This window comes from Pelodiscus sinensis, chromosome 4 (genome assembly GCF_052426305.1).
Source record: "Pelodiscus sinensis isolate ZL-2025 chromosome 4, ASM5242630v1, whole genome shotgun sequence".
Classification (NCBI taxonomy): Eukaryota; Metazoa; Chordata; order Testudines; family Trionychidae; genus Pelodiscus; species Pelodiscus sinensis.
In genome coordinates, this window is record NC_143055.1 from 89671125 (window position 1) to 89743213 (window position 72089).

A 72089-nucleotide genomic window follows, 5' to 3' on the forward strand; every position below is an offset into this window, starting at 1 on the left:
TCCTGGCAGGAATTTTAGTGTGGGAGACACACCGAGCTCGTCGGGGCTACCGCCCAAGCATGCTAAGGGCAAGGCACCTAAAAGCCACGGCACATCCATGCCTAGTCCCCTGATTCCATCTATCCTGGTGTTGACGTCACGCACGGCACCGCAACGTGAATCAGCACCAGTGACACCACTGAGCGAGCCTCGGGCTGCTCCGAGACCGACACCCTTCACACTGATGGCCTTGGTGCTGAACTAGGCACCGCTAACACCGGCACCAACACCGGCACTGCTAACGCCACCTCGATGCCAGAAGATGTCAGAACTGAGGTCTCTTGCCTCGTCACCGACTAGTCCTGCAGACACTGCTCAACCTCCTTCGCGTGCTTCTGCAATACCTTCTAAGGAACAGCGGAAGTCTAAGCACGTGCACACACCAACGCCAAGTTCCGAGATGGCTTTCTTTTCTCCCGAACCTTCTCCTCCACCTCCCCATCACTCAGGAAGTCACAGGTACGGGCACTACATCTCGCCTCCAGAATGTTATCTGAAATCCCTACGTCAATCCCGTACGCCTCTATGTTATTACAGTAAACTTCCGATAATCCGGAACCTATGGGACCTAGGTGATGCTGGATTATCAGATATGCCGGAGTATCAGGAGGTACGATAAGCTGGTTATGTATATACTGTATATAGTATATACTGTATATAAAGTGTTCTTAACCCTTTTTATTGTACATACTGTATACAGTATACTGTAATGTTTTAGTTTTTTTAATCCTTTTTTACCCTTTTCGCTCAGTTCAGCTGCTGCTGCTGTTACCTTGTGACTCATTTTTTGCCGAAGCTCACTCACTAGGCTCTTACCATTTTGATCCCGGACTATCAGGAGTGCCGGACTATTGGTGCCGGACTATTGGAGTTTTACTGTACCAGTCTTACTGCTCTCATTCTCCCTTGCACTACACAGTTCAGTCAAGATCACTGATGTCTCCAACTCCCTCACGATATTCTTGCCACTACAGGAGTGCAAATTCTTATTCTCCGAAACACTCCCCTCACAAGTATCACCATCACAGCCAGTGTTACACTTATTTCTACCGTGAACATCCATGCTCGCACAATGCAGCTCACTCAGCATCCAGATCACCTAGACCCAATCAATCCCGGTCTCCACACCACACGACCCAGGACATTCCTCCTCCAGGGAATGCTCCTCCGACACCCACAGGTGATGCACCTCTACTTCTAGCCAGAAAGAGAGGGATGATAATCTGTGCCCCCAGCAACGAGCAACAGCACATGGTCTCCCCCACTGATCAGTCGTCCGCCTCACCAGATGATGCAGTATTTCAGGGTGACTCTTCCCCCACAGATGATTATAAATAGTTCCAGGACCTGTTCAAAAGAGTAGCCCAGTCCCAGGAACTACATACTATAGACACAGCGCAGAAGCAACACTGATCCTCCGTGTACGTTATTTACCGAGCAGGGAGTAACACTTCGCAGTCACCCAGTCTTTCTGCCAAAGGTTAATCCGCCTTTTCATATAAATGACCTATAAGATTACCTACCTTTTACCCGAAACCACACTCCACCATGGAAGAGATGCGCTTACATATGTGTGACATCAGGACAGTGCTTGCTTTTTATCTGGAAAGGACACGCCCCTTTCGAAAATTGCAGCGTCTCTTATTATCTGTGGCGGACAGTTCTAAGGACCAGAAACTTTCCTCACAATGTATTTCCACCCTCATCGTATCTTGCATCACTCGCTGCTACTCCTTATGTAATAAATTGTTACCTTGCAGACCGAAAGCAAATTCTGCTAGAGGCATTGCAACTTCCACAGCCTTCCTCAAGGGTGTAGTATTGTGGGACATATGCTGTGCTGCTACTTGGTCCTCTACTTTGACCTTCGCCAGGCATTACGTCCTCGCAAGCATGCTAGTGACTGATGCTACAGTGGCTCAGGCAGTCCTGTCCACAGTGCAGAGACCTTGATTCTAAAGCACAGCATTAACATCGAACCACTGCTTCATTTTCACCTTTAGTGGAGCACCCACGTGGACACTACTTGAAGAAGAAAGAATAGTGATAGAAATGTAGCCGTGTTAGTCTGGTGTAGCTGAAACAAAATACAGGACAATGTAGCACTTTAAAGACTAACAAGATGGTTTATTAGATGATGAGCTTTCATGGGCCAGACCCACTTCCTCAGACCAAATAGTGGAAGAAAATAGTCACAACCATATATACCAAAGGATACAGTTAAAAAAAATGAACACATATGAAAAGGACAAATCACATTTCAGAACAGAAGGGGGATGCAGAGGGGGAGGGGGAAAGGAAGGTAAATGCCTGTGAGTTAATGATATTAGAGGTGGGGAAAGGGAGATGTCTGTGAGTTAATGGTATTAGAAGTGATAATTGGGGAAGCTATCTTTGTAATGGGTAAGGTAGTTGGGGTCTTTGTTCAGCCCCCTGCGCAGTGTAATAATAGTGTAATAATCCTACAACAAGAAAAGGACCTTCAATAGCATGATCCGGTCTTTTCAGTATAAAAGAGGTCGTATTATAAGCTCCAGGTTAGCATTTTGGCAAATGAGTTAACTATAGCAACACTAGAGCAGTATGATTCAATGCTGCTTAGATTCTGCATGGATGAACAGCATTGCTAAGGTACATAATAGCTGTTCATACAGTTGCAGCAAATTTTAGCTACAAGCTAAAAGATATTAATTCAGGTCAGTGCTTCAATACAAAATGAGTATGATCAGCAAGATACCCTTTCTTGTCTCTCTGTCTCTGCAGACAACTATTCTCAATTTGCAAAAAGGAATTTGCTTTTAGGAAATGGTAAGATTTAGAAATCAAACCAATAATTATATATAATCAACTAACAAATGTTTATAGTAATTTACCAAAAGTCTGAAACAACTTAGGCTATGTCTACGCTACAGTTTTTTCGGAAAAAAAGGCCAATTTTCCGAAAAAACTTCACTTATGTCTACACTGCAATCATACTATTTCAAAAGAAAATTGTAAGAATAGAGCAGTTTTTCCGACATCGGTAAACCTCTTTCTTTGAGGAAGAAGCCTTTTTCCGAAAGAGCTCTTTCGGAGAAAGGTGTGTGTGGATGGGGAAGAGGGAGTTCTTTTGAAAGGAGAGGAAAGAGGAAAAAGCACAGGTGCCCTGGTGGCCACTCCATCCATAGTAATCACAGCTGAAATGTGAGATAGCGTCCATTCAGTGTGGACATTATCTTTTGAAAAAGCAGATCACTTTTTTGATGCGCTTTTGCTGTGTAGACGCTCTCTTTTGGAGAAAGGTTTTTGGAAGATCTCTTCCAGAAAAGTTTCTTCTGAAAGAAGCCTGCAGTCTAGACATAGCCTTACTGATGAGAAGATAAACTCAATCTCCCCCCCCCCCGCCATCTCTCCTCGCAAAGAAATAATCATTTTTGCCTATAGAGATTCTAATCTTTCTTGACTTTACTTTGAAAACTACTATTGATAGATGGAGAAATTAAGCATTGATTGTGTCCTTCATTAAGATCAGTTCTCTTCCTCACAACAAAAGCAGAATGGAGCATATGGAAGGATGAAATTTCATGGGAAGATTCAGAGGCTATCCCCTCCATCAGAGAGAGAGGTCAATGGTTTTTTTGTCTGTGTGTAAGAAATCTAGGGGATGAGGTGAATGTCTGTTCTATGCAGGATATTACCATGGAAGACTAGTAGGAATTGGTACTTAAAGCATTATAAAATTACCTCTCCTAGAAGCAGTACCACCTAACCACTCTGGTTTTTCAATACATCTGCATGGGATCTGCACCTGTGTATGTTTGGGTTGGCTGTAACATGTAACAAAACCAAGATGATGCATTGGGGTTTTGGGACATGCATGGCAGGAAGTATTTTCTCTACACAATCTAAAAGTTCTTCCTTTAGGTTCTTAGCCATCAGATCTTTTTGGCCACTTTTCCTCCAGAATCCATGCCATTGCTGTGTCTATTTCCAACATGGAAAATGTTCACATTGTGATATAGCATTTTAACCCCATGTTGATAAGCTATATAAAAATGCCCATAAATATAATAAAGAAATATTTCCTTCCATTAAGCACCTTGTGGGGTGTGAATGGGAGAACTGGGATCTAAAATTCCATCAGAAAATATTGCATTTTATTATGATATATTAGATAATTATACACACCGCTTTTCATTTTTAACACTACATCAGAAACAGAGCCAGGGACTTTCTGGATCATTTATTTATCTTATGGTACATCAGAGACGGATGTTTTGTTGTATTATTGAAACTGCTGTTATGAAAAATGCTATGATTTTATCCATCATGTCAAAAAATAATTAATAGTAACAGCAAAACCAAGTGTAGTTAACATATGATGACAATTCATAAATATGTTTAGGTGGCCCATATTTGAGAAATAATGGGGCATTCAATGGAAGTAAGCCACAAACTGTACATTCCTTGAAGGTACACTTTAAAAATGTTCTACAAAGGTACAACACACAATTCTTGTTAGGAAAAATGGGATTTTGCACATTGTGAACCAACCATCAATGAAAATGTAATTATGTGCACATGACAATCTTTGAAATGATAAAGTTTCAGCAGTCTAATTTTCTACTCCTGCAGCCTAGTACATTGGAAAGATATCCATACTGAAAACAAAACAGTAACTTATAATTGTAAAAGCTAAAAACTCAACTTTAGCAGGTCCACAAATATTTTTACAGAAACTCGAGGTTTCAGTGTTCCAATCATTATGTGATAGTCCTACACGAAGCATAAAGAACAAATGTACTGCTTTTTATTGTTACTTTCAAATTATAGTTAATAGGAATTCATTCTGGTTGTCCAAGCACTTTGGAGAGTTATGAAATAAAACTATTTCAATATTAGCAGTTCTAAAAGTTCCTCATCTAAATTTGATACCTGAATAATACATTAAATGCCATATGGAAATATGGTTGCTTTTTTAATGTGACTAAGTTACAAGAGTGAGTGAAAAGAGGCCAGATAGTCTATTGCCTTTTAATTTGAATTCAAAGACTAGAAATACCTGTGATGCACATTCAGAGGGGCAAGACCCATGGTTTTCATTTTCATCGTGGTCAATTCCTTTGTGAAATTGAGCAGTAGGTTTGGCAGCCACTTGGTTATCCTCCTTAAGGCTGTACCCGGCATTCTTGGTGTTTTTGTTCTACTTTCTATTTCTTTCTCTCTCTCTGTTTCTCTCAGCTTGATCTATTATTAAATACCCAAGAGGAAAATGCTTAAAACTAACCATCTGTTATCTAGCCACACTACCCAAAACAAAAACAAACAAAAAACCCTCATAAATAAAGAAACAAACAAACATGAAAAAAATTCCCTTGGTCCTTCCTGCCCTCAAACAATGGAAGGTAAAAGTTTGTCAAATACTGTTAAAATTGGAAAAATGAAAGTGAAAATCCCCAGGGCATCAATTTAGCAAAGTAATTAACTTTAAGCACACACACTTATGTCCAATAGACTTAAAAGTTCAAATGAAGTTCTCAGTCTTTAGTAATTTGAATACCCCCATTTTGGTTTACAGTTTTTTGAGAACCCTATGCTCTACCCCTTCTCTGAGGCCTGGCCCCCTGCTTAATCCATCCCTCCTTCCTCTGTTGCTTAACTCACTTTTATCAGGCTACAGCGGGGGATTGGCATGCAGGAGTGGGTGAGGGCACCACGATTATTGGCTACTTATAATGGGCAATGGTAAGTGGATACCTCTTCGAAGAACTGGGGTCAAAGTATGTGATAGTCAATATAGATATAATTCATGCACAAATCTTTGCAGCTTCAGGGCCTTTATTGTTTTTTTTCCCAAAAGGTGGGTTAATACGCTGTATAAAGATGTGATTTTCAGAAGCTAACATGTTGCACTTTGATCAAATTAGACCTTCCTGGTTTACTCTAAATGTGCGCTACTGTGATTTAATATAGCACTTGTTCAAATAACACTATATTAATACACAGATTAAATAATGTGTGACACGTTTGCAAGATTTGGAAATCACATCTCTGTAGCATGCATCACTGTGTAGACAAGCCCAGATGATCTAAGGGTATGTCTTGACAGCGCCCTTCTGTTGGAACAAGAATATAATCTGCATAGTGCAAATTCCGTACTTTATTCCAAGTCTAGGTCAAAAGCGTTTATTTTGAAATTTGGTGCTGTGTAGACATGAAATTTCACAAAAAAGGCACTATTTCGACAAATCCCTTAACCCCTATGGAATGAGAGTTACAGGGATGCCAGAATAGCACACCCGCTATTTTGGGAAATTGTGGGAGCATTTAAAGATGCAGTATTGTTATTATGGGATAATTCTGGTATCCCAAAATAGTGCCACAGTCTAGACATACTCTAAAATACAGCTGTGTAAGTAATTCACAATGAACAACTTAATTGATTAGTTCAGCATGTTTTCATGCTCATGGGATTAGTTTCATTTTTTCATCAATTTCAATTATACAGAAATGTTAAATACTGTACAAAATTTTAAAGTGATTGTATAAATATTGCACGATCCATATTTGATCATTTATTGATTTGATACTGCTATTATGATATACTGCTTGTCTGTAAGTTTTCTGATTGAAAAAGCAATTCACAGAATTATTTTAAAAGAACTTCCAATGCACTCATTTGGAATGAATGGCTTAAATAAAGTATCCAAAGAAACCTGATGAATAATACTAATGATCTAGAACCAGAACCTCAATTACTTGCTACTATCACTGTATAATATAATGGGCATCAAATCATACTAATCTGCTCTTTACATTTGAAGTCTGAAAATAATTATGTTGTTCATATTAGCTTTTTTTTCAGCATGTTTATAAAATAACGTCTATGTGTGATGATTTAGTGATCTGCACAATCTAACACAAGTTTTCCAAAATTGATAGGAACCTGGCTAGAATGCCAAGCTCACTAGGTAGAGTTCAATGGCTTGATCTCTATTTGGTAGCTGTGTCTCAGAGGTCAGTCTGAAGCTGGTTTTGTTCATCCTCAGGAAGTTTGAGGATGACTCTAAGCTGGGGGGGAAGGTGGATATGCTGGAGAATAGGGAACAGGACCAGAGTGACCTGTACAAATTGGAGGCTAGGGCCAAAAATAATCTGATGTTCAACAAGGACAAGTGCAGAGTCCTGCACTTAGGATGGAAAAATCCCAAGCACTGTTACAGACTGAGGAGCAATTGGCTAAGCAGCAGTTGGGCAAAAAAGGACCTGGGAATTACAGTGGATGAGAAGCTGGATATGAATTAAGAGTTTGCCCCTGTTGCCAAGAAGGGTGATAGCATATTCAGCTGCTTTAGTAGGAATACTGCCAGCAGACTGAGAGAAATGATCATTCCCCTCCATTCTGTACTAGTGAGCCCACATCTGGAGTATTGCATCAAGTTTTGGGCTTCCCACAGCAGAAACATGTTGACAAATTGAAGAGAGTCCAGCAGAGGAGAACGAAAATGATTAAGGGCTAGGGGCACATGCCTTAAGAGGAAAAGATGAAGGAAATGAGCTTATTTAGTCTCCACAAGAGAAGAGTGAGGAGGGAATTGAGCACAGCCTTCAACCACCTGACAGGAATTCCAAAGAAGATGGAGCTAGACTATTTTCAGGGATGGCTAATGACAGAACAGGAAGGAATGATCTCAAGTTGCAGTGGGGGAGATCTTGGCTGGATATCAGGAAAAACTTTTTCCACCAGGAGAATGGTGAAATGCTGGAGTAGATTACCTAGGGAGGAGTTGTGACCAGGGTACCGAATAGTGCTGACTAAAGAGAAAACAGTTATAGAAGCAATATCAAAATGAGGGATGCTAGGAAAATGTTCAGCAGGGGACATGTAACCTGTCCAATTTTTGGACAAGTTATACAGTATTTTGTACTGCCACATAGCCACTGAACCCACGAAGATTGTGAAGCCTGATGCCTTTGCTCTCAAGAATAACCAGCAAGATTCAAAGGAAAGACGCACCAGGAAGACCATGAAGAGACTTCCCAGAAACCTAGGAACTCCTCAGGACTCGAGACACTTAAGGAAGCGAGATCCATGGTGAGTCCAATTTTTGCCCAGGCTGTAACTCAGTCCAGGACTGAGGAAGCAGATCCTATAGGAGAAACCTCAGCTTCCTATATTGTGTATTTGTGAAACAGCAGAGAGACATCTGAGGAGAACAGCAGAGGTTAAAGAAAAGCTGTAGGTTCATCTAGCCCCGCCCCATTATACCTGCAGTCAAATCCGGGCTTGGAGGAGAAACAAAAGAAGGGAGCTTGGCTCAGTCAGGGGCTTACTGGAAAAGAGGCAGGAGCTCTCTATGTACCTGTCTGAAGGGATGGACTGGAAACCTACCAGCACAGCCTCTGGATGCAAGTAAATCTTCCCCTGCTTAAGGGTATGTCTACATTACAAAGTTAATTCGAACTAACAGACGTTAGTTCGAATTAACTTTGGTAGGCGCTACACATGCAAACCACTAGTTCGAACTTAATTCGAACTAGCAAAGCGCTTAATTCGAACTAGGTAAACCTCATTCTATGAGGACTAATGCCTAGTTCAAATTAACTAGTTCGAATTAAGGTCTCTGTAGCCACTTAATTCGAACTAGTGGGAGGCTAGCCCTTCCCAGCTTGCCCTGGTGGCCACTCTGGGCACCACCAGGGAAACTCTTCTGCCCCCCTCCCAGCCCCAGAGCCCTTAAAGGGGCACGGGCTGGCTACGGTGGCCGTGCCAGGTGCAAGCCTGCCAGCACCCAGCCAGCAGACCCTGCACCTGGCACGGCTCAAGCCGGCCACCCGTTGCCACCCAGCCCTCCGCCTCTTCCCGGGACCAGAGCAAGAGGCGGGCGCCCGCCTGGTCTAGTGCAGACATCATGGACCTCATACGACCTCCGCACTAGGCACAGGAATGTGGCTGTCTAGGGCAGGATAGCTGCCAGCCTGGCCACCCAGGAGCAGGTTGGCATGAAAATCAAGGTGGTCCACGGAGACCCCTGACCCTGAGCTTAGAATGGCCGTACTGGGTCAGACCAAAGGTCCATCTAGCCCAGTAGCCTTTCTGCCGACAGCAGCCAACACTAGGGACCCTGGAGGGGATGGACCGAAGACAATGACCAAGCCATTTGTCTCGTGCCATCCATCTCCAGCAAACAGAGGCCAGGGACACCATTCCTAACCCCTGGCTAATAGCACTTCATGGTCCCAACCTCCATGACTTTATCTCACTTCTCTTTAAACTCTGTTATTGTTCTAGCCTTCACAGCCTCCTGCAGCAAGGAGTTCCACAGGTAGACTATTTGCTTTGTGAAGAAGAACTTTCTGTTGTTAGTTTGAAGCCTGCTACCCATTCATTTCATTTGGTGTCCTTTAATCCTTCTTTTATGGAAACTAATGAAGAACTTTTCTTTATGCACCCTCTCCACACCGCTCATGCTTTTATAGACCTCTATCATATCCCCCCTCAGTCTCCTCTTTTCTAAGCTGAGAAGTCCCAGTCTCTTTAGGCTCTCTTCATATGGGACCTGTTCCAAACCCCTGATCATTTTAGTTGCCCTCCCCTCTCCCACCCTCTCTCTTCCCCCTCCCACCTTCTTTTCCCAGTGTCCCCGAGTTTTGTTCAATAAAGAGAGTTTCTATTTTTGAACACACGTGTCCTTAATTTTGCACATCAGGAAGGGGGGTTAGGGAGGGGTAAGTGGAAGGAGGTGAGGGAGGAATGGGGTATGAGCCCCCGATGGGGAGGACTGGGCTGGCTCTGCGGGTTCCTCGGGGTGGAAACTCTCCTGAAGCCCCTTGATTGACCCCCACTCCAGATGGCAGCCTGTGGCAAGTGCAGCCGGGGTGATGGCCGAGTGCTGTGATGTGCCGAGTGTGGGCACTCAGGGCACTCCAAGCCAGGACTGCTTTGCAAGTGGGGAACCCCTGAGAACTGTCTGTCCGGGGTGGAGGTTGGGTTCCTTTAAGCACAGCCCTCGGCTAGCCTGAGACAGCAGCTCCACGCTCTAAGTCCTAATCTGATGCCCTGCCGGCACTGCTTCCGGCCATCCTTAACCTCAGTTCAGGGTCCACTCAGTGTGGACATGCTAGTTCGAATTAGCAAAACGCTAATTTGAACTAGTTTTTTAAGTCTAGATGCGCTAATTCGAATGAGCTTAGTTCGAATTAACTAAAGAGCCTGCAGATAAGCCCCAACTGTGGAGCCACTGGACTATAATAACCACATCCCAAACTAAAAGGAATTGAACAGGGAACAACTCCGACAACAAGCCCTGAACACTCTCCCCCCCCCCCCCCCCCGCTGGGAGAAAGATCTATCACCTCTGTTTAGGGGTTTGAGTGACCCAGGATTCTAAGCAAGGATCTGAGGGAGAAAGAAGGATTAGGTCCCAATACAGCCCCCACCTGAAATCTAACTAGTAGGCTGCCCAGCCACTGAAGGCCTTATCACAATATTACTGTGCTATACTGCTGTGGTAGCTTCTGTTCTGGATGCTCAATTACTGAATCCACTGTAGGTGGATGTAAGCTAGCAACTTTTCCAGTCTAAGGTCCCCTGCCGCTCTCTTTCCCTGTACCCATGCAGTCTGTTTCCATTCTGTCCTCAGACATTCTTTCAGAATTATGGCTGCTTACCTACTGGCAATCACCCTCTGTTTCCTTGTAATGGTCCTCACTCATGGTCTGCACTCACGAGCCCTGACATACCCCTGCCTCAGCTCCTTCACCTTGTCTCTGACCTGGTGTACCGCCTCATAATTCATGTCCACCAAGGCTTCTTCCAGGAGGCCTTTATTGTCAACATAAATTCTTCCCTGCATCCACATTTACCTTTTGTTGACAGAACTCAGTCAACAAAGGTGTTCTCCCTCGTAAAACGAGGTGTGCCGCCGTTGACAAAACTGCTGCATTCTTTCGACTTATTAGCGACAGAATGCGGCAGTAGTGTAGACGCAGGTATAGTTTTGTCGACAAAAGTCCACTTTTGTCGACAAAATCCTGTAGTTTAGGCACACCCTTTGTGCATGTGTGTGTGGGGGGGGGGTCTTTGTGCGGGGGAAGGGATGTGTGAATATGTATATAAAAGAATAATGTTACATTGTCAATAAATGTGGCATTTTGCCTTATCCCCCTAAAAAAAAGATCATGTGAAATTCTTTCAAGTATGACAAGGAGTCCTGTGGCACCTTATAGACTAACGGATGTATTGGAGCATAAGCTTTAGTGGACAAAGACCCGCTTCATCAGATACATGTACTTTCTTTCAAGTATAACACTATACGTCTAGACTACATGCCTTTTTTGAAAGAAGCTTTTTCGAAAGATAATTTTGAAAAAGCCTCTTTTGAAAAAGAGCAACTAGATTGCACTAAGCGGATCGAAAAATCGATCCATTTTTTTGAAAAAGAGCATCCAGACTAAATGGACACTCTGTCGAAAAACAGGCACCTGGAAGCACTTGTGCCAGGGCATGGGGGCAGACTTTACTTCCTGGTTCAGCAGCATGCTCTTTGCAGAGACGCGTGCTTGAAGGGACCCCCCTGAACAGCCATTCCTCTGCTTCTGCAGCTGGTTTGCCTACCTCCTAGAGGGACAGCAAAGCTTCTGCAGTGCTTGCTTGGCATGCCCTGCTTTCTGGGACACCACAGCATTTTTTTCCTGGTTGGTTTTTGTGCTTTGAATAGTTTTTTTTTGCCATGGAGCCGGAGCTGCCCCTGGGCAGGCAATGGCCCCACACTGTAGTGCTTCAAGTTCTGCAGCAATTCCATGAGACCTTCATGATGTTCATGCCAGGTCTGGATGCTGAACCCAGCCTTCAGCCCCTCACGCGGGCTGCAGCAACACTGTTCTTGCCACAGAACTTCTTCCATGAGAGGCGATTTTGGAGGCTGGAGACAAGTTCAGACTAGTGGGACCATCTCTCGTCATGGAGCAGTGGGATGACCAGGCTTGGCTCCGAAACTTCTGTATGCAGAAGTCCACTTTCCAGGAGATGTGTACCTGGCTCGCCCCTACCCTGCAATGACAGGACACCTGTGCCCTGCCTTCCCCCTGGAGAAGAGGGTGGCTATTGCCCTCTGGAAGCTGGCCACTCCTGACAGCTACCATTCTGTAGGACACCAGTTTGGCATGGGGAGATCTATCATTGGCACCATGTTGATGGAGGTAAATCCCTCTGGGGGGGACGGTCCATGCGGGGTAGGAGGACTGTAACAGGAAAGGGCGGGGGGGGGGGCAATGGAGTAGGAGTGGTGGAGGGCTCCCGGCCTCACCCTGCCCTACTGCTGGGAGCGGCCGCTGGAGAGGGGGATGCTCCTGGGGTCTTTGGGGAGAGAGAGGGGGGACACCTCTAAAGGACTCGGGCAACCCCTCTAACTTCCTATTCTGTGTGTTTGTATGTGTCTATTTCTGTAGGTGATGAGGGCCATCAGCTCAGAGCTGCTGAACAGGATTGTCTGCCTTGGAGACCTAGACACCATCAGGGCTGGCTTTGCTGGGCTGGGATTCCCGAACTATGGAGGAGTGCTTGATGGAACTCACATCCTGATCCATGCACTGCCCCATCGAGGAGCCCGGTTTATCAATAGAAAAGGCTATTTCTCCATGGTGCTGCAGGCCCTGGTTGACCACCGTGGACTATTCACTGACATTTGGGGGCGGGGGGGTCGGGCCGGGTACATGATGCTCAGATCTTCTGAAATTCCTACCTTTACTGCAGGCTGGAACATTCTTCCCGCACTGAAACTTTGCTGTTGGGGGACGTGGCGATGCCAATCTGCATTGTGGCCAATGCAGCGTACCCCATCATGCCCTGGCTCATGAAGCTGTACACTGGGCATTTGAATCCAAGCAGGGAACAATTTAACACGCACCTGACATGGGCGTGCTTGCAGGTTGAATGCGCCTTTGGCCAGCTGAAGGGCAGGTTTAGGTTCCTTAACATGGGGAAACACAATATCCCTGAGATGGTGGCTGTGTGTTACGTGCTCCACAACCTGGTGGAGAGCAAAGGGGAGGCCCTCCTCCCAGAGTGGGGGATATGGGCTGATGTGGAGGGGAGACAGTTCGAGCCATCTGCCAAGCCCATCAGGTGGGGGTCTGCATCTGCAAGGCTCTGTGTGAAAGATTCTCAGCAGGAGCCCAATGACTCCCCCCAGAGTCTTGCCAATGGGGCCTATTGGCCTGGGCCCCCTGCCCCAAAACCTTTCCTCCCACAACCCATCCCTGCACCAGTTTCCAGACAGTGAACACACACACACACACACACACACACCAGGTTTAATATAAAAAACCTTATGTTTATTAACAAACTATGTGTAAATAAATAACTTTTTGTAACAAAATAAAACTGTGAGAAAAATGTTTTCAAAAATAAACTTTCTTGTGCAACTAGCAAAGTCTTTTTAAAACTGGGGAGGAGGGGGGATGTAGACCTGGAGGAGTGAGGGAGAGAGGGAGGGAGGGTGGGCAGTTTAGGTCTCAGGGTGTTGCCTGACCCGCAAAACTCTGCCGCCTCAGGTCCCTGACCCTAAACGTCCTCGGGGTCGAGTGGGGCTTGGGACAGTGTGTGTGTTTGTGGGGAGGGAGGGGGCTGCAGCTGACTCTGTGCTAGCAGGGTGAGGGATGGTAGAAGCTGAGGGGGAGGAAGGGGAGCAGAGGGGGCTGGAGCAGGTTGAGCAGCAATGGGGACAGGTCCTGTGACAGCCAGGGCCTCTCAGATACTCACACTCATTGCCATCCACTGCGGGAGGAAATCCTTCAGCAATCGGTTATACCACCGAGCCTCTTCCCATGCCCTTTCTGCCATGGTCTCCTCCATCCTTTCGAGGGCCGCTGCATGAAGTCATTGTAGACCTGCCAATGCCTGCGGCTTCGATAGGACTGGGTAGGTGGTGGCATGGGTGTCACACGGTGCTCTGATCTGGCAGGTCCAGATGTGGAGAAGAAGAAATGATCAGTTTTATGAATGCACACACTGTCCCTGCTTGTGATCAGTGAATAAGTCCTTAGAACAAAGAATGGGAATGTTCTCACTGCAAGGCCATGTCTGGCCTGGCCAGCAGCCCCAGTCTCACAGAGGTCCCAAGGTGGCTAGGGCAACATCCTGCCTTCCCCTCCCCCCCCCCGCCTTCTGCCAACACACCCCCTCCACCGCCACCATGGCCATGCAGCCCAGGGAAGTATGCAGCCACAGTGGGTCACAAGACGTAGGACAGGAGCCTGGAGCAGTTTGGTTCTCCCAGGGCCCCCACCAACACACCCACTGCCTGCACGTGGCAGCACAGTCTGCGGGACTGATTGTTGTGTCGCTTGTGCATACATTCCCAAGTGGTAGGTATGACACTTGCAGTGGTCTGTGTGGTGTCATGCATGCTCCCTTGTGATCAGCCTGCTTCCCATAGTTTCTGGCGGGAGGAGGACAGCCCTCCATGGGGTCAGAAATGTATAGGGCCCTCTCTGAGCTGTGAGCAGCTGCCCATGTGTACCCTGGGAATGAACATGCTTGCATATGCACAGCATGGTGCAAGCTGTTCAGGAAGAGCATGACATGTGTAGATTGCCCCGTATCTCCTGTGCTCCCACCTCCCCCCTTCTATGTGTGTGACCCTGACCGCACTCACCTGATGTTCCTTCACCAGCATCAGAGGATGCCTGTGAGGCCTCCTGGGTCTCAGTGATCAGCTCCAAGGTTAGGGTAAACACATTGCGGTTGCGGTCCTCCTCCTCCTCTTCATCCTGCAGCTGCTCCTCAGGGTTGTCCTCAGCCCCCTCCTGGCAATACTGCACCAATGTCTGCAACCCAGTCTGGACCAGAACCATGGCAGAGAGGGGTTCCCCACCACCCAGTATTCTGTCTAGCTCCTGGAAGTATGCACAGTAGTGTGGCACTTCCCCCCAGCCGGAGCTGTGCTCGTGGGCTCTGGCATAGCGCTGCCTTAGGTTCTTTAACCTTGGCCCGCACCTGGTCCAAGGTTCTGTGGTGGTGTCCTTTTTTGGCCAGCCCCTTGGCCATGTGTCCGTAAATGTCTGCATTCTAGTGACGGGAATGCAGAGCCTGGAGAGATTCCTCCTCTCCCCATAGTTCTAACAGGGTCAGGATCGCTGGCCCTGACCGGGCTAGGGCTCACCTCTTGCCCCTGGAAGGCAGTTGGGATGGCTTCCTTGGGCTTCTGCCATGATGAATTCTCAGAGGGGCAGGGAGAGCCGTATGGCCAGAGGTATCCTCTGGCTGCCTTCCTGCCACAATGGCTGCCCAGGGTGCCCGTGCCTTTAAAACATGGCTACAGACAGGAACAATAGAGTTTTTTTCTGCACATGGATTGTCCACCAGGACTTTTCCCTGGAGGTCTGTTTTTTCGAACCCCCCCCCCAATATCCCCATGTCCACGCATGACTTTTTTTGACAGATCACTGTCGAAAAAGGTGTTATGACCCATAACATGAGATTTACCGCTGACGATAAAACTGATGCATTCTTTTGATTTACTTTTGAAAGAACACGGCAGTAGTGTAGAAGTGGGTGAAGATTTTCGAAAAAAGGCAACTTTTTTAGAAAAAACTGTGTAGTCTAGACACTCCCTAGGACTTTAATTTGAAATACCCCCTTCCCCCCCCACACGCACACACACACAGTCAAATTTATAAGCAGAGCATCCACACTATCAGGCCCATTATTTCAAAATAATAGGCCACGGAATTTGAAATCTATACTCCTGACATTCTTCCGGAATAACGCTAATTCTGAAATAGTTATTTCAAACCCCAAACCTCGCATCCACAAACACCTTTTTTCAACAGATCACTGTCAAAAAAGGTGTTAGCTCTCGAAAAATGAGATTACTGCTGTTGACAAAACTGCCGCGTTCTTTCGATTTACTTTCGAAAGAGCGCAGCGGTAGTGTAGATGCGGGTGAAGTTTTTTTTGAAAAAAGACAACTTTTTTCGAAAAAACTGTGTAGTCTAGACACACCCTTTGGGTGCTGGAGATGCAGTAGCAACCCCTGGCTTGAACTGGTTTCCATCATATACTGGGTTTACAATCTTGTTCAATGGCTTTTGGCACTCCCACTACAAAATTGTTTTCCAATACCACTGGTTTCTGTTCTTACTACTAGTTGATATTAATTACTGAATGCTCTGAATTTGCATGAAGTTCTGCAAAATTCTATAGAATTCTATGGAGTTACTCCAGATTTCCACTAGTGTAACTAAAATATCAATCTGGTCCTATCTGTTGGCACTGTTTTGTAATATCACAAAAGGGCTGTGTCTACACTGGCCACATAACCCGTAAGAGCTATGGAAATGAGAGAAGTCAGAATAGGGAAATGCGCGGGGGATTTAAATATCCCCGCAGGATTTAAATAAACATGGCCGCCGCTTTTTTCCGGCTTGGGGAAAAGCCGGAAAAGAGCATCCAGACTGGCGCGAGTAGGAATAAGTAGGAATAAGAGATCCTCCGGAATAGGGCTTTATTCCGGAGGATCGCGCCAGTCTGGACGCTCTTTTCCGGCTTTTCCCCAAGCCGGAAAAAAGCGGCAGCCATGTTTATTTAAATCCCGCGGGGGATATTTAAATCCCCGTGCATTTCCCTATTCTGCCTTCTCTCATTTCCATAGCTATTACGGGTTATGTGGCCAGTGTAGACACAGCCAAGGAGTGTGTGCATAAAAGGGTATGTCTACACAGCAAATCTAAACTCAAAATTAGCTGTGCAATTTGAGCTATGCTAATTATGTAGTTTAAGTTGAAATTATTTTGAAAATTGGGCATGTCTACACAAATATTTGAGGTTTGCCGAAGTCAGATTAAGAAGCCTGTTATTTCAAATGTATTTCAAAAGAAGGGGCTTTGTGCTGTAGATGTGCAATACATTATTTTGGAAGAACATCCATTATTCCAAAATAATGCTGCTATGTAGATGTATCCTAAAAGAGGGAGAGAGAGAGAAGAAAATCAAAGACTTAATTTGCTAATGATATGAACTCCAATTTTAGAATTGTTCAGGGAAATCAGGTAATCCAGTCATATTATTGCCAGGATGGGAAGCACAAGAAAATTCAGATCCCATTAACTGTCATGCAGTATTTCTAATCTGTTAAATTTTCCATGCCACTGCAATATTTGTCTGGGCAATGCCAAGGACCTTGAGAAGTAGGCCAATTTCTAAGTGCAGAGAGAGTTAGTGAAGATTTAACTGGCACAAAATTTCATTCAAGATGACTGCTTCAAGACTTCATTTAAAATTATCAGGGGCACATTATCTGGGTACACAACAAGAAGCAATTATTGGTTTAATTAGCCTGCATTCACCACATTTGCTCCTTCTCTTTGTTGGATTGCCAGGCAATTTTCTAAAATCATTAAGCAAGGGAACTGTAATTCCACAATGACCTAATCTGCAGCACCTTCCTATCACACTGGAATATTTTAAAGTTATTTATTACTGTCATCAATAAGAGCTAAATCCACTGGGCAAGAAACACTTTGGAACTCCAAAATTCTAGATGTCCTTTCTATACTGAAAATGATTTGTGTGTTAAGTCTATCCTTAGAAAGATTTTTTGCTGTCAAAATAAGGTTAGTCTAAAAAGATGTATGTTATAGGCTGAATTTACCTAGTCTGGCACATTCTGGACTAGCAACATCCATAGTCTATCATGATTTTAGTTAGCTGGATGTTCACTTATCATAGGTGTGGCTAAGTTTCCCGAAATCCCATAAAGTTTGTTTACGGATGCCAGTCCTGGCTTAGTGTCCTGTGCTATTATTTAGCTCTAATTTATTTCTAAATGTTTTACATAACCCATAAAGCAGTGGAAATTTTGTTAATGCTGCTAGACAATATTGACCTCCTGTGGTCCGGCAAATTCTCTGGTTTGGCACCAGTCAGTTCAGGAAGGTGTCACAATAAAGAAGTTCAACCTGTAGTTTAGAAAGAAACAGCACATAATAGCAATCCATGCAAATTGTTACACAAAATTTCATTTGATAGGATGAGGAATCTTTCATTTGAAGGGATTAAGAGCAGTTTAAGGTCCAGAAATGAATGGATTTTGGTTGATTTTGAGATAAAGTGAAAATGCACTCTTCTACCAGTAAAAAATTTGGCAAGAAGGCAGGAAATTTCAATTATAAATAGAGTAGAATAAGTTGTACAATATTTGATCAATAACTTCTAGTCCCCATTACACCAATTCTGCAGCAGTTCTGCAGGCTTATCACTGTTCTTGCTGTGGAGGAGGAGAAAAATATTTCAGTGTTCTCCTCTGATTTGCAATCAGCCACATTGTTTTTTAAATAATACTTTAATGGAGATGTAAAATCTTATACTCAATGTTTTCTCAGGTTTTATGTTAAATTTTGGACACCAGGACTAAAGCCTTTGCACACCAGGATTAAGCAAAAACATTGAAAAAATCAGGTGGTGATATAGATGGCATATGGCTAACATGAAAGCGCTGTCCATTTTGCAATCCCTCTGTTGGCAGCCCTGCTGGTAGGGTCTGGCAGCACTGTTAAAGCACTGCCATTGCACCACTGCTGGGTCCTACTGGCAGGGCTGCCAATGGGGGGAGCATGAGAAGGAGTGACAATCCTGAGGGTACCCAGTAATTTAAAAGAGCCAGGAGCTCAGGATAATTTGAATCACCACGAGAGCTGTGGGGGTCCCAGATGCCAGTGATAAGCCCAGAAAAGATGCCTATGCCCCTCCAACTAAAATGGAGCAGGACGCTATTTACCTTCTCCCCTGAAAAATGGCATTACATTTTAACAACAAGACAACATGAGTATTGAATACAGTAAATGTAAAAGTATGCTGGTGTAAATGATATTAAATGATGCTATACATAATATAAAGTGAATACTTTCCAATATTATTACATTATCAAAAACTTGCTTCCAAATATGCATACTATCTTTCTCTAGTAAAAATGACTGAGACAGTAGAATATGGGCAAATGAAAGTATTTCATTCTATGATTCAGTTTGGATTTGTTGACATGGCCCATAGGCATGGCCAAGGTATGGGCATGTACAATCGTTACTAACAGGACCTTGAACCACATACATTCTCACAGGTCAGATTTTCTAAACATTTTATCATTTTTTCGACTTTCCTCTGGATCCTCACCAATTTGCCCACATTTTTCTTAAAGTTTGGAACCCCAAACTGGACACAATTCATCAGCCTAAGTATCATCAGTGTTAAATAAAGCAGGACAATTCCCTTATCTTACATACAGCACTCCTATTAATATACACCATAAAGACACTTTCTCTTTTTTTTTTTTTTGCAATTGTATCACATTGGAGACTGAATCAGTTCGTGACTGACTACAACCCTCATATCCTTTCTTGGAGTACTGCTCCCTGATTAGTTATTCCCATTTTGTAATTAAGGATTTGATTTTTCCTTTCTGTATTTAGCACTTAACATATTCTTGTTGAATTCAAACCAATTCTCCAATATAGCAAGGTTCCTTTGAATCCTAGTCCTTTCCTCCAAAGTGCTTACAAATACTTCCAGCTTTTTGTCATTCACACATTTAAAAAATATATTCCCTACTCCGTTTTCCAAGTCATTAGGCAAAATTGTTGATGCCAGACCCAGAACTGACCCAGGAGGCTATGAACGGACTTTCAGAATTTTATTTATATGTCTAGTTAAGACTCGCTAATTTGAACTCACAGGGTGCCCCTGCTGACTTCCAGTTCTCCTGCTCTTGTGAGGAGTAAGGGAAGCCAATAGGAGCATTTGCTCCAATCAGCTTCCTGTTGCAGGTATGCTGCCAAGCTTGGCTTAAGGTAAGCTGACTCCAGCTACGTATTCTACATAGCTGGAGTTGCATACTTTAAGCCGAGCTGCCAGATCTAGTGCATACCTGACCCTTGTCTCCCAACTTTATCCCACCCATTTACCTATCTAATATCCAGTCACTGAGACGGATGTTTATCATGGGGACATTCTTCTTTCTTTCGTATTTCTATGCTACTTAGAACAGTGAGACCCTGATCTTTCATTGAGATTCTCAGGTGCAAGGAGCATGTTGGAGCATCATACCAAAAAAGAAAAAAAAAGCCTGGGGTCTGCAAGAAACTTGTCCTATGGCCAGACTACTCCATAATTATCTCTTGGGTTTCTTGCATGTTCCTCTGAAGCATCTGGCCCTGGCTACTATCAGAAACAAGAGACAGACAAAATGGACCATTGGTATCAGTTTCCTACAAGATGGTGAATGCACCTATGCTTTCCCCACTGTGAACCGGTTCTATCTGCTACTATATCTCTTGCTAACATATACTGGAGACTAGTTCTAATTGGAGTCTATCCTAGTAGATGAAGCATGGGTGGAAGACTTCCATTTTATCCCATCTTTTGGCTGGTGGGTGGGAGCTTATTATAGGGAGCTTATTATATCCTCTATACCTGTGTTTCTCAACCTTTTTTTTTCTGAAGTACCCCTTTTTTTAAAAAAAAATATAAGTACCCCCAGTACCTACAGTTTTAAGACACACTATTTTTTTTCTACTATTGCGACACATTTGTTTAAACAATTGTAGCCGGGCGGGCAATCAAATTTTGGGTGTCACAGTACAAAAATAATAAAGCATTGTAAAATGTAAAACAAAAATTCAGTTTTCTCCAAATTTCAGTTGTGTTGATGTACCCCATAGTATTCTCTCTCGAGTACACTTAAGGGTACTTGTACCACTGGTTGAGAAACACTGCTCTATACAACTCTTACACATGATACAAAAATTGAACTCTAGGTTTTCTGCATTATCTTACATTGACCCATGAACAGCTACAGGAATTAACAGAAGATTCATGCCTATATCGGGAGGACAAACTTCAATCCATAATGTTTAATATTTTAAATGTTAGTATTCAAAGACCACTTTTTGCATGTAAAATCAGCAGTTTGTTTTGTAAAAGAGCTCTACCATGAAGTGAAATAACTCAATTTGTGATTTATCTTCTATGTTTATAAAGAAGACTTTTTGATAAAGAGGACTAAGAAGTAACTTATCTGTATGCATGGCAATTTACCAGAGAAATTTCCATTAGTGATAATGGTGATGCCATATATAAATTACAATTCCTTTTATCATTAATTGCAGTCATGCATATGAACATTCAGATTTTGAGATGACATACCCTTGGTTCTACAAAATGAGAAAGGATCACAGCCTGAAGATACTAAACATTATATGTTGTTATGGTTAATAGTATTGAATAACTAAAACCAACTTTATCTCTACAATCAGCAAATAGTGAAACACAAACTTCATTCTAGGATAAGTATAACGAATCAAGTTTGCTTAATTTACTAGGTTATTAAACTAAAATAATTTGGCTGAACTGTAAATTAAGCTGATTATAGTTTCAAACGCTCTGTGCTAATACTTTCAGAGTAACTAACTGCACTAACATTTACTTAAATGTGAATAGGTGTGAATAGCTTTGAGTTTGTCTAAACATTTAAGGAGCAGTAATGGATTTCCAGTTAATGCTGTTCTTTGAGAGAAACTTCAGCTAGACCAAAAAATCAGGGAGAATCAGTGGACAAATAAGTAAGCCATTTCTGGGAGTTTTTGATAAAGAAGTTCAAATGAAACACTGAGCAAGAAAAGAGTTTAAACATGGAGCAATTCTGAGCATGTTTTAGAGCACAGTTTAGCAACCACAAGTTTTAAATCAAATTAAACTTCCAATAAGCGTGTATAAAGAATGTTAGGACAGGCTTTGAACTTTTCACATTTCCCAGACAATGGAATGAAAAACATACAAGCATGAAACGTGCAAGCTGCACTTCTATTCCTTCATAGAAAAAATACCAATGAACCATAAACTTACATTTGGTTATATCTACCTCTCAGTGCACCATTGAGAAACAAATGTAGTCTTCCAGTAATGTAGTTAATTTATCCAACAGCAAAGGAGACAGACATTGAGAAAAGAAAGGGAAAAAGAAAAAAGGGCTTCACAGTCTTAGATTCTGTTCACTTGTAAACAACACTGAAAACACAAATGACAAATTACAGTGTGCTTTAATGGAGAAAAAAATAAAAATATATTAAGAGGAAGCTCCAAGTTGTATTTTCTCTTCAAAATCCTGTGCAAAATTCTATACAATGAACTAGTTTCTGTACTGCAGTACTTGGAAGTGTTTTAAAGTACTTCTACATTGTCCTCACTTGTAGTCTAATTCAGCTGGCTATTTACACCCCTTGAAGCTCAGGTATTAATTTTATAGAATCATAGAACTGGAAGGGACCTCAAGAGGTCATCGAGTCCAGCCCCCCGCCCTCAAGGCAGGACCAAGCTCCACCTACACCATCCCTGACAGATGTCTATCTAACCTGTTCTTAAATATCTCCAGAGAGGAAGATTTCACCACCTCCCTTGGCAATTTATTCCAATATTTGACCACCCTGACAGTTAGGAATTTTTTCCTAATGTCCAATCTAAACCTCCCCTGCTGCACTTTAAGCCCATTACTCCTTGTCCTGTCCTCAGAAACCAAGAGGAACAAATTTTCTCCTTCCTCCTTGTGACACCCTTTTAGATATTTGAAAACCGCTATCATGTCCCCCCTTACTCTCCTTTTTTCCAAACTAAACAAGCCCAGTTCATGAAGCCTGGCTTCATAGGTCATGTTCTTTAGACCTTTAATCATTCTTGTCGCTCTTCTCTGTACCCTTTCTAATTTCTCCACATCTTTCTTGAAATGTGGCGCCCAGAACTGGACATAGTACTCCAGCTGAGGCCTAACTAGTGCAGAGTAGAGCGGCAGAATGACTTCACGAGTTTTGCTTACAACCCACCTGTTGATACAACCTAGAATCATATTTGCTTTTTTTGCAACAGCATCACACTGTTGACTCATATTCAACTTGTGGTCCACTATGACCCCTAGATCCCTTTCCGCCATGCTCCTTCCTAGACAGTCGCTTCCCATCTTGTATGTATGGAACTGATTTTTCCTTCCTAAGTGGAGCACTTTGCATTTCTCTTTATTAAACCTCATCCTGTTTACCTCTGACCATTTCTCTAACTTGCTAAGGTCATTTTGAATTATGTCCCTATCCTCCAAAGAAGTCGTAACCCCACCCAGTTTGGTATCATCTGCAAACTTAATAAGCGTACTCTCTATCCCAATATCTACATCATTGATGAAGATATTGAACAGTACGGGTCCCAAAACAGACCCTTGAGGAACTCCACTTGTTATCCCTTTCCAGCAGGATTTAGAACCGTTAACAACCACTCTCTGACTATGGTTATCCAGCCAATTATGCACCCACCTTATCGTGGCCCTATCTAAGTTATATTTGGCTAGTTTATCAATAAGAATATCATGCGAGACCGTATCAAATGCCTTACTAAAGTCTAGGTATATGACATCCACCGCTTCTCCCTTATCCACAAGGTTCGTTATCTTATCAAAGAAAGCTATCAGATTAGTTTGGCATGACTTGTTCTTCACAAACCCATGTTGGCTATTCCCTATGACTTTATTACCTTCCAAGTGTTTGCATATGATTTCCTTAATTACCTGCTCCATTATCTTCCCTGGGACAGACGTTAAACTGACCGGTCTATAGTTTCCTGGGTTGTTCTTATTCCCCCTTTTATCGATGGGCACAATATTTGCCCTTTTCCAGTCTTCTGGAATCTCCCCTGTCTGCCATGATTTTTCAAAGATCATAGCTAAAGGCTCAGATACCTTCTCTATCAGCTCCTTGAGTATCCTGGGATGCACTTCATCAGGACCTGGTGACTTGCTGACATCTATTTAATAATATCAGGAATAATTTTAAACATTGTTGGATACTTAGTACACTTTTATTGTTTCATGCGTACAGCCTTATGAACTAAAATCATGGTGTTTTGATGCAACACAGATTTTGGACTATTAAATCACAGAAAGATGAACAGTTTGGATTCAATGCTGAAAATGACTTATTCTAGTCTCCATAACCAAACCCCAAAACTACAAAATCTATTTGGCAGATGTATATATTGGAACAGTGAATCATGATACAAACATTACATTTCTGCTCTAAACCTATCGGGATGAGGCTTTGGAGCAAGTTGACACTAGCTTCAAGTCTGAGCTAACTTTCACCAGCAGCACCATGGGGATTACCTTAATTCATTATACTCCAATTATATTCCCATACCACCTCAACACCCTCTCCACCACATGCACACCAGTGGGGGGAACAGGTGTGGGTGTTGTATGCCAAACAGAGATTTGTATGTACAACAAGAAACTTCAATTAACAATACAAGCCAGCTTTGAATCCTCTTTGTTTTTTTGAGTGGGAAAACAGAATTTGTCCCAGAGCCTACAGAGGTGCAGATGGTGTTTTACTTGGTCTGAAAAGTACACTAATGACGCATAACTGGTCAATATTAGATTAGTGTGTGAATATATATTAATTACAGGCAGTCCCCGGGTTACATACAGGATAGGGACTATAGGTTTGTTCTTAAGGTGAATTTGTACGTAACTCGGAACTGGCTCCAGATTCAGCCGCTGCTGCTGAAACTGACCAGGGGCTGACTACAGGAAGCCCGAGGCAGAGTTGCTCTGCCCCCAGCTTCCTGGAATCAGCCACTGATCAGTTTCAACAGCGGCTGAATCTGGAGCCTGGGACAGAACAGCTGGGGCGCTGCCAGGTAGGTTCCCCCAGGACCAACCCGGCAGCACCCCAGCTGCTCTACCCCAGGCATCCACAACAAAAGCCTGGTCTGCTGGGAGGTGGGCGCACTAGCTGTGCCCCCCCAGCAGACCAGGGACACCCCGAGCAAAGCCGCAGTGGCGGCGGGGTCCCGCGCCTCCAAGGCTTTGCTCCGGAGCAAAGCCGTAGAGGCGCGGGACCCCGCCGCCTCCAAGGCTTTGCTCCGGGTGTTCCTGGTCTGCTCGGGGTGTCCCTGATCTGCTGGGGACCCCTCCCATCAGACCAGGGACACCCCGAGCAGACCAGGGATACCCGGAGCAAAGCCGCAGAGGTGGCGGGGTCCCGCGCCTCTGCAGCTTTGCTCCGGAGCAAAGCCGCAGAGGTGCGGGACCCCGCCGCCTCCAAGGCTTTGCTCGGGGTATCCCTAGTCTGCTGGGGACCCCCCCAGCAGACCAGGGACACCTGGAGCAGCTTTTCTCGCTCCGGAGGATGCGGTGGCGGGACCACTGCATGTCTGCGTGGTCCCGCCGCCCGCGAGTTCCGGGGCGAGAAAAGCCCCGTTCTTAAGTGCGGATCCGACATAAGTCGGATCCGCGTAACTCGGGGACTGCCTGTACATTTCTATGCATCTCACAAAGTAAATTCTAGCCACTTGAGACACAGTAGATTGTTCAAATGTTCAGAAGATCATCACCTATGTTTCCTGTGGGCCCTATGTCTCTCTTTAGCGCCCCTCTTCTACTTACGCTACATTGATGACATCATCATCATCTGGACCCATAGGAAGGAGGATCTGGAAGAATTTCACCATGATTTCAATAGTTTCCACCCTTCCATCAAAGTCAGCCTGGACCAGTCTACACAAGAGATCCACGTCGTGGACACTACAGTGCAAATAAATGATAGTCATATAAACACCACCCTATACCGAAAACCTATTGACCACTATGCCTACCCACATGCCTCCAGCTTCCATCCTGGACACACCATACCCATTGTCTACAGCCAAGCATTAAGGTACAGCTGCATTTGCTCCAACCCCTCAGAGAGAGACAAACACCTACAAAATCTTCACCAAGCATTCCTGAAACTACAATGCCCACCTCAGGAAATGAGGAAACAGATTGACAGAGCCAGATGTGTACCCAGAAGCCTCCTGCTACAAGATAGATCCAATAAACAAAATAACAGAACGCCACTGGACATCACCTATAGTCCCCAGCTAAAACCTCTCCAATGTGTCATCAGTGATCTACAACCCATTCTGGACAATGATCCCTCACTCTCACACACCTTGGGAGGAGACGAGTCCTCGCCCACAGACAACCCGCCAACCTGAAGCAAATTCTCACCAGCAACTATACGCCACATCACAGTAACTCTAACTCAGGAACCAATCCCTGCAACAAACCTTGGTGCCAACGCTGCCCACAAGCAACAACATCACAGGCCCTAACCACATCAGCCACACCATCACGGGCTCATTCACCTGCACATCTACCAATGTAATATAAGCCATCATGTGCCAGCAATGCCCCTCTGCCATAACATCAGCCAAACTGGACAGTCCCTACGTAAAAGAATAAACGGACATGAATCAGATATCAGGAATGGTAATATACAAAAACCTGTAGGAGAAAACTTCAATCTTCCTGGACACAAAGTCGCAGATTTAAAAGTAGCCATCCTGCAACAACAACAAAAAACTTTAAAAACAGACTTTAAAGAGAAACTACAGAGCACCATTCATCTGCAAATCTGACACTCTCAGTTTAGGATTAAACAAAGACTGAATGGCTAGCCAACTACAAAAGCAGTTTCTCCTCCCTTGGTGTCCACACCTCCACATCAGCTGCTAGAAGGGGGACTCATCCTCCCTGACTGCATTGACCTCATTATGTCTAACCTTACTCTTGATTGGAACTCTTTTCTTATGCCTGTATATTTGTACAACCTCATATGCCTGTTCCATGGTGACATTACTGGCTTCATTTTTTCGAACAGCGAGTTTTTAGATCCATTTGAGATATCCAATGGCGTGAAGCAAGGGTGCGTACTGGCCCCAGAAGTATTCAACCTCTTTTTTATGTGCGCCCTCAGCCACGCAGTCAAGGACCTGGACCATGGAGTCTATATAAATTACAGGTTTGATGGGTCACTTTTCTACCTTCGTCATTTGAATGCTAGAACCATGATGCTTGAGAGACTCACTCTTGAAGCCCTTTCTGCTGATAACTGTGCACTTATGGCACATGAGGAATCTGATCTCCAGCTTATCGTCAACAAGTTTGCTGAAGCCACTCGCCTCATTGGTTTGACCATCAGCCTAGGAAAGACCAACGTACTGTTTCAGCCTACTCCTGGATCTGCTCCTCTCCCCCCTTCAATCTCTACTGAAGGATCAGAGTTAAAAACACTAGATGGCTGTGTCTACATTGGCACCCTTTTCCGGAAAAGGGATGCTATTGAGACACTTTGGAATTGCAAATGCTGCGGGGGATTTAATCCTACTTTCAAGGGATCTTCCGGAAAGGGTTTATTTTCCGCAAGATCCCGTCTAGACTGGCACTTTTCTCCGGCAAAACCCCGAGCCAGAAAAAAGCGGCAGCCATGTTCATGCAAACGCCGTGGGGGATATTTAAATCCCCTGCGGCATTTGCAATTCCAAAGTGTCTCATTAGCATCCCTTTTCCGGAAAAGGGTGCCAATGTAGACACAGCCGATGAGTTTAAGTATCTCGGCAGTGTAATAGCCAATGATGGCTCCCTTGACAAAGAACTCATGCCAGTATCTGCAAGCCAATCAGGCATTAGGACATCTGAGAGCACGAGTGTTGAATGAGCACAATATTCGACAGTCCACTAAACTGAAAGTGTACAGGGCTGTAGTCTTGACCAGCCTCTTGCACGGATGTGAAGCCCGGACCTTGTACAGAAAACATGTGAAATTTGGGGCACTTCTACACATGCAGCCTGAGGTCATTACTGCACATTTGATGGCAGGACAGAGTCACAAACTTGGAAGTCCTTGACACAGGAGGAACCACAAGCAATGAAGCCATGATTCTGAAAGCCCAGCTTTGTTGGACAGGGCACATCATTCTAATGGAGGAGTCAAGAATTCCTAAGCACCTTCTCTATGGTGAACTCTCCCAGGGCAAAAGGAATCAAGGTAGGCCTCACAAGAGGTATAAAGACTGCATAAAGGCCAACATTGCTCATGCTGGATTAAAGCCAAAGCAGCTAGCGCAGCATGCAGAAGACCAAACAGGCTGGCATGCTCTTGTATGACATGCATATGACAACTTCGAAGAGCAGTGATGCATACGCCTGATTGATGCTCATGAGAGGAGAAAAGTAACAGTAGCAGCCACACTGACAGAGCCAGGACAATTCCTTTGCTCCCACTGTAAACACCTATGCTATTCAAGGCTTGGACTCCTCAGCCACAGGCGAGTCCACAACCAATGAGCCTGTGCAAGCTCAAGACGTCATTGTTGGATACGACGGACTACCAACTAAACTCAGCGCTTGGACTCTCTTACTACTTGATAGGGATTTTGCAAACAAATTAATTATTAAAGGGAATGATTTTCATTTATGAGTTGCATCACAATATTTTTCCATAAGAATACAGAAACAGCTTCTGTATCTGCCTAAAGAGAGCATTTTTACATGAAATGGGAGCCGTCCTTGAATTTGTCAACACAAGAGGTTTATCCACATGATGACATTTATTGTAGTGTTCCTTTGCTACTTAGCACGTCTTGTCTTTTTTTTTTTTTTTTTTTTTTTTTTTAAAGAAGTCAGATCTATTTGTGTTTGACACACTGGTAAGCCAAGTGCCAGATCTGGCCAAGGCAATAGATGGTAGCTAAGAACTGAAACTCAAAGTTTGTTTTATAATTATAAAATGTCTGGTCTAAATATGTGAACTTTGTTGGGAAGAGCAGTTTCCCCCTTCCCACCAAGAAGGAATATCAAGGATTAATTTGCCATCCAACAAAAGCTTTGTTGTTTGATTCAAACTCCCATCAGTTTGAATTCTGGGAGGAGACCATATAAATATGCTCTCAGGAAGAAATGGTTAGCTTGCTGTTGTTTGAACTTTCACAGGGTCATATAAATTAAACTAAAGCAGGAATCCCCAATGACTGGCTTAACATGCGTTCACCCTGAAAGACAATAAACAACTACATCTCTGTCATCCCAGGAATCATAGGTGGTAATTTGTGTGTGTTTGCATATTTTAACTGTAAATAACTCTCATTCTTTTTCCTAGTTAAACCTTTAGGGTATGTCTATACAGCAAAGCTATTTTGAAATAACAGCCATTATTTCAAAATAACTTTCCTAGCGTCTACACAGCCAAACCTCTATTTCGAAATTAAATCAAAATAGCGGAGCTCTTATTTTGAATTTGGTAAACCTCATTCCACAAGGAATAATGCCAAATTCAAAATAGCTAAATCAAAATAAGCACTGTGTAGACACTTATTTCAAAATAGAGGGCCTCCAACCCTTCCCAGGGTACCCTGGTGGCCACTCTGGGTACAACCAGGAAAACTCTTCTGCTCCTCTCCAGCCCCGGAGCCCTTAAAGGGGTAGACTCTGGCCACAGTGCCTGTGCCAGCTGCAAACCTGCCAGCACAGAGCCAGCAGTCCATGCCCCTGGCCCAGCATGAGCCAGAAACCCAGTGGCACCCAGCTCTCCACCGCTCGCCAGGAGCTGCCGGCCACATTCCTGCATCTAGTGCAGAGATCATCGACCTCATTGAGGTTTGGGGGGAGGCCTCCAATGTCCACGATCTCTGCACTAGATGCAAGAATGAAGCCGTCTATAGGTGGATGGCTGACAGCCTGGCCACCAAAGGCCATGAAAATAAAATAGCTGTGGCAGGCCTATGCTAGGGCCTCAGGGGGCAGCTCCCAACCAGGGGCTGACCAGGACTCCTGCCCCTATTACAATGCCCTGGAAAGCATTCTGGGGGGTCAGATGGTCTGTGCCCCCAAGGTGGTCATCCACCCTGGGGCAGAGGGCCCTGTCCATGACACCCAGGAGGAGGAGGAGGAGGAGGAGGAGAGCCAGGAGCCGCAGGAGCCTGGAGGGAGTGTGCCCTACACCCAGGACCCCCGAGCCGTCACGGCAAGCCTGTTGCCGGTGTCATCCGAGGCCAGGGAGGCCTCAACATGTGAGTGCCATCATTGTTCCCTTATGCGGGGTAGGGGTGGGGAGAGGGAGACCAGGGACTGCACCTGTGGGCCTTGCTGACAATGCAGCAACCTGTGCATGTGCCGTGCCACCCTGGGCACGTGGCCCCAGCTGGCTGCCACACAGGGGCCCTGGCCTGTTACCCACACGAATGTATATATGAAGGCATGTCATGCTCCTGATGTCATGTCATGCTCCTCAGCAGGCTGACCTGGAACCAGGAGGAGTACCAGTGGCAGCACCTGGAGCTCCTGTGAAGGCAGATCTGCTGCCAGGAGCACTGGGTGCAGGAAGACCTGCAGCTGTGGCGGGAGAGCTTGTTGAACCTGCTTGGTGAGGGTCGTGCCATCTGCGACCACCTGCAGACCCTGGTGCAGAGATTGCTGCCTGCTGCCACTCCAGCCCCTGCGGCCACCCCAGCTATCGCTCCTCCACCCACTCCTGCTCCCCCTCCCGCTTCTTCTTCCCCCTCAACCTCCTCTCCCCTCCTCCATACCCTTTCCCCCAAGAGGATGCCGAGGCCCCCACACCCGCAGTTCTGGGAGACAGGTGGACCAGAAAGACCACCAACCCTGAGCTTCTCCTCTCCATTCCTCCCCTTGCCTTCCTCTTCCAGCTCCCTCCTCCCTGATATCCCCCTTCCCTCTCCCACCTTCATTCCCCTTCACCCCAGTTATGGTCAATAAAGAGAGTTTGTTTTTGACAACACGTGTTTTTGTTGTACATCAGGAAGGGGGGTTAGGGAGGGGAAAGTGGAAGGATGTTAGGGTGGAATAAGGCACAAGGCCCCAGTGGGGCACGCCAGGGAGACTTCAGACCTCCTCCAGATGGAAGCTTTCCTACAGGGCCTCCCATTTATGGACAGCCCCTCGATGGGCCTCCCAGCTGGCAGCCGTGTGGGGCTGGGTGTAGAGGCCAGCCAAGTGGTCAGCCTCTGCCATCCAGGCTGGCAGGAAAGCCTACCCCTTCCTCTTGCACAAATTATGCAGCACACAACACGCTGCCACCACGTGTGGAATATTCTGCTTGGAGAGGTCCAGGGGGGTGAGGAGGCATCTAAAACAGGACTTCAACCGGCCGAATGCCCCCACCACCACGGCAGGCTCTGCCGAGGTTGGCATTAAAGGCCTGTCGGGAGGGGTTGAGGTGTCCCGTGTAGGGCTTCATGAGTCAGGATTGTAGTGGGTAGGCCTCATCCCTCACCAGGCACACAGGCACATCCACATCCCCGACCCTGATGTCGTGGTTGGGGAAGAAAGTCCCAGCGTGCAGCCTCTGGCATACGGAGGAGTTGCGGTAAACCCACGCATTGTATGCTTTGCCGGACCAGCCCACATTGATGTCCATGAACTGGCCCCAGTGGTCAGACACAGCCTGCAGGATGACCGAGACGTAACCCTTCTGGTTGATGTAGAGGGAGGCCTGGTGTTCCGGGTCATGGATGGGGATGTGTGTCCCATTATTTCTAAATAACTTATATTGAATTAACTATTTTGAAATAAGATATTTCAAAATAACGCTGTAGTGTAGACATACCTTTAGATAGTTTATTACAGGATTGGCTAGAAATGTTGTATTTGGTGTAAAATATAGGGTACCTATTGATCTGGGGTCAGTGGTTGGTCTCTTGGGACTGGAAGCAAACTGAATATTTTGTTTCAGAGTGGTAGCCATGTTAGTCTGTTTCAGCAAAAACAACAAGGAATCTGCTGGAAGACTCACAAATTGATTAGGGTACTAGCGTATAAGCTTTTATGAACTACAATTCTGTTCTTTGGTGCACTATTTTTTGAATATTGGTGTGTGAGCGAACATTTATCAATAAGTTCTCAGCTTACTTGGGTGGTGAAAGAGACTGGAATGACCAAAGAAACAGTATGTGATTTTATAGCAACACTAGTACAAAAATCCAGGAGTTACTATTTGTTACTGGGCTGCTGAAATTGAAATATAGAATATACAACCAGCTTTGGGGGTTTGTCCTATTTTTGCCTACTTTAGGGCAGGCTGTCACTAACAGTTGTGAGCCACTTCTGACCGTGTGAAAATATGTCATTTATTTAATAGAAGAATACTGAATGTATTGAAATCATATGAAAGTTTGCATTTCTTGTTTTAGCTTTATGAAGGTTTATTTTGAAAAGATGTATGATAATAACTACAGTAGCAACTTATTGGTCAGACTGTTCTCTAATTTAAGTTAATGACAGAACTATTTAACGTAATGGTGTAAGATGAGATCCTATAATACATAAACCTAACTGAAATTATTGGAGCCAGTTAGCACCTTTTAGACCTCCACTGACTTCAAAGGGACATGCTATGGATGAATTTTAGCCAGTATCACTTTACTATACCTTGTATTAGAATCATTACATGTCATTGGTTTAGCTGTGACTTTGGAATCATGGCTGTCTTGAAACGTTTCTCCTAAGTGTTCTGACCTTAATTTTAGTCTACTACTGATTATTGGGTTATGTTTAGTTCTGCTATAGAAAGGGGAAAAAAACCAATGCTTGATTGGCCTTGAAATGTATTAAATAATTTACTAATGTCCATAAATATCATTGAGTCTTCAGTTTATTCAAATAGTTTTGTGTTCTTCAAGAGCATTAATTTTGTAAAATGAATAGAAGGTGATTGTAAGCGTGCTGTCTAAACCTGTTGTATGTTTATTTAAAGATTATTTTAATGCATTTTCAAAGTCTTCTATGCAAGGAAACTTTCATTCCAATATAATGCTTTATGGAAACCTCACTAAGAATGCATGACAGGCTCTTCAAAACCTCTAAGCACTGTATTTGTTTATGGACTGATATGCCAGGTTCAGTGACTACTATACTGAGGCAATTTATTTAATTTAATGAATTATATAGCCATTCAACATGATTTAGATTAATATTGATGTGCTTTTCTGGATGGTATAGTTCATTCAGTTCATGATATATTTGAGGCAGCAGAGGTAGTGATTTTGATTCAATATATTAGGTTACTGATAAGATAGTTTATGTATCTGATTCATAAGGCAGCTGACTGAACAGATGACTTTTTCCTGTATAAGCTACATTAAATTCTCTATTTATGTAATTCAATATGCAATGTACGAACAATATATGTACCTGTAGTTAGTGATCATGTGAGTTTACAATTCAGCCACACCACTTCTGAATTTTGAGTACACAGTATCTCATGTGTGTCCTTGGAGGATAGAAAGCTAGATTGAGCAGTGATAGTAACAGTACTGAACAAATTCATTTACAGAGAAGATCACTGGTTGCAGTTCATGGTTCATAAACATCATTTTGAGGTATACCTTGAATTCCAAATTAACTCTATTGTACCTCTCAGAGCTACATTCAAGACTACATATTCTAGAATTATTGTTTATGTAGAAATAATCTATCACAGCCTCTTTATATCCTTGTTCTAACTTTTTGGGATGATATGCTGTGTCACATTACCGAATTGGAGGGAAGCAGCCAGATCACTGCTGCACCCCTAGGTGGGGGTGTTGGCCCCAGAAATTGGTATAAAAGGGAGCCATGTGGGGTATTGAATGGGAGCTTGTTGTTTTCTGATCCTGTGTACACTGTTTATGTGAGTATATAATGTCTGTGTGTGTAGATAGGAATCTGTGTGGAAGCTGAATATTTCTTGGAATGTGGTTAAGCATTGCTGTGGACATGCTAATTAGCGAGGCCCTGTGGGACAATGGCACTCAATGGGCTAACGACACACCTAAAGCATGAGGGCGGACACCTAAGAGCGGCCAGCAGAGAGAGGCTGAGGACCAGGTGACCTGCTGCATACCAGAAGAGGCCAGAAAGGAGGTATAAAGAGGCCATGTGGTCGATGCCATTTTTGTTCTCAGCTCAGCACTTCATCCCAGAGGCAGCATTGCAGGGATTGAAGGGCCCAGAAGACCTGTGAATCCATCCTGATCTTAGGATGTGCAATAAGAACTTTTAAACCAGCAGCTGCAACACCTCTGCTAGAGCCTGCATCGAGAACTGGGAGATTCGGTGCATGTAACGTACTGTACTTTAATAACCTCACTCTCATGCTTTTCTTTATTGTAATAATAAACCTTTAGATATAGATTCTAAAGGATTGGCCCAGCGTGATTTGTGGGTAAGGTCCAGAGGGTAAATTGACCAGGGATCTGTGGCTGGTTTCTTGGAACCGGACAGAACTTGTTCGGGGGAGGTGGGATTGGGTGCTAGGCCCCCCCCCCCCCACCTGTGTATGAGGCCCGGGGCCGTCTGGGGCACAGATATTGCTGGGGTGTCGGAGGGGTTTTGCTCGTGAGGCTTCAGGCAGGCAGCTGAAGCGCTCTGTGAGACTGGTTTGTGGCCTGTTTGGAGAGGTCACCAGTCAGGGGGGCTGTAAGGAGCCCCGAAGTTGAGCAATTCGCCCTGAGCGGATGCCTTCAGCTGTGCCCAGACACGGCTCGGTCCGTCACATGCTGTCATCATCTTTTTCATGACAATTATGGTGTATGGTATGAAAAATAAAATGTAGGTACTGCATCTCAGAAGTGATGATCTAGCTGACCAGTTAGGCACTGTGATTCCTGTTACCTTGATTTGGAAATCTTATGGCAAAGAGAGTACTATCATGCTCATATAATAACGCCAAAATCATGGCCTCCATCCTCCTCATAGCTTAAGGACAATTAATCATAGAAGTTCTGGAATTCAAAACACTGGTACTGACATCTATTCTACAGATACCAAGAAAATAAAAGTAATGCACAATCATGGAGATCCAAGAACATGCAGAGACCCTCAGTAGGCAGATTAGCTGGCCTGCTAATTACATACATAAAGCTAGGTCAGAACTCCTAAATGTAATTAGATGAATTATTATGATGTCATAAATTCTCATCAGCAATTCAATATATGTGTCATAGAATGAAGAAGGTTAAAAAAAACCCAGAAACTTAAAAAGGAATAAGGGTAAAAGTGAATAAGTGGGGAAAAAACCCTACTTTTACCCATCTTTGGGAATTCCACCCACTTTACTTGCTTTTCAGGACACGCAGGAATTCTTTTGTCTATTCACTTGCAAAAATACATTCTCTGGCCAAGGAAAGTTAATGTTACTGGTCTGTGAATACTGGCCAATGCGAAACAACAAGGTAGCCACAGAACAGTACATGAAGAACAAATGCATAGATCTTAACACAGCTCTAGGAGCATCCATTCATGTGAAGACATAAAATAAACCTTCATGCCATTTACTCAATGAAATTTAACAATCAAATAAATAAGAAAATCCCTCCTATAAAAGCTGGAATAATTTTATTTGCCAGCTTTTTTTCTTTCATTTCCTCCAAACATTTAATTATTTTAAAAAACAACAAATGGTCTGGTAGCACTTTATAGACTAACAAAACATGTAGATGGTATCATGAGCTTTAGTGGGCACAGCTCACTTCTTGTGCCCACAAAAGCTCATGATACCATTTATCTTCAAGACCAGACTTCAAAGAGAAACTGCTGAGCTACAGTTCATCTACAAGTTTGACACCATCAGCTCACAATTAAACAAAGACTGTGAATGGCTAGCTAACTACAAAAGCAGCTTCTCCTCTCTTGGTATTCACACCTGCAGATCAGCTGCTAGAAGTGGGACTCAACCTCGTTATCTCTAGCCTGATTCTGGCCTGAATATTTACACCTGCCTCTGGATATTTCCACTATGTGCATCTGATGAAGTGGGTCTTGCCCATGAAAGCTTATGCTCCAATACATCTGTTAGTGTATAAGGTGCTACAGGACTCCTTGTTGCTTTTGCAGATCCAAACTAACACAGCTACCCCTCTGAGAATTTATGTTTTGTTAGTCTATAAAGTGCCACCAGACCATTTGTTTTTTTTTCTGTACAGACTAACTTGGCTACCCCCTGAAGCTTCTTAATTATTTAAGTATCAGAGGGGTAGCCGTGTTAGTCTGAATCTGCATGCATCTGACGAAGTGGGTCTTTGCCCACGAAAGCTTATGCTCCTACACTTCAGTTAGTCTATAAGGTGCCACAGCACTCCTCGTCGCTTTTAATTATTTAAGTTTGTCAAAAATGTTTTGTACTCTAACTTGTCTCTAACAAGTGGCCTAGAAAAGTTTTTGACTCTTTGGATTTCTTCCTGGTTTGCAAAGTAGCAGCAAGTGTTTCATCTTCCCAATTACGCTTTCTCACTGGAAAATATTTTCAATGATTCTCTCTCACCTACTATGCAATGGATTACATTATTTTAGTATAATTTATGAAAGGAAGAAATAGGATTCTATCATTTAAAATGTGAAATATTTCTACTATCAATTTGGATAAAAGGAGCGTAATGTAGACTTAATGTGGCCAGTAGAGATATGAATTCTAAAGTATCTGCATTTTTTTTCAAAGCCACAAAATCTATATAGCCAATTGCTGGTGTAACAGGGAAGGTTAAAAAGCCTGTTATAAGGAGCAGCTGAGATAGGGCAGCTGCAAATTAATTAAGAGCCAGGTGAACTGAATCAGGCAGCCAGAGGGCCTCTTTAAAAGCCTTCCTTAGGCCAGAGAGCAGGAGCAGGTGCAACACCAACCAACCCACCCACCCACCCACCTTTAAGGAGACTCAGAATGGAGGAGCAGGAGGATCCACTAGCCCTGCTACAGGGGGAGGTCAGGGGTTGAGCAGGGAGTGTTGGAGGGCTCCCTACCCCCACGGAGATAGAAGAGGGCTTCCTGGTCAGCTGTGACTGGCCCAGGGCTTCAGTCCAATACACCCTCCTTTATGCTGAGGGTTAGGAAGGCCCAGGGATAAAAACTCTGCAGGCAAGGGCCCTGCTGCAGTCCTCAAAGGGTGGGATAGTGGACATAACAGGGGTCAGGGTCTCAGGAAGGAGGCTGACCCTGCCACACTGGATATTTCCAAACAGAGCACTTAAAAGATCAGTATGCCACAGTAAGAGCTAGTCTACAACTAGAAGCACTACATTGGTGCAGCTGTTCGAATGAGGCTGCACCCTATAGTGCATCTGGAGAAGACACTCTATTCTTCTCTGGTCAGCAAAATTACTCCACCTTTGAGAGATGGAAACTATGTCAGAAAGTGTCTCCCACTGACACAGCACTATACGCACAGAACTTGTGTCACTGTAACTTGCATCACTTGGAGGAGGAGGATTTTTCACACCCTCATGTGACAAGTTATACTGACATAAATGATAGTGTAGAAAAAAGATGACCCCTTCTCTTGTTTTGTTGTGTTACTTAATCATACTTCATAATGTATTTCATTCCCTATTGCAACTGGATCTGGCACTAGTTAACTGGTAATTAGGAGTGAAATAATCACATTGGAAAGGAAATATAGAACTGCAGTGATAAGTTCAGAAAAACTACTGAGCTTCTGTTTCCCTTGAATCTGAATATAAAGTTGGCGTAGGCAAATATTTCATTGATGCTTGAACTCCCATGAAAACCCAAACTCTATCAAATTCTACCCTTTCCACACAGAGCATCATTATTGGGAATTGCTGCTGGAATAAGAGATTCATCAGTTCAACCCAGGGGAGGATCAAAATATTCTTAAGGACAGTGACCAGACCTTTCCTGTCATGTTTCCCATCCCCTTAACAGTAAATGAAACTGCATCCCCCCATATAATTGCACTGTTGACTCAGTAGAGAAGCTTGGCCTGAAGGCAGAGCTGGGGAAAGAACTGGGGACAGGAAAGCTATGTCTACACTCGTGGCTTCTTGCGTTAGAAATATGCAAATGAGGCTAAGCATGGAATATCACTGAGCCTCATTTGCATACTTAATGAGCCACCATTTTTTCAGAAGAGGCTTTTGTGCCAGAAGGAGCTGTCTATGATGCCCCTTCCTGTGCAAAAAAAAAACCCCTTGCGCAATGCTGCTACACCGATTATTTTCAGGAATAACGGCATTGTGCAAGAGGGTTTTTCTTGCACAAGAAGGGGCCTCAAGAGCCTCTTCTGCAAAAATGGTGGCTCATTAGATATGCAAATGAGGCTTGTCGATGTTCCATGCTTAGCCTCATTTGCATATTTCTTGCTCAAGAAGCCGCAAGTGTAGACATAGCCAAAAAAAGCTGGGGTTAGAGGCAAAGCTGGCCTGGTAGTGGAGGAAGAATGAGGCAGAGATGCACCAGAGTGCAGTAGGAGGTAGTGCTGGGGCTGGGCTGAGGGTGTAGCAAGGACCTGAGACAGAGAGAGGGCTGGGGCCAGGAGCAAATGTCATGGCTAGAGCAAGAACACAAAGGGGTAAATGGTGAGGTGGCAAAATTTGCAGATGATACTAATAGCAAATCAGACTGTGAAGAACTTCAAAGAGATCACATTAATCTAAGTGATTGGGCAACAAAACTGCAAATTAAATTTAATGTTGATAATTGTGAAGTAATGCACAATGGAAAATATAATCCCATCTATACATACAATCTGATGGGGACTAATTTAGTTATAACTACTCAAGAGACATCTTGGAGTCATTGTTCTCTGAAAACATCCACTCAGTATGCAGTGGCAGTCAAAAAAGCAAACAGAATGTTAGGAATCATTAAAAAAGGGATAGAGAGTAAGACAGAGAATATTTTATTGCCTCTATATAAAACCATGGCATGTCCACATCTTGAATACTGTGTACAGATGTGGTTGCCTCATTTAAAAAGAAATATTGACATTGGAAAAGGTTCAGAAAAGGACAACAAAAACGATTAGGGGTTTGGAACCGGTCCCATATGAAGAGAGATTAAAAAGACTTGGATTTTTCAGTTTAGAAAAGAGGAGACTAAGGGGGGATATGATCGAAGTCTATAAAATCATGACTGATATGGAAAAAATGAATAAAGAAAAGTTATTTACTTCTTTCCACAATATAAGAACTAGGGGTCATTGAATGAAATTAATAGGTAGCAGGTTTATAACAAACCAAAGGAAGTTTTTCTTCACACAGCTCACACTCATCCTGTGGAACTCTTTGCCATAGGATGTTGTGAAGACCAGGACTTTAGCAGGATTCAAAAAAGAACTAGATACATTCATGGAGCTCAGGTCCATCAATGGCTTTTAGCCAGGATCGGTAGGAACAGTGTCCCTAGCCTTTGTTTGTCAGAGGCTGGAAATGTATGACAGGAGAGAGATCATGTAATGATTCCCTGTTCTGTTCACTCTCTCTGGGGTATCTGGCATTGGCCACTGTTTGAATACAGGATACTGGGCTAGATGGACCTTTGGTCTGACCCAGTATGGCCCTTCTTATGTTCTTATGTTAGGATTGTGCTGTAATACACAGCATACATTTTAGAGTCAGAAAAAAGATTTTTCCCTTTTTGCAAAATCTTTATTTTTGATGGCAGAAAAAGAAACACCTCAGCTCGATTTTCAGATCTAGGCTGTGTTTGGAGTTTAAGCATTTCAGAGGGTGGGGGAAAGAGGCAAGAGAGATTTCATTTAATTGTAAAAACTAAGCCAATCTGTGTTGGAAATTTTGCAGAAGGTGAAATTAGTTTAATGTCTAAGTAACTGTTAGTTTAATGTCTAAGTAACTGGGCCTCATGCAGTTTAAATGCACCAAGCACCTAGAGAGGGTTGCAGGCCCAAGTTTACTGCCCAGTCCCTCAGAACACTGGATAAATGTAACCATTATAATCAAGGAAAGATCCACACACTATCACTAATGACTGCTGTTTCCAACCTACAACAGCCTGAAGTTGAGACTCCCTGCTATGAATCACAATCCCCCTAAATGGCTAATACTCTTGTGGTTCCTATCTTAGAGAGCACATGGTCTGAAGTGTCTTGTGTAAGCTCTCAGCATAAAGGGGAATAAAAGTGGAAAACTTAGCTGTATTTCAGACCACAGTCCCCCTTTTAAAACGCTTTTAGATATTGTTTTTCATATGTGCATGGTATCATACAGTCAATACCATTACTTGGAGACGTCCAGAAATCAGACTATAAAAACACCAGGAAAAAAATGTTTTGACTTTCAGTGTAGATACAATTTGTGTGATTACTAATTTCAGCCAGGCTGAACAAATAGCAGATGAAATACTCAAGTTCTGTTACAGTAGAGGACTATAGACATTCAAGATGCTTATAAGCTTTTTACATTAGGCCAGCACTCACCTTTAATATTTGATGCTATTATTTTTGTTCTTTTAGAGTACTGTAAGATACCATACAAAATAATAAATTAATACATTTTCAAAAACCACTATACATTTTAATAAGCAGCTAATCAAAATTAGTTGTAAAGCATTTTTCAGTCTTTTGGGAAAGATAATAAATGGTTCATTAAAATGGGGGGGGGGGATCTGTATTTAAATCTGTTTGATGCCAAGGGTTTAATCACAGAGGACAGCCCTTTCATACTACATGAAAATGGAAAAATATATATATGAGAGCTAATTTAGTCTCCAAATACACATTTATCTATTGAGACGTGCATGAATATATCTTTTTATATTTAACCAACCCATGATCTGCTTTTATAGTTTGAAACAGCTTCATCATTGTTTAAAATATTTAAAAAGAAAGCTCAATTATGAGCTGAAACATTAAAACCAGATCTTTGTTGATGGGGTAGGAAAGAGACTCTCAAGTAATGCATGTACATTTTCATTGAAAAAGTAAGTTGTCACATTTTAATTCTCAGTTTCATGTGGTTTCAGGACATTAGAAGGGTGGGGAAAACGCCAATGATTTTCATACCCAATCACATATCAAAGAAAAATATGATGCAAAATTGTTTCCTATCATGAAAAAGTCTTGCAACAAGGTAAAATTCAAATACTTGCATTTGTACTAAAAATACCGTGTTTGATAATTGATTGGCAGCTTCACCAGGGTAGCAGGGGCTTCAGTACCTTACTAGATTTGAAGATCAAGTTCTCCAACGCAGTTATGTGTTGTTGGATTGGGGGGTAAAAATGTCAGTCACTTACATCTTTACCTTTGTCCCATTGTCCTCAGTAGGACTACTCATCAGTATAAGTACAGTAGGTAAATGTAGACTTTCTTAATAGGTCTGCTGAGTTTATAGTGTTGTGTTTGTTTATTTTGAATAATCTCTGTTTCAGATAGCTAAGAAAACACAGATTTAGCTACAGATGTCCTCAATTTTCTTTTTATGTTTATGCTTATGAAACAAATGTGAAAAGAAAATTCACAGAGCTCCTTGACTGAATGTTTTATTTTATTGATGTCATCACCACTGAAATTATTGGTCAAAGAATGATCCCTAGATTAGTCTAGAGAATTATACTTATGAGAGTGACTGAAAACTTTAAATTCCAATCAGTCATCAATTACTACCATAATACTTTAGAGTAGTATCACTATTGCTGTTTTCAGTTTTTTTGTTAAATATATGTTGGATGGGGTGCTATCTTTTTATAGAGTATGGAAGTTAATGTTGCTTTATGGTTACATCCTGAAAATCTTATTCATTTTGTAACATCTATGAAATGTGTAGGTTTTTAATTTTTTCCTTAGGTACCTTAGAAATTTTGTCTCATGATTGCAAACTGGAATAATTTGAAACTATTAAGATGTCTTAAAATTTAAAATCCGATATTGGTCTTCATGTTCCAGTGTTATAACTGGGAAAACTAGTGACGGGCAAAGGAGAGCTTCCTCCCACACTACCTCATTGTTGTGCAGTCTACTAGTAGAGCAGTCAAATGGGACTCAGGACATCTGAGTCTATTCTCAGCTCTGCAGTCAGGTGATCCTAGAGAAATCACTTTAGCTTTTGGTGCCTCATTTTCCCTATTTGCAAACATAAATAATGATATTGACCTTCATTCTAAAGTGCTTCGAGATCTGCATATGAAAATTGGATATATAATCATTAGTATATTTTATTATTAACTGTACTTCTCTCTCCAGCTGCCCTCAAAGGACAGAAAGAGCAAACAGAACTCTATCCACAGACAGAGTTTATTAATAAACTCTCTGTCTCCAGGAATCCAAAGGAGGGCAGAGGGGAGGATTTCTCCATTCCATACCAAATTATTCCTTCATGGGAAAGAGTTCAAGAGAGAGGTTATATAAAAATATTGTAAAGGGAGATATTTTATTCACGACCGCAGAGCTCATGATTATTGTTATTATTATTTAGTATTGAAATAACAGAGAAAAACACTTTTGAATTATATTAACAGTCCTCAGATCTGTCCTAATATGAGGCAAAGTGTGCATTTGTACTCATTGGATCCTAATTCTCAACACCATATCATTCCACTCTTTCACAGAGGTAGTCCAACAGAGATGAGGTTGCTCCTCTACTTTGTTATACAGAAACATTCATCTAAACAAAGCAACTAGCACAGTCAAAGCACACTGAATTTCTTGGCATTTGATTTTCATTCAAACATATCTAACTATGAAAGATTTGTCAAAGAGAGCTCCCTGCTAGTTGTCTGTGGGCAAGGACTTTAGAAATCTCTATCTAAGTCTTCACAGACATTTTCCAATAAACTTTTTGGTAAGAATTTGCATTGCCTCATCCTGTTATTTAGTCCTCCTTCTCACAACAATGTCTCCAAAGGTGGCAGTATTTATAGGCAGTTAGAAGAAACTATTACTTTTTAAGAAATCTTGAAATATCATGATGTATGTTCTATGGTAGATTTGCTTCAGTCTAAAAAATATGCAAACTGTGAATATGCCTGAGAAAGTTGCAGTGTTTTTTTCAATGATATTTGGATTCTGAAGGACAAAGGTGTTGGGATGACTGGAATTTCTTCAAGATCAGTTGGAATATCTTCCTTGAGTACTAACAAACAGATTTCCCTCAATCTGACAGAGAGAAAAGTTCTTTCCTGTTTCCCTCTGTCTCCCCCATACCTATCTTTACTCCAGAACTCAATGACATTTCCATATATAAACGCATACTGAATTTGCCATCAGTGAACACTCACGCACAAGCTGAAGGTGGACAAAGAAAAGCAAATCTCTAAATTTGCTTTCATAATTATCAAGACAACACAAAAGAACAGAGAATTAACCAAGGTATTTATGCTTTTATGGATATTTATATCACTATTCTGACTTCTCCTCATCGTAGTGTCCCAGAAGGTTGCATTTAAGTACATTGTCTGAAAATAAGCCAGTCAATTCCACATAGAGCAAAGAGGAAAAAAAGTAGAATAATAAAAGCATAGCTGTGCATTGGTATATTCAAACCCTGCTTACCTTCAAATGCTATGTTAATTCTTACATTCAGTCCAATCTTCTTCCTCGTTCTTGAGCTATTTAGGATATGAAGACTTTACAAGGACATGTACACTGCGTGCTCTCCAGAAGCAAGGAGAAGACATGACTTCCATTGCTTAAGCTTAGGTGTTTATTTTGAAGAAACAAAAATAATTTATCGGCATCTAGAAATAAGAAATGAAAACTTCCACACACACCAATTTTTGAAGAAATAGATTTGGGAAGATCCTTCCCTAAAATGATAGGAAAAAACTCTAATCCTAAATTGCTATCATGGCTGGAGATTGTCTGACCTAGAAAGAACAAAATATGATTCATGGCATTTTTTCTATTATTTTTCAGTATTTTCCAGAGCTTCAGTGCATTAAGTTCACAAAGCACTTTGCAGATATTTGTTAATTCTGGTTGTTGAGTGGGGGGAATTCTTTGGGTCAGTGGGTCCATTCATATCTCCCTGAATGAGTTCAGATTCAGATCTGCTAGCCAGGAAGAATCACTTTAGGAGACCTTTATCCTTTCTGGTTCTTCCATGGCTGACTTAATATCAGCCACCTGGGAAGAATCCACAACCTTTTACAAGGATAAGCATAGCCCATTATTCCCCTTCAGTTATTCTCAAAGGCTCATTTATAATATATGGTGATTATGTAATGCTGAATATGTGCCTCCATCTCAGAAAAGGGAGTATGGCTCGGGGAACAAGTAGCACCACAGAACAATATGGTTTTATGAAACTATAACTGAGCATAATGTGCTCCTCCATTAAATTAGGAACTGTCACAGAAGATAAAGAATCCATAATGTTTTCACTGAGTTGATCAAAAGTATAAAACCAGCATTTCTTTTATTTAATAAATGTACTTTCATCAAGCTGCCTTCATGAAAATAGTTGAATTTGAAAAATATTTTATATTCCAAAGCAAAACAAATACTAAACAAAATGAACACAAAAGAAAGGAAAATTTCAATTAGAAAAAAATGAACATTTGCAAAGCCCAAAATTCAATGAAAATTTCAATTTGAAATGCTACAGAAATAGTTGGCTCAGTTAGACTTTCCATCAAAAATCAAAATTGTCTGTAAAAAAGTACATGAAATTGTTTCGTACCCAGAATTTTTTGAGTAGCTCTTCTTCTCATGGTGCCTGGGTAATAAAGGAATTATACTTTCCCTTAAAAATACCTTTGCAAACACATAATTTCTATGTCAAATGAGCAATTGTCCTTTCTGCTCTGGCCATGAAAGGACTATTAGAGGCTTTATTAAAACTAAAGAAGTTACTTAAGCTAAAGTAGGAGACTCATTAGCTACTAACCATGTCTAGTGAAGCAGTCGCTACACTGCCTACAACCTTTGTTAATTAGTGGTAATCCAGATCCCTCTAATGTTGCTGTCCTCTACTCCTAATAGGCCCATCATAAGAACTCTTCAGGTATGACAGAATTATGTGAGACATAGTCTATATGATCTCACAAATTAGAACAACTGCTAGAGATCGCAGAGATAGAATCTGGGTAAAGTAAGTATGGCATCAAGCCCCCTTTGCAACTCCAAGTCACCTACAACCTGGACTGTGCTTTCTATCTGCATCTCTCAGAAATACAGTACAGTATCTGTCCTTTACAGCTGAAGCATTGTGGATTGGTTGACTTGCCCAAAGAAAGCATGGCTGAAGTCAAGATGAGATTTGACCCAGTCAAGAGGCTCACTTATATCTGGTAGTTAGTTTCAGTTGGCCTGACCAATTCAGTGTTCCCCAATTCACTGCTACCATTACCTATACCTACAAGATGTCATATAAGAAGTCATCAGAAAGCTAACAACCATTGACCATTAATAGCATTATACAGTGTATGCAGAAAGCACAAATTCAAAATTATAAGCACATTGGAAATCATGCTATTGAAGTATTTCTGTCAGGCAGAGAAAAAGTTATCCCACACTAGACAAAGCACTATGATTTCAGCCATTTTGAAGATATTTCCAAGGTATATTAAGAGACAACTGGTCATGTGATTTATATAGAAAAGGCACACTACCATCAATCCAACAAGTGGAGGAGGTAGTGACTCAGCATCACAACAGGAGAAGGAAACTGAAAGAAACATCTCAATTTGAATTTTAGCAAACACGAATGTGGGAAGAAACCAGTATGTAACATCTTCACCAGGAAAATTGATGTCACCTTCCATACAGCTTGACTGAACTTTACCATTGAAGCAAATCTTCAGAATAATCCATTTCCAAGGTTCACTGAACTATATAGTAAAGGGCAAAGAACTCCAAGTTATGTGTCACCTAAGATAACCAAAGAACCAAGCCCTCCCTCGACTTTGTTGGAGATTCTCATGAGAGGGGTGGTGAGCTACCTTGTTGAAAAATAAACTGGTAAAGACTCTTTCTTGACAAAAGTAAAATCTCTGCAAGCTAAATGGAAACTTTTCAAAGACATCATAAGAGCAGCACAACTTAAAAATATACCCCAAATTAAAAAAAACACAGTAGGGCTACATCTACACTGGCCCCTTTTCCGGAAGGGACATGTTAATTTCAGAAGCCATAATAGGGAAATCCGCGGGGGATTTAAATATCCCCCGCGGCATTTAAATAAAAATGTCCGCCGCTTTTTTCCGGCTTTTAAAAAAGCCGGAAAAGAGCGTCTACACTGGCCCCGATCCTCCAGAAAAAGCGCCCTTTTCCGGAGGATCTTACAACCATGGGGCTGAGGGGAACAAGGCTGGAGCAGAGGGAAGATTTGAGGGGGATACAATTTTACTTTGCAGAAGCTGCAATTTCCCTTACTCCCCACTTCTTTGCTTCCTTCTCCAACTAGCTATTTGCTGTATTCTCATCCTTTCACCTTTTCTAAGTTATTGTCCCAATCCCCTATTGCCCCCAAACTCCCTCTCGTACCCCCACCCCATACCAGCTCCTACCGCTAAACTCCCTTCCAGACTCTGAACCCCACCTACCATCCAGATCCTGCATCCCTATCCCAATCACTGGCAGTACATTAAGCCCCTCATTTTTGTTCCTACCCCAGAACCTAAGGGGTCCACAAAATCCATTAACTCTGGAACTCCAAGGTACATCTACACTAGCCCCTTTGTTCGAACAAGAGAGGCTAATGAGGATGACCAAAATTGCAAATGAAGCGCAAGATTTAAATATCCCACGCTTCATTAGCATGTTCCCGGCTGGTCGCTATTTTGGAAATTGACTAGTCCGGAATAACTGCCCCTGTTTAAATGCGGCAGAGAAACACGATTCCGAGATAAACCCCTTAGTTCGAATTAACAGTTAAACATCATTCTGGGCTAGTCAGTTCAAACTAGCGGGCTAGTGTAGTCGTACCCCCAGAAAAGTAAATCTGCCCTATGGGAAGCCCTGAACCTCAGCCGTCCCTGCCCCTTCCCTCACCCTGTGGGGGCTGCTGTTCCAGAAGAGTGCAATGTCATTTGGGGGGCACCATCAATGAAGTTTGGGGGTTTGGGGAGGAGTTTTTTTTTTTTTTGCTTCTCAGTTGTGTGGTCCCCAATTGATGTTTTCTGTTGTAAGCAGTCCCTGACCCATAAAAGGGTCCCTGCCATAAATAAAGAAAACAATCCAACCTTTTGTGTTGGACAATGTTTTACTTTATTTAAAATGAAGTTTGATCAACAGGAGAAAGTTAAAACACTTAATCTGTTTAATAATTTAAATTAAACCAATCTCCCCAGCTGCAGCACTTGCAAAATAGCTCAGGTGTAATTAATGGTGAGATTCCATTAGCCATGGGTAGTCCGAGGAGAGGTATGGAGACGGAAGGACTCAAGAAAGGGATGGGGTAGATCCTGGCTTTCCCTGACATTTAAAAAGTGATGTTGGGTGTAAAAAGGTTGAAGACCACTGAACTAAATGAATTTTTTGCTTCAGTCTTCATGGCAGGGAATGTTAGGGAAATTTCCAAACCTGAGCCATTCTTCTTAGGTGACAAATCTGAAGAATTGTCCCAGATTGAGATGTCAGTAGAGGAGGTTTTGGAACAAATTGATAAAAATAACAGTTCGCAGGGACTAGATGGCATTCACCCAAGAACTCCGAAAGAACTCCAATGTGAAATTACAGAATTATTAATGGATAGGTTTGAAACCTATCCTTTAAATAAGCTTCTGTTCCTAATGACTGGAAGATAGTGAATGTGACACCAATATTTAAAAAGAGCTCTAGAGGTCATTCTGGCAATTACAAAATGATAAGTCTAACATCAGTACCGAGCAAATTACTTGAAATTATACTAAAGAATAAAACAGATACATAGAGGAACATAATTTGTTGGGGAAACATCAACATGATTTCTGTATAGGGAAATCATGTCTTACTAATCTGCTAGAGTTCTTTGAGGTAGTCAAAGAATATGTGGGCAAAGGGGAGCCAGTGGATATAGTATACTTTGATTACTTAAGAGCCTTTGGTGAGGGACCTTGCCAAAGTCTTTCTGGAAAAGTAAGTTGTCATGTCATAAGAGGGAAGGTCTTCACATGGATTGATAACTGGATGAAAGACAGGAAATAAAGGGTAGGAATAAATAGTAAATTTCCAGAACGGAGAGAGGTAACTAGCATGGACCCTTGGGAGCACCACTGGAACCAACCCTAATCAAACTATTTATAAATGACCGGGAGAAAGGGGTAAACAGAGAGGTGGTAAAATTTGCAGATGATACTAAAATGTTCAAGATAGCTAAGACCAAAGCAGACTATAAAGAGCTTCAAAACGATCTCACCAAACTAAGTGATTGGGCAACAAAATGCCAAATGAAATGTAATGTTGATAAATGTGAAGTAATGCACATTGGTAAAAATAATCCTAACTATATGTATAAAATGATGAGGACTAATTTAGCTATAAGTACTCGAGAGAAAGATCTTGAAGTCATTGTGGATAGTTCTCTGAAAACATCCACTCAGTATGCAATGGCAGTCATAAAAGCAAACAGAATGTTAGGAATAATTAAAAAAGGGATAGAGAATAAATCATAGACTATCTTATGGCCTCTATATAAAACCATGGTACACAGGATGTGGTCATCTTATCTGACAAAAGATATATTGGCATTGGAAAACATTTAGAAACGGGCAACAAAAATGGTTAGATGTTTGGAACAGGTCCTACATGAAGAGAGATTAAAGAAACTTGGATTTTTCAGCTTAGAAAAGAGGAGTGTAAGGCAGGATCTGATAGAGGTCTATAAAATCATGACTGGTGTGGAAAAAATGAATAAGGAGAAGTGATTTACTTATTCCCACAATATAAGAACTAGGGGTCACCAAATGAAATTAATAGGCAGCAAGTTTAAAACAAACAAAAGGAAGCTTTTCTTCACTCAGCGCACAGTCAATCTGTGGAACACCTTGCCAGAGGATGTTGTGATGACTAGGATTTAACAGGGTTCAAAAAGAGCTGGATTTATTTATGGAGGTTAGGCCCATCAACGGCAATTAGCCAGAATGAGTAGGATGGTGTCCCTAGCCTCCGTTTGTCTGGAAATGTCTGACAGGAGGGGGATCACATGGAGATTACCTCTTGTGTTTCCTACCTCTGGGGCATCTGGCATTGGCCAGACAGGATACTGGGCTAGATGGACTTCTGGTCTGACCCAGTATGGCCATTCTTATGTATGATCTTAACAAAATGCTCTTCCTTGGGTTGTAAAGTCTTAGCCTACATATAAAAAACTTTTTTATTTTATTTTATTTTATTTGCTTTTATCCATTTCCAACTCTATCCTTTCATGTCTGAAATCACTACAAATCTTATCTCCTTTTGTTAATAAACATGCTTTTTTATCTAAACCAAACTAGTGACACTTAATTTAAAGTGTATGTTATCTCCAGTAAATATGGCAGGGTGCTCACTTTGCATCTTTTAAGGAATAAAAGAACCTTAATTTCTTTATGAATGATCCAGGGCAGAGCTGAGTTTTGGGAAAATTCAGAACTGGGGGTGTTCGATCATCCAGGTTGGTAGAGGCCAGAATGTGGCAATTGTGTAACAAATGGGTTGCTGCAATCAGAACTGAGTCAGAGATGCTTAACAAAGAGACATGCAGTGCATGTTTGTGTGCTGACTGGGAGCAACCAGACAAGAAAATGTCCTGCTATTGTAGCCTTGAGGTACTCAGGGTTACAGGGCAAGCAGTAACAGAGCCACTCACTGGTCTGAATTGCACATCAGAATATGACATTAGGTAAGAGGCTGAAATCTGTCAGAAAATCAGAAGAGACCAGAAGCCACTTCTGTCGGAGGAGAATTCTAAAATATTATTTTTGGTTTGTCTTAACCAATTAGTTTAATCTGTGTCCAATAGTTTGACTGAATTGTCAAAGAATGAAAAAAGAATGGCTGCTAAAATATGTTTAGTGACCTTTAAAAATGTTCTGAAGGCCCCCCAATGAGAAGTGTTCTTTTGTAATAAAAATCCAGAGAGGTTTAAAAATGGAATTCTTTGTTGATAAAATTGTATTCTTTGGTGCACATCTATGAACTGTTTATTTTAACTGGATATAGCTGTTGTTGAACATATGAATGCTGGATAGAATGGCTTGGGCTCTCTCAGATACTGCTGATAGCACCTTGCATGATGTCCTGATTTCTTTTTCCTTTCTTTTTTCCCAATAAAGGTCTCTAAAAGTTCTTAATTATTCTATTACGGAAATATACAATTATCTCTCCCCAGATGATTGTATTAGGAAGGCTGGAGGTTTTATACCTCAAACTGGAAGGCTCACTATCAGTCTCTGCACTGGTTATAAAAGCCTCCTTTCTACTTGTTCTAAGTACAACTTCAGAGAGATTCCACAGTGTGGGAAGGTTGGGGTATGCAAAATTTATGCAGCTTCAATTTAGACTAGACTGATTTAAGACAAGAGCTGCGTTGTATCTTACTTCCATTTCCAAAGAGGTGTCGACCAGTTCACCAAGAACAAATGACATCTATTAGAGGGGGATCTCAAGCCCCTGCCTCCTATCATGTTACTATAAAGATCCCTGTAATTTAATAAGGGCCTGTGTTAATTGAAAGTGATGGATATATATTACAGAAAAAGACAGCTAGGAAGCACATATTGTCTGACTGTTATCTATACAAGAAATCTGTGTGGTATAAAGGAGAGGTATGACTGAGGATGAGATTTGTAGAACCATCTACTGGTATTCTTTCTGGTGTACTCGATCAAATTAAACCAGAATGCTTCAGTCAGTAGTAGTTTGCACAGTTGATCATTCAGATGCCTTTTTTACTCCCAAAGATAAGAGAGGGTTGGCCCTAAAATCTTATATCTGGGAGGAGATCAGTTAGTCTTGTATTGATATTCTTAGTTGAAGATGTGGTATCTCAGAAAGAAGGGATACAATAACATTGCCTCCAGCATGAGGGTACTATAACTCTTAGCTTGTTTATTACATGTTTTCTTCTTGTTTAATAAAACATGGAAGATGGTAGATTGTAGTAAGGGACAGTGGTTTAGATGCTGCTAAAAAAGCAGTTTTCAACTGCAGAAAAAAAGGTTCAAGTATATTTTGTAACATCACCAAAAATGAATTTACCCAAATGTCAAATTTTCATATAGCTAGTCAAAAGCAAGGACCAAAAGTTTCTTCCTATTTTAACAGATGTGTAAAATTTTACCATCAAGGTACTGGAGGTAAACTTTAGTAGATAAGCTGGCTGGCTATTAAAGAAGGATGGCACTGAGTGCAAAAAAGTTTAGTATGAAGGACATAGCACAGAAATTAGTATTAAGATTGATTTTATTCCCCTGAAATATCAATGACCTTGACTTGGGAAATGTGTAGTTATGTGATGGAATTTACTGATGTTATAATATTAGAGAGAGACAATCAATAAGAAGCAGGAAAAACATTAGAGTGACTTGGATGAAGTAGAAATATGGGCAAGTGGGGGTTTTGTGGGTTTCAGGAAATAATGCTTAATACTCTTGACTTTCTTGCCATTTTAAGTGCTGCATTTTACCACTACATTGGTATTTTATGTTTTAGGGTTTCCTGTAGTAAGGATGTCTTTTTGGTTTCTCTGTACTGACACATTGTACTAAAAGTCAATAAATTCAAACAAGAATCCATTTCTAGACTGACTTGTTGGTTTGTAACAATATTCCCAGTTGCACTGGAAATATGTTTCAAACAAATGCCAGAAGGAACAATTATTGTCAAGGCAGGTCATATGTTTCATTTCACAAGGAGAAACCTGTGTATAAGTGGATCTTTGTATAGTGCTACATTTTTCCACATTAAATACACTCCTTTCTATTTTCTAGTCTTTTTTTAACATTCTTATTGTGAGCCCAGCAACAGGATATAAAAATTCCCTCTAGAGTTAAAAATAAAAATGATTACTTTTATTTAGTTGGGTTCTTCACCAATTCTCTCTAAAGGAAGGAAAAATAACTATATAAGAACAACTGTACAAATTACTTCCATATTACAGTGAAAACCTGTTCTAAATTTCAATAGCATTATTTTGCTATAGTTCTAGATACCTCAAGATTTCAGTAATATTTTGATTATATATCTTGTAATGGCTATTTTATGATACATATTGGCTACGTCTACACTGGCCCCTTTTCCGGAAGGGGCATGTAAATTTCATGAGTCGTAGTAGGGAAATGCGCGGGGGATTTAAATATCCCCCGCGGCATTTAAATAAATATGTCCGCCGCTTTTTTCCGGCTTTTAAAAAAGCCGGAAAAGAGCGTCTACACTGGCCCCGATCCTCTGGAAAAAGCGCCCTTTTCCGGAGGCTCTTATTCCTATTCCGGAAAAGGGGCCAGTGTAGACGAGCCCATTAAGATTTTCAGATGGGGAATGATATCCAATCATAATATTGTACATTGAAATGCAACAACAATATTGGTCTTAATGAACTCCATCTCCTTCCAATTGTCATTAATTATTTGTACTATTGTTATGTCCAGGTGCCCTAGTTATAGGCCACGATTCCATTGTGCTAGATGAAGAGCAAAGATGGCCCCTAATATGAGCTACCTCTACTTGTCTGACAATATGAATATTGTACTTACCTTTTTGTCCGTAAAAATGAGTTTGATTCCTTCTCTGCCTTTGCTGGGAATGGGTAAACAATCTGAAAAGGGCAACCAGTCATGTCAGTTTAGGCAAGTCTCATAAATGGGATAGCAGCAACAATTACATGTCAGGATTTCATTGACAGGACCAGGGAAAACTTGAACATTATTAATATCCTCTCACTTTCATAATCATCAATAGAAAATGAGGAAAGGACACTGTAGTGGTTTTATCTGTGACCTTCAGTATCCTAAAGAAAAATTAACAATTCAAACATGGAAGTTAAACAAGGAAATTTCTCAGCAATACAGAGTAATACTTGAAAATATTTCAACATATCCAATAGGAATAGGGTGGATGGAAACTGCAAATTTAATTGCAAGAATTCCAATAGGAAAGAAAGTACTGATATTTCTTGAGAAAATATCAGATTTTCAATAAAAAAACCACAGAGACAAGAAACATGAAGGTGCAAAATGCTTATGGGTAGGAGATATAAATATTGCATGGCCACATAAATATACTCATTACAAAACAAACAAGAAACAGAGCTCATCTGTAGAAATCCTTCCTAGTTTCCTGGATCCGTAACAATACTTCTGATTTTCATATCTTGATATAGTCCATCTGAGACCATATACTTTTGGTGTTTGCTATACTTATTTTTTTGTTATAAAGAAATGACTCTGGGTATGTCTACACTACCCCGCTAGTTCGAACTAGCGGGGTAATGTATGCATACCGCACTTGCTAATGAAGCCCGGGATTTGAATTTCCCGGGCTTCATTAGCATAAGCGGGGAGCCGCCATTTTTAAATCCCCGCTGCTTCGAACTCCGTGCAGCGCGGCTACACGGGGCTCGAACTAGGTAGTTCGGACTAGGTGCCTATTCCGAACTACCGTTACTCCTCGTGAAATGAGGTGTACCGGTAGTTCGGAATAGGCACCCTAGTCCGAACTACCTAGTTCGAGCCCTGTGTAGCCGCGCTGCACGGGGTTCGAAGCAGCGGGGATTTAAAAATGGCGGCTCCCCGCTTATGCTAATGAAGCCCGGGAAATTCAAATCCCGGGCTTCATTAGCAAGTGCGGTATGCATACATTACCCTCCTAGTTCGAACTAGGAGGGTAGTGTAGACATACCCTAAGTGATTTAGTCGTGCTTTACATTGTCTCAAATGTCTGGAAATTGTGTCCCATTGTTGTTTTCTTCAGCGAAAAATTATTTCTGTAGATGTCTGTGTAATTCCACATATTCCAGAATTCTGTTCTTTAAACATATGTTCAGAATTCATAAGAACACTAACTACAGTAGTCTTGGGATTCTAAAAATATAAATATTGGACTATCTGTAATTAAACAAAATTGTACATATTCCTTATACCAAATTCTCTTTCAAGCAAGACTATATGCTAATCATGAAAAATGAAATCAAGGACATTTCAAAAGGAGACATTTAAATGTAGCCTTCCTCGTGCTGCTTGGAATACACAAATGCTACTCACAAATAAATAACATAACACCACTTTCCCTGACATCATTTCTGGAAAACATTTACATGTCATGTTTATATTTTGGAACTTTGGAATAGTTGATATGATAGTTTCATATATTGCTTTATAGGCTTAATCTTACAGTAAAAAAAGGTCTGCAAGTGGATTTTTCCATGTGTGTCTGAACCTTTGTAAGGTAGTAGAAAAACATGTATTTTCTTGTGCCTGCTAAATGAAAATGGATTTAGATGTGTTATGGGCTTGAAGAGATTTGGTATTCCAGCACATTGTCAATTTTCAAGAAACCACACTCATTTCAAAGGCTTGACTGAATCTTATTCTCTTCTTAATGTTGTTCATTATTATTTTGTTTTTGTTTCTCTCAAGTCAGATTGTTTTGGCTGCTCAACACTGAATGGCCTTTGTTATTAGTCAGCTTAAATACATACTTAAAGTGACTTCACTGTGACTTACTTTATCTGAAATACTGTGTTGTTGCTGGAAAATTAGAGTCACTAGAATAAACCTGAAGACTCAGTCTTCGATGAATTTTCCTTGAAAATGTTTATAAAAATGCTGAATGTCAGAAAAACACACATGGATCATTTAGACCATCCATCTAGGAGTAGAGGCAGTCCCCGACTTACGCGGATCCGACTTATGTCGGATCCGCAGTTACAAACGGGGCTGCCCCAGAGTACACGGACTGCGGGACCTTGCGGTCCTGCCACCCGTGTACTCTGGGGCTTTGTTCTGCATCTCCCTGGTCTGCAGACCAGGAAGACGCAGTGCAAAGCCGGGGGGGGGGGGGGGGCTCAGGCAGCGGGGCACCCCAGGCGTGCCTGGGCTGCTCCGCCGACGGCTTCCCCGCAGCTTTGCAAAGCCGAGGGGGGGGCTTGGGCAGCGGGGAACCCCAGGCGCGCCTGGGCTGCTCCGCCGCCGGCTTCCCAGCGGCTTTGCAAAGCTGCGGGGGGGCTCGGGCAGCGAGGCAGCCCAGGCCACCTGGACTGCTCCGCTGCCGGCTTCCCCGAGGCTTTGCAAAGCCAAGGGGGGGGGCTCAGGCTGCGGGGCACCCCAGGCGAGCCTGGGCTGCTCCGCTGCCGGCTTCCCCGAGGCTTTGCAAAGCCGCGGGGGAAGCCGGCAGCGGGACAGCCCAGACGCCCCGCGGCTGTCCCGCTGCCAGCGTCCTCAGAGGCTTTGCTCCCCATCTCCCTGGTCTGCTGGTCTCCAGCAGACCAGGGAGATGGGGAGCAAAGCCGTGGAGGACCCAGGCGGCGGGACCGCGGTGTGTTTCGGTCCACCGCCCGTGTCTTCCTGGTCTGCTGGGGTGGGGGGGGGGCAGCTAGTATGCCCCCCCCCAGCAGACTAGGCTTTTCTCCGGACGCCTGTGGCAGAGCAGCTGGGGTGCTGCCAGTTGGTCCCGCAGCGCCGCTCTGGGCGCTACTGGTCCAACCCAGCAGCACCCCAGCTGCTCTGGTCCTGATTCAGCCGCTGCTGGTCAGTTTCAGCAGCGGCTGAATCAGGACACCTGGGGCAGAGCAGATGGGGTGCTGCTGGGTTGGTCCAGTAGTGCCGAGGAGCGGCGCTACTGGAGCAACCCAGCAGCACCCCAGCTGCTCTGCCCCAGGCGTCCTGATTTAGCCGCTGCTGAAACTGACCAGCGCTGACTACAGGTAGCCCGAGGCAGAATTGCTCTGCCCCGGGCTTCCTGGAATCAGCTGCTGATCAGTTTCAGCAGCAGCTGACTTGGGGACGCTTGGGGTTCTTAAGTTGATTCTGTATGTAAGTCAGAACTGGCGGTCAGTTTCAGCAGCGGTTGAATCTGGACGCCAGTTCCGACTTACATACAGATTCAACTTAAGAACAAACCTACAGTCCCTATCTTGTATGTAACCCGGGGACTGCCTGTATCTATCAAACAGTCAGTGCTAGAATTAAATATTTTCTTCAGAAAAAAGAAAGGACATTTCTTACGATTTACATATCATGTTAACTTTTATACCAAAAGAAATCAATTCAATTAAACTACTGATTAACAATGTTAACATTGTATCAAAAGGGATCATGTAAATGAAGGGTTAATAAAAGCAAGAACTGAAATGGAATCATTGGGCTTGAAGAGGAGAACATAGAAACTTAACTATTTTAAAAAGCTGGAAGACAAAACATACATGACGCATAGAGTATATCAGAGGGGAAATATTGGAGAGAAAAATGAAATATTTAGATAATTTTAGATTATAAGACTTTAAAGGGAGGGACACAATCTGGCCCAGTGAGTGGTCTGCTAAGAGATTTACATAATCCATTGATTTCAATTAAAAGATATAACATAATAAGATAGTTCTGAGTAATGTTCTAATAATAAGGGGTGGAGAGGTCTTAAAATTAGGACAGACCTACTGACAAGACATTGTTGAGATGAAAAACTAGCACAGGTTATTGGTGGAATTAGAACTGTAAAATCATTGTACTTCAATGCAGGAGATAAGGCTTATTCTCAGGTTTCCCAACCTGGCATGAAGTTTGAATGCTGCCGAGAAAGTATCTCATATGACACCCTGGGTGTGTCTACACTGGGCCACTTATTCCGGAAAAGTAGCCGCTTTTCCGGAATAAGCTGTGAGCTGTCTACACTGGCCGCTTGAATTTCCGGAAAAGCATCGACGCTGTACTGTACAAAATCAGCCGCTATTCCGGAAACCGTATGCTGCTCCCGCTCGGGCATAAGTCCTTTTTCCGGAAAAGCTTTTCCGGAAAAGGGCCAGTGTAGACAACTTTTCCGGAAAAGCAGAAGAAACAGAAAAAAGTGGTTTGGACGGCGGGAGACCCCGTAGAAGCCACGGACTTCCGCGTTACCCGAGGGCTTAAAGAGCCCACACGCTACTAGCTGCACGTGGCAGGAGCCCCCCGGAGACCACCCTTCCCAGCTCTGCCATGTAGCAACTGTGCTGCCCAGCCACCTCAGCACAGGCATGGCAGCTTCAGGTGGTCGTCAGCCACCGTCACCCGGGGCAGGGGAGGAAGCCCCCAGGGGCCGGAAACATAGGGCCCCATCCTGGACCCAGGGAGCTGGAGACCCTCCTGGACTTGTGGGAGGAGGAGGAGGGTCTCCATGACCTGCAGTCCCGCCGCCGGAATGCCGAGCTGTACACCCGTCTGGCACGGAACCTGGCCCAGCAAGGCCACCCCAGCCACAACTGCGAGCAGGTGCGCTCCAAGGTGAAGGCCCCCACCAGCGGGCCTGTGCAAGGGAGGGACGGCCGAAACCCCTGGGCGACCCAGCCTGGAGTCTTGGGTGTCCCTGGGCCTGGAGTGGAGCACCCTCCCCCCATCCCACTCCCCCTGGGACTTACCTGGATGACGATCACTCCAACGGTGGATCTTCCAACCCCGAACTGGTGTGCCACCGGGCGGTAGCTGTCCGGTGTGGCCAGCTTCCACAGCACGATGGCAGCCCTCTTGTTGACAGGGATGGGTGCCCGCAGCCGGGTGGCGGTTCTCTGCAGCGCGGGGGTGAGCCAGGTGCACAGCGTCATGAAGGTCCGCTTCCTCATCCGAAAATTCCGGATCCACTGGTGGTCGTCCCATAGTCCAAGGACCACACAGTCCCACCAGTCGGTGCTCATCTCCAAAGTCCAGATGGGCCAGTCTATGGTAGGGTGCTGATGCCACGCGGTTGCCAGGACCTCCCTGGTGAGGGAGTCCAAGGCGATCTCTGCCTCCTGGTATATGAATGCCAGGGCACCAGCCTGCAGCACAAGCTCCAGGCACCTGTACAGGTCCAACAGGAGCCCGAGCAGATACATGGCCACCCACGGCTCCATGGCAGACAGAGCAGGGCAGACAAAAGAAGACGCTGGGAAAAGCAGTTGGGGGCCAAAGGGTGGTGTCCCCAAAACTTACAGGGCAACCACCGACCCTGCTAAGGGTGCCAGTCCCTGGCAGAGGTCCCAAGGCACGGGAGCACGAGACCAACGGCTGCCCGGTGAGACCCCTTTAACCACGCGTCTGGACGGAGCTCTGGCCCCGCCCCCGGAAAGGTCTGGTGGCCTTTGCCCTTTTCAAAATGGTTCCGGGCTTTTGCTTTTCCGGAAAAGTGCGCCGCCAATGTAGACACGCTTTTCCGGAAAAGCGCATCGTTATCACGGAAACTCCGCGGCCAATGTAGACGCTCCTTTTCCGGAAAAGCTGAAAACGGAATAGCATTCCGTTTTAAGCATTTCCGGAAATTCATGCCAGTGTAGACATAGCTCCTGGGTTTCTGCTATGGCTAATGCACTGAGCAACTGTCTTCAGATTATATGCAGCCCTGTTCAACTAGAAGAAGAATTACCATCAAACAAAGGGAGACTGGTTATATGTTGCTATAGAAAGGTAAAAGGCAGTGTGCTGCCTCTGAAGCAGTAAGTCTCTTTTATTTCCTATTCTCTTTTATATTGGATGACATTAATTTTAAAACTTTGCTTATGTATTTCAGGCAGTAAAAGAGGTAATGAAACTGCCCCTTCATATAAATTGTGACATTCTAGTGCTCTGGTATAAATCCAAATGTACTTGCACACAAGAAATGTGCAAGCATTCATGTTCCGCACTGGACTGGCAGTTGAACCTTAATGTATATAAGAGGCATGACAATTTCTATAGTGAGTGGAGCTATAGTGGTCACATAAAATCTTTCTAATTCTGCATTTAATTAATAACATTACCATGGTATTCTCTACATTCATGTACTGCCAAGTATGTGTAGCAATTAATATAGGCAGTAACTAAGGACATATGAATACTGTACTAAGTCAAAGAATCATAGATGTATAGGGCTATAAGGGACATTGAGAGGTCATCATGTCTAGCCCTCTGCACTGATTCAGGATCAATTAAATCTAGATAATCCCCTGATAGGTGTTTCTCCAATCTCTTCTAAAAATCTTCAATAATGGGATTCCACAACACTCCTTGGAAGCATGTTCTAGAATTTACCTATCTTTCTGACTAGAAAGTGTTTTCCTAATATCTAATCTGAAGCCCTTGCTGCAGATTAAGTTCTTTACATGCAGAACAATTGAACATCAATCTCTTTATAATGGTCCTTAAAATACACAAAAACTAGCCAGTTCCCTCTGCATCTTTTTTTCTTTTCTTTTCTGAAGGCTAAATATACCTGGTATTTTCAACCTTTTGTCATAGTTCAGCTTTTCTAAACATTCTGTTATTTTTGTTCACCCCTGAACTCTCTGTAGTTTATCAATATTTCCTAAAGTATGGCACCTATGGACACAGTACTCCAGCTGAGGTCTAACCCACACTCAGTAAAGCAGGAAAATTACTCTGGTATCTTACATACAGTACGCTTGTCAATACAGTCAAGAATTATATTAGCCTTTTTCACAAATATTGTTGACTCATCCCGTTTTTGATCTACTATTACTTTCAGATCCTTTTCAGCTGTACTATGATCTAGTCAGTTATTCCCCATTTTATACTTGTGTATTTGGTTTTCCTTTCATAAGCCCAGCACTTTGCACTTGTCTTTGTTGAATTTCATCCAGTTGATTTCTGACCAATTCTCTAATTTGGCACAACCATTTTGAATTCTAATCCCATCCTTTAAAGTACTTGCAATGTCTCCCAGCTTAATGTCATCCACAAATTTTATAAGCATATTCTGCACTCCATTGTCAAAGTCATTAATGAAAATACAGACTGATAAAAAGACTAAGGACTGACTCCTTTGAGACCCCACTAGATGTACCCTCCCAGTTTGACAGCAAATCTTGCAAGCATGGTCTTTCAACTAGTTGTATACATATATCTTATAGTAATTACATCTACAGCACATTTCTCCAGTTTGCTTATCAGAATGTCAAAGGGCACTGTCAAAAATATAACTAAAATCAAAATGTATTATTGCTACTGATTCCCCTAATCCATCAGGACAGTAACCTTGTCAGAAGAGAAAATTAGATTGGTTTAGCATGATTTGTTCTTGACAAATTTGTGGTGGCTATTACCTTCACTCCATTATCACCCTGTTATGCCTGAGGTGCTTAAAAATTGACTCTTTAATAATTTGTTCTAATATCTTGCCAGGTATCAAAGTTAGGCTGATTGATCTATAATTCCCTAGGTTCTTTGTGTTTCTCTTAGCTAAGATAACTACTATATCTGCCTTTCTTCATTCCTCTGGGATGTCAACCCTCCTCCATAGGTTCACAAAGATAATTATTAATGGTTCTGAGATTACTTTATTACAAAGGCTACTGATAATTTAAAAATCACCACTCTATTGTAATGGTATTCTGGACAGGGCTTCATTCAGCTATAAAACTAACTTTAAGGTTATTGCTCTTAGCAAAGTAGGGGGAAAACACAGTGATTTTCCTCAGAAAGTTGCCCTTTACATCCTTTTCTTATGGGCAGGGTTCATCTCCCTCCCCAAAGTGAGTGGTGAGCTCTGCTCATAAACCATGCAGTTCTGAAGAAGTCAACAGATAAGACCCTGTGCTTTTGCATCAGAACTGGTGTTCTGGTTACCATGCTTGTGGTTCTTACATTTCCATTTAAATGATGTTACTCATTGCAATAGAATCTCCCCAGAAAAGGTAAGACAGCCCTCATTTGTATTATTCTCTAAATAATTCCCAGTTAGTCACAGTAGGAAAACAATGTAGATTCATAGAATGTAAGATCAGAGGGGGCTACTAGACTAGTCTGAATAGCCTGACTTCCTAAAAGTGATAGGCCATTATATTTCATCTAGCTACTGTATTGCGAATAGTAAATTGCATTTGTTTAAAAAGCATGTATCTGGGAGCTCATATTGTTGATCTTATTCCTGATCAAATATTCCTTCTCAGCTTTCCCAATCCCTGCCTTTTTCTTTTATTTGGGATCACATACCCAGAAAGTTCCTTCTAAAGGTGGTGTGGAAGTTCCAAATAGTTGTGAAGGCTGTTTGGAGAATGTCTCTATGGAAACTGTGGGGCTTGATCTTGCTCAGTTGCACAGCAAGAGCCCACGATCAGTATATACTAGCAGAGAAGAACCCCAGAAAGGAGAAATAATATTGGCTATCACTCTACAGTCTCAGAACTGGAAGTAGAAGAGAAAGGAAAAAGCCCTGTCTAGAAGGGGAACAATATGAAAATAGAATACTTGAACTGGAAGGGACCTCAAGAGGTCACCAAGTCCAGTCCCCTGCCCTCAAGGCAGGATGAAGTACCATCTAGATCATCCCTGATAAATGTCTATCTAACCTGCTCTTAAATATTTCCAGTGTTGGAGATTCCACAACCTTTCTAGGCAATGTATTCCATGGTTTAACCCCCCTAACAGGAAGCTTTTCCTAATGTCCAACCTAAACCTCCCTTTCTGCAATTTTAGACAGAGTTTAAAAAATCGCCGCTTCATTTACATGAAAATGGCCGCCGCGCTGTGCCGATCAGCTGATTGTCGGCACAGCGTGGTAGTCTAGACAGGTATCAGCTGACCCCAGATCTCTTTGTCATCAGATCCCATAAGCCTCGTTTCACGAGTCATAAAGGAACTGCCGATAAAGGGGTCTGGCGTCGGCTGATCCCCATATAGACTACCACGCTGTGCCGACAAACAGCTGATCGGCACAGTGCTGCGGCCATTTTCATGTAAATGAAGCAGTGATTATTTCCCTTTGCTGAGTACACTCATCTACATGGCTCCTTTAATGGAGTCATGTAGTCTAGACACATCCTAAGATTCCAGAGCATTTCTCATTGGTTTTGTTACATTCAAGCAGTCTTTATCATCATTGACTTTAATAGGAGCAAGACAGACAGAATTGAAAAATAAAAATCAATATTTATGAACATTTTATGACAATAACAAACTATTTTCATTCTGCAGTTTTCAGAAAGGAAAAAATATTCAATAAATTTCTTAATTTACTGGGGGTTTTAAAAAAAGATTTTTAGTTTTCCTTCTCCTCCTTTTTTCCCCTCTATATTTTTTAACTCTCCCTTCCTTTTTTTTCCTTAGTCTCTTTTGCCACTTATAAAGGGCAAGACTGGGCCTTCTGTCTTATAAATGTTTAAGTAGGTGTGGCTGTTCCTCACTCTTGACTCTGTGGGAGGCCAATTATTTGTTTCTGAAACAGACTAAGTTAATGGGGAAATGAGCAGATTCTGCCCCCAAGCTGTAGACATTGGATAGTTCAGGGGCTCAAGCCCTCAGGCAGGATAGGGAGGGGAGGCACCACAGAGTCAAAGGTTTAAACCTTAGGACAAGTAGTCATGAGTGGTTCAGGGAGCCCAGGCCAGCAGCTAAGTTTGTGCCCCCAGTCTGGAGAACTGGCAGAGGGTTGAGCATTCAGCAAGTAACCTTGGTCACAGAGGATTGTCTGAGGAGTGCAGTCCTCCTGGCTAAAGAAGGGGTCAGGTAGCAGGGAGGACATGGGCTGGACCAATACCACATGTCCCATCCCAAGGCTTTAACAGTGACAGAGTGATCTGCCACTGGGTCAGTAGAGAAGACCCTCCCATAACATGCAATGTCTCCAGTAATACCACAGCCAGGTAACCTGGTTCTCATGGGCTGCATCCTTTACTCTCCTCGGGTATATCTGTATCAAAGGGTCATCCTTCCATCACTCCTCAAGGAGAGCACCACAGTCCAAGGAACTGTCCCACCTTTCCACTTCCTGTATGGCAGCCTAGGCCTTCTGAATTCCTCCCACCATGGAGCATCCAGCTTTCCCTCATTGTCAGTTTCTGAGGGAGGCAAGCCACCTTTGTTACAAGTATAAACTCAGATTCCGGAAGCAGGTCATCAAACCTCTTGAGTTAAACTCACAACTTTGCCACTGTCTTACTTTGTGACTTCTCAACATTTTCCTAAGATTTCATTGATGCACTATAAATTTATGCTATGCCAGCAAACTAATTCTGTACCTTTACCATCACTAATGCTTACAATGTTCATTTCAATCTGTGGATTTAAGGATTATATATAGTCAAAGAATATATTTTTAGCCATCCACGAAATACTGATTTCTCTTAATGATCTTCTACTCTCTGGAGTAAATGTGTTCCATAGTTTAGATCTACAGAGCACTGTTTTAATCAATAATAGTGCATTGTTCTTCACTGTTAATTTACCTCTCACCCCATTTACATGATCTACTTTAGATATACTTTATTAATAATAACAGACTGATAATACAAGTTGAACCTTCCAAATCTTGGATCCTCATGGATCCAAGGCCATGGATGTTGCTGGATCAAACAGCCCCAGAGGTGGGAGCAGGAACCAGCTGGAAGACACAGGGCTGGGGAGCCCTCCCGTCTGTGGAACCCCTGACATCAGCACAGCCAAGTGGTGAATGGGGAGCCCCCACCTCAGGCACGGAACACCTGGTGTCAGCCAGGCCAGCCAGCGAATGAGGCACACTTGGCGTGGCTGGGGAACTCAATACAGCAGCGGGACCAGGCAGTGGCTAGGCAGTCCTGGGCTGGGGAACCCCCAGTGGGAGCAGTACTGGTCTTGGCAGTGCGGACAGTGGTGGCCAGACAACCCTGGCTTGGTAACTCCCCAACATTATCTGGGCCAGAGTACCTGTGGTATCTCTGGTGTCAGTAGAGGCTGGGGTGGCCCAGAGAACTCCCAGCAGCAGTGGGCTGCACATCTCTGGCCAGAGAATTCTCCAGAAAAATTGGGCCCAGGGAGCCCCAGCCAGAGAACTGAATACCTGGCTGCACTGGGGCTGGGTTGGCCAGGTGGCCCTGGCCAGAGAACCCCTGTCAGCAGCGGGCAAGGCAGCAACAAGGGAAGTCTTGGCCAGAGAGCCCTGGGGACTCCTCAGAGGCAGCTCGGCAGACAATTTCTAAGTGGGGCTGTTGGTGGCTGGGTGGCCCCAGAAAACCCTGGCAGCAATGGGGACAGCAGCAGGGTGGGAGCCCCAGCCTTGGGAGCCCAGGAGTGGGGCAGCCAGTAGGGGACCACTGACTTCCCATGGTCCAGCAAACTCTCTGGTTTGGGACTGCTCAGATCCCAAGAGTGCCAGACCAGGGAGGTCCAACCTGTATTTAAATAATCTCCATGCTTCTGCGCACTACTTTGTTTATAATAGAACCATACGGTTACAACTCTAGTAATGATAAAACGAGTAGGATGCGACTTTCTGACAACTCCTTAAAAATCAAATGTCATCTTATACAGGAAGGAAAATACTGATAAAAGCACCTAACTCTTAAAGTATCAAAAGAGTTTAAATATTATATGGCACAACATTAGCCCCGATAGTGTTTAACTAGACATATAATGTTGATAATGCAAATGATGGTGATTAACCAAGAGAATAATGATATCTGAAAAACCCATCATTTATAGAAATCAATATCTAAATGGTATTAGATATTAGGATCTCAAAAATTTTACCTCATGAGGATGCAATTCCTTAAGAAATAATAGGAATCAGAAGCTCTATGACTCCCACATTTTCACTACTTAAGATATAACACTATTGTAGATTAATGTTAATTAATTTATACATTGCTGATTGTTTGAGTATTTAAACATATTTTAATCAGTTAAGGTTATTGAAATGTGAAGCAGTCTGCATAGTACAATATGTTCCATGGTTTGGGGAGCTTGTTTTCTTCATCAAATCTGTATTATCTATTTTAAATTAGATTTTGGAGATAAAATATTCTAAACCAATATCAGTGATGTACATTTCAGACTAGAAATATCCATGACTGTTCCTACACTGAAGAATAAAACACATTTCCTTAATTTATTCTCCTTTCTTTCACTTCATAATTTGTATTCCATTCTCTTGGCCATTTTTCACTGATGTTACATGAAGTGTTTAAATAACAGTATTAACAATAAAATAATTGCCTGTTGTATATTATTTCACTCTCTATTTTCAGTATTTGAAGATGTTTACTGATTTCAGTGATAAACTATTATCATTACTATCTATTTGAGAGAATTTGTGCATCTTCATGTCTGTCCGTCCGTCCATCCACCTGAGAGTCTGGGTTTTTTTCAATAATTCCTCCCAAATGGTAAGAGCTAGGACACCAGATTTGGTATGCAGCTTTCTCTTATAACTTAAATCAAGGTAAAGGTTTGGCTGTGCCAGGACAATAGGATGTGCCTGGAATGTTATTGTTTCTCATGAAACAGAAAAGGAACGGTCTGTTGGCAGGGACATTTATACTGTATAATGACAACAGGAGGGGAGCAAGAGACCAGAGTTGGGGATCAGGACAGGCACTTCTCACCTGGCCCCAAGTTGCTACCCCAGTGTCAGAGGGCTGGGTTGTCTTCTCTGCCTGGAGCAGCCTGCATACTGAACCCTGCCCTCACCATCACCAGCCCTACCCCAGAGCAATGATTTACATTAACAAATCAAAAATTATTTCAGTTAAGAACCTGCATCCATGAGTTGATGGACCTTAAGAATATGATGGAAGTAGACAAGACCATTGCTCACCTTGGGTTTCAGCTAATTTTTATTTCTTGAAGGGAGAGGGAAAATCTGTCCAGGATGAAACAATCTAAACATCTAAGTTTCTGAATAGCTTCAGTCAGTTGCCATTTAAAAAAAAATAAGTCCCAGAGGAGATGGATAAGTAAGCAGAATGCAGGCAAGTCAGTCAAAGGGTTAGCTCAGGTGCACAGACTCGTGCTTGTAGGGCTCAAGCTAACATTCTAAAAATAGCCATGTAGACATTGCTGCAGAAATTCAGTCTAGCTTGCATGGGTAGCACCATCAGTGAAGCAAAATACACTTTGTTATTTTCAGCACACTAGAATGAGTCTTGCACCCAGCTGCAATGTTGACATTAAGGATTATGGTAAATATAGTTTGTCATGTAACTGTGATTTATTGTACAGCTTCACAATGTATCATGTTACATGCTGGTGACTGCCATGAGATACACACGTTGAGTTTACACACACACTTCTTTTGAAATATTAATTCTGAGAGGTGAACATCCTTATTGAACCATGCACAAGTTTCTGAAATATCCACTCTATAACTCAACTATTTAATTCTGTTCTAATTCAAGTGTTTAGCAAACATGAAAAATATAGCTGTTATAATGCCAAATAGTCACTCCATTTTGTGTAAAATGTACCACACATTCTTACCTGATATTCAGATAATCCTTTTTCACCCAGCATATCTGCTGCAGTAACCATTCCCTGCCATTCTCATTTCCTCTTTAAATAAACACTACTGTGATATTACCATTTCCAGAAATGATGACTTTTTGGTAGCTTGTGATTGAATATAGTCATTGTAGATGATGACATAACATTTTCACTTCAGTAAAGTACTAAAGAGTTCAGATGAAACATGCTTCTTAATAATCGGAGACACAAGAGCATCATAGAGTTGATGGTTTAATATTATCCTTTGACTTGACACCAATGGGATGTATTTTTTCCCTTGAAATACATTTGATACAGTAATAGCAATCAAACTGCTACAGTAAACTAATAGAAATACTGAAACTCTATTGGTACCCAGAGACACTTGAAATTGGAAAGAGACATTAGATTAATTTGATGATCATTCTTTCATTAATTCATTACACTGCTTTTCTTGTAATTCTCATATGCAGTCATATAACACGTAAAAATTACAGGTAAGAGAATTAAAAACATTTGTCAAATGATTCAGCATAGAGAGATCAATGCAGTATCTAATTATAATATTTGCCCCATGTCAGGGCTGCTTCACATTATTCTGGGTCCTGACATATCTGGTTCACACAAAGTTCACTCTTTGGACCTGCTGTTATTGAACAAGGGATGCTTTGTGTCTTAGTTGAAATAAGTTTTCAATAGCAACCCTCTCTAGTCCCCGTCCCCCGTCCCCCCCCCCCTCCCACACACACACACTCACAGAAAGAGAGCTACAATAATGAGCAGCAATAATGGTCTAGGATTTTTTTTTTTAAGTTGTAACAAGATGTCAGGATTCTCCTGTTCCCAATCCTCTTAGAAGGTGTTAGAACCCGTAACCCCACAAACTAATGCAAGCTAATTATGAAGACTGGAGCAACCATAGCTCATTAAACTCCACCCTGGATATAAAGGAGATGAGAATAATCTGCAGAGATGAAACCACCAATGGATAGGATATAATCAGAAGCAGTTTCAGGACCAGCTGCTTCAGAGACTCTTATACCTGGCTACACAGCCCAGGCTATGGTTAATTTCCAGTTCTTTTCTAGCTAATATAGGAGATGGCTGATGATACAGACATGTCTGACAACTTTCAACCAGGTGACTCTTCAGTTCCATGGCAACCCAAATCAGTCCTGGGTTATTAGAGTAGCTTGTTTCTGAAGAGAAGGGACATGAGCATCATATTGGATTAAACCAATATCTTGGGCTGTTTGTAGAACTCCAGTGATGCAACTCTCTCTATTATTTCTTTCCTGAGTCTTAAAATAAAGTAGGTCAGTGCTTTAAAAAACAATAATGGCTATTTTATTAAAATAAAAAGATCAGGAATATTTTCTTGTTGTAAGTATCATATGATACTAAAGTGGTTAGCAATGGCTGTCCATTAGAGATATAACTCCCACAGAAGGTTCAAAACTAGCAGTTTTGATTAATTGCAGGGGGTAAGATAACTTTATGCCTTTATAGATACATTAACTCCCATTTAGGGTGAGGCTCTATTTCCCTGGGATCTGTACAAACACAGCAGCAATGCAATAGGATCCAATGCTGCTCTCAATTTACCAGTGTAAATGTAGATGTTCTATTAAAATCAATGAAGCTACAAGAAATGGATTGATCAATCTGGGTATGTCTACACTACCACCCTAGTTCGAAGTAGGGTGGTTAATGTAGTCACTCAAAGTTGCAAATAAAGCCTGGGATTTAAATATCCCGGGCTTCATTTGCATCTTGCTGGGCGCTGCCATTTTTAAATCCCCGGTAGTTCGGACTCCGTGCCCACGGCTACACGCAGCACGGAGTAGGTAGTTTGAATTAGGCTTTCTAATGAGGTGTAATGGTAGTTCAAATTAGAAAGCCTAATTCGAACTACCTACTCCGTGCCGCGTGTAGCTGCGGGCACGGAGTCCGAACTACCAGGGATTTAAAAATGGCGGCGCCCGGCAAGATGCAAATATTTAAATCCCAGGCTTCATTTGCAACTTTGATTGACTACATTAACCACCCTACTGCGAACTAGGGTGGTAGTGTAGACATATCCTCTGAGAGAAACCAGAATTTGGTTTCAAGAAAAGCTTATTAAAAAAAATAATGAAAATGTGGTGGAGTTTTTTAAAGAAGGAGCACTATGAACTGCTTCTTAGGGCCTGTATATCCGCTGAACACATTTTTGGCGTATATAGGACAATAATATAAATGTTTGCGTTTTCCTTCTACAGGTAGTCCCTGGGTTACGTACAAGATAGGGACTGTAGGTTTGTTCTTAAGTTGAATTTGTATGTAAGTCGGAACTGGTACATATTGTAGGGGAAACTCTAGCCAAACATTTCTCCAGAGCTCAGTTTTATTCTCCCACACCTCACTTCCCTCAGTCCTTTATTCTCAAGCTGAGGTGTCTGCTGAAAAAAGCTGCTCCGCGTCTCCCTGGTCTGCTGGGGGGCGGGGGCGCTAGCTTCGCTTCTCCCTGGTCTGCTGGGGGGAAGCAGCTAGTGCGGGGTTGCCTCACCCCGTTTGTAAGTAGGGATCCGATGTAAGTCGGATCCATGTAACCCGGGGACTGCCTGTACTTAGATTTATCTCTATTATTAGTGAAATAGAACTATATGTAATGCAAACAACTAGTATTGAAAACCAGGCATTTGATTCCAGAAGTCATAATTCAAAGAAAATTCCACTTCTAACAGGTCAAATTTTATCTGAGAAAGGCTGTGATGGTTCATTTGATATATTTATTAAGGAATTTCTGGAACAATTCATGTTCTTACCTAAAAATAAGCATGTGGAGGGGATGATGTGAGGCGTTAAAGTTGTATTTATTATTATTATTATTTGCATTATATTACAATTTCACTTCACAGCAAGAGTTGAAAGAGAGATGAGACTCTAAATCCGTCTCTTTGCACAAACTCTCCCTCAGTAAAAGTGGCCAGAGAAATCCAGGCTTCATTTCTCTATGAGCTAAACAACTGACATACAACAATACACAATGAACAAGCCTCAGCTGAGAGTGTTGTCATCATATTCAGTGCAATGGATTTCAAGGGCTGGTCCGAGAGCAGGATGAAAGTCACCAAGGGTGTGTCTAGACTACATGCCTCCTTCGACGGAGGCATGTAGATTAGCCAGATCGGAAGAGGGAAATGAAGCCGCGATTAAAATAATCGCGGCTTCATTTAAATTTAAATGGCTGCCCCGATCTGCCGATCAGCTGTTTGTCGGCAGATCGGGGGAGTCTGGACGCGATGCCCCGACAAAGAAGCCTTTCTTCATCGACACAGGTAAGCCTCGTGAAACCAGGCTTACCTGTGTCGATGAAGAAAGGCTTCTTTGTCGGGGCATCGCGTCCAGACTCCCCCGATCTGCCGACAAACAGCTGATCGGCAGATCGGGGCAGCCATTTAAATTTAAATGAAGCCGCGATTATTTTAATCGCGGCTTCATTTCCCTCTTCCGATCTGGCTAATCTACATGCCTCCGTCGAAGGAGGCATGTAGTCTAGACACACCCCAATTGAACATGTCCCCAAAGAGTAATAAACGTAATAGATTAACAGATTTCACTAAATTAATTTGACATGCTCCAACTGGAAGCCTCAAGGACATTAAAATCTCTAGAGATAGAAAAGTCTAGAGGTGGTCCTCTCCACTAAGAACTCCTTGCCCTCCTTGGTCACATTTCAGGCTCCGTTGGACACCTCATGGCTCCTGAGCATAACTGTTGCAATGGGTTTCAGAGGAAGAGTCCTTGAGAGGGTTAAGTCCTATAGTGACTCCTTATTGCTTAGTGTCACATATAGACTTCTGCTACTACTGAATCATCTTACTCATGTAACTAACATTATACATACAGAGCAAATATTTTAATTGGTGCAGGTCATCCCAAACATACAATTAAAACATATAACTTAAATAGTTTTCTTCCTGTGATAGCAAAAGAAATCACAGTTGCTGACTAAAACTGTTTTTCCCGGGGGTTGTTTTTTAATTCCATACCATCTGTTTAATACTTGCTATAGTAATTTTAAGTAAAATGTTTGTTTGGCTCCATCTTCCATTTTAGATCAGAGGCACATGTATTAACTGTCAGTGCCTTCCACTGAGGCCAGTCTCTAAAACTATTTCACTGAGGTCAATGTATAAATTATTCCAGTTTCAATTATTTATCAATTGAGTTAAATGTAAACTTTATAAACCAAAGTTAATTGCATAAAGCTGCATGTCAGGGAAGTATGCATAGTAGGAAAAGAGAATATTTTTCTTGAAGACAACACATTGAGGAAATCATGAAAACTATTAGGCTGTGTCTAGATTGCATCCCTTTTCCGTAAAAGGGATGCAAATTAGACATATCGCAATTGCAAATGAAGCAGAGATTTAAATCTCCCCCACTTCATTAGCATAAAAATGGCTGCCACTTTTCCCCGGCTCGGAGCTTTGCCGGAAAAAAGCGCCAGTCTAGATGCAGATCCCTTTAAGGGATCTTAAAATGAGGGATAAGGGATCTTTCAGAAAAGGCTTTATTTTCCAAAAGATCCGCATCTAGACTGGTGCTTTTTTCCGGCAAAGCTCCGAGCCGGAAAAAAGCAGCAGCCATTTTTATGCTAATGAAGCGGGGAGATTTAAATCCCCACTTCATTTGCAATTGCGATATGTCTAATTTGCATCCCTTTTACGAAAAAGGGATGCAGTCTAGACACAGCCTTTGTGTAACTGTCTAGGTCTTCTTTACTTCGTTTCATCTTACATAAGCAAGTTTTTGGACAGACGGTGAGTATTTTGACTCACAGAATTGAGGGGCAAGCTTCCCTTCCAACTCGACTTGCTTCTCTTGTTCCCTTGTATTCTGGGTTTCAGTGAGGCTCCAACTGAAGTCAATGATGGGAAACAAACATTGATTTCAATGGGAACAAAATAAATCCTTGGTGAGGAGCTTGGAAGGATACTTAGTTGATTTTCAATTGATTGCCCCTGCCACCAACCCACATTTTCTTTGTTGATTGGTGCTTGATCCAATGCCTACTCCCTTCCCTCCTTAAACATTCACTTTGATCCCTTGCTCAGTTTGGCTCCAAAATCATTCCTCGCTCCCATCTGCTCCACTTACCCATTTTCTATATTCTCCATCTGCTAAGAAGCAGATCCTCACCCTCATTATGTTACACTTATTTGTGTTTGCCTTACTTTGGGCAAAGTGAGGTCTCATTATTGTAACAGGAGCACTGATATTTGGAGAAAGGTGTGAGATGGAGGATTGCCCTGGACTTGTTCCAAACACTCCTCTTTTCCTTCAGTGAGACTAGCAGCTTCAGACCACACTTGACTAAACAGAGGTCTTAGAATTCTATGTTATTCTGTTATATTACTTTTCTGAGGCCCAAACCTTTTCAGTGGTGGAAGAGCCTAGCTGCTTAAATTAAGTACAGGCAGTCTCCGGGTTACATGGATCCGACTTACATCGGATCCCTACTTACAAACAGGGTGAGGCAACCCCGCACTAGCTGCTTCCTCCCAGCAGACCAGGGAGACGTGAAGCTAGTGCCCCCCCTTCCCCCCAGCAGACCAGGGAGATGTGGAGCGGCTTTTCTCAGCAGACACCTCAGCTTGAGAATAAAGGACTGAGGGAAGTGAGGTGTGAGAGAATAAAACTGAGCTCTGGAGAAATGTTTGGCCAGAGTTTCCCCCACAATATGTACCAGTTCCGACTTACATACAGATTCAACTTAAGAACAAACCTACAGTCCCTATCTTGTACATAACCTGGGGACTGACTGTAGTCAAGCAGCTTTCTAGGGGAACCCCTCTCTCCCCAAAAAAATAATATAAGATTTTTAGCACAGCATGAAAGAGTGTGACATGGAAACAAGCTACCTTCTGGGGTAGAAGGTCATAGAAACATACAGCAGGTCCTTCTGGAAACTGGGAAGGAGCCAAGATTAATTTCTGCAGACCCACTATGTACATTAATATGCAACATACTGGGTTTTTTTTATTTATGTGTATGACTTATTTTTTGTAATTTGTTCAGGTTTATCCAAATCCAATATCATTGGACTTTACCAGAATCTAAGATAAAATCAGATACAGATAAATCTTTAATGACATGATACTAAACCCTATGGCTGTGTCTACACTGCACCCCATTTC